This window comes from Triticum urartu, chromosome 3A, assembly GCF_056163025.1.
Source record: "Triticum urartu cultivar PI428250 chromosome 3A, HENAU_Tu73, whole genome shotgun sequence".
Lineage (NCBI taxonomy): Eukaryota > Viridiplantae > Streptophyta > Magnoliopsida > Poales > Poaceae > Triticum > Triticum urartu.
The window spans coordinates 231522949-231595037 of record NC_141875.1 but is presented as its reverse complement, the minus strand read 5'-3'; the positions used below and the strand labels follow the sequence as shown (position 1 = coordinate 231595037).

Sequence of the window (72089 nt, the reverse complement as noted above, 5' to 3'; positions counted from 1 at the left end):
GTAAAAAGAATTCCTAAACACTCCGATATATATAATCCTAAATGACTCAAAACATTTTTTTCTAGACTCAACAACGCCAACGATTCGATCAAGCAGGGGGCTCCTAAGGTCGGGGAAGGCTCTGATTACCAACTTGTAACGCCCTCGATGCGGCTATATCTCCTACGTGTCGAAGCACGACTTAGAGGCATAACCGCATTGAAAGCAATGTCGCAAGTAAGGTAATCTTCACAACAACCCATGTAAATAGATAAAAGGGGAAAAGGTACATAGTTGGCTTACAGTCGCCACGTCACACAAATACATGAATAACATTACAATCATCCAATACAATCATGGTCCGACTACGGTACCAAAATAAAGATCAACCCCAACATGCGACACAGTCCCCGGTCGCCCCAACTGGGCACCACTACTGATCATCTGGGAAAGACACATAGTAACGGTAAGAGTCTTCATCGAACTCCCACTTGAGCTCAAGCACATCGTCTGGAACGGTATCATCGGTCCCTGCATCTGGTTGTGGAAGTAAACTATGAGTCACGGGGACTGAGCAATCTCGCACCCTCGCGATCAAGACTATTTAAGCTTATAGGTAAGACAAAGGTATGATGTGGAGCTGCAGCAAGCGACTAGCATATATGGTGGCTGACCTATTCGCAAAAGAGAGCGAGAAGAGAAAGCAAAGCACGGACGAACAACTAATGATCAAGAAGTGATCCTAGAACAACCTACATCAAGCATTACTCCAACTCCGTGTTCACTTCCCGGACTCCGCCGAGAAGAGACCATCACGGTAACACACGCGGTTGATTCATTTTAATTAAGTTAAGTTTCATGTTATCTACAACCGGACATTAACAAATTCCCATCTGCCCATAACCGCGGGCACGGCTTTCGGAAGTTCAAATCCCTGCAGGGAGTCCCAACTTAGCCCATCACAAGCTCTCACGATCAACGAAGGATATTCCTTCTAGCGGGAAGACCCGATCAGACTCGGCATCCCAGTTACAAGACATCCTCGACAATGGTAAAACAAGTCCAGCAACACTGCCCGAATGTGCCGACAAATCCCGATAGGAGATGCACATATCTCGTTCTCAGGGCACACCTCGAGTTTCCCCGAGGGGGCGCTGCACAGGGCTCTAGTTTGGACCAACACTCAGGGGAGCACTGGCCCAGGGGGTTTAAATAAGATGACCCTTGGGCTCCGAAAACCCAAGGGAAAAAGAGGCTAGGTGGAAAATGGTAAAACCAAGGTTGGGCATTGCTGGAGGAGTTTTATTCAAGGCAAACTGCCAAGGGGTTCCCATTATAACCCAACCGCGTAAGGAACGCAAAATCCGGGAACATAACACCGATATGACGGAAACTAGGGCGGCAAGAGTGGAACAAAACACTAGGCAAAAGGCCGAGCCTTCCACCCTTTACCAAGTATATAGGTGCATTAAGATAACAAGATAATATGGTGATATCCCAACAATAAACAATGTTCCAACAAGGAACGATCTCCAATCTTCACCTATAACTAGCAACACTATAAGAGGGGCTGAGCAAAGCGGTAACATAACCAATCAACGGTTTGCTAGGACATGGTGGGTTAGAGGTTTGACATGGCAATTTGGGAGGCATGATAAGCAAGTGGTAGGTATCGTAGCATAGCCATAGCAAAAGAGCGAGCATCTAGCAAGCAAAGATAGAAGTGATTTCGAGGGTATGATCATCTTGCTTGCAAAGTTGTCAGAGTTGACTTGATCATCGTAAGCAAACTCAACGGGCTCCTCATTCGCGAACTCATCTCCCGGCTCTACCCAAACAAGACAAACAAGAAAAAGGAGCACAATCAACTACGTGCAATGCTCAAACAACATGATGCAAACATGGTATGCTATGCGGGATGCGATATGTGGTGCATATGCAAGATTTGACAAGGAATGATAGAACCTGGCCTCGACTTGGAAATATAAGAGTGCCAATGGAAAGGTGAGGTGATTTCAGTTGAAATCGATGTAAAGATCACCGGAATCGGATGCACGGTTTGGAAATGGCAAGCAAAATAAATATGGCACCGGTCTGCGATAATCAGCAAGTAGCCATGTAAATGCATCAAGATAAGTATGCTACATCACTCAAACATGACAACAAAATACATGGCCGGGATCCACTCATAATGCTTGACAAAAGATGAACAGTGAGCTACGGCTAATTCGTCCATTAACAGGTTTAAACAAGCATGGCAAAAATGCAAATGATAACAGGTTTCAGACTTAGTGAAATTAACACAAGTCTGGAATTTAACATCAGGAAGCACACTTTAGAGCATGAAAACTACATGCTACATGAACTTAACATGGAAAATCAAGGCATGGCATGAAGCTACTCAAAGCACTTAACAAAAGTCTCTTAGTGACCTTGAGCCAAAAGGGATCAGAAAATACAATTGCAAGCATGTGAACATGGCAAAAACATAAACAGATTTCAGACTTAGTGAAAAACTGGAGCATGCAAATCAGTTAACGAGCAGGCATGTTCTCGAGCTCGATGCACTCACTATAGAGCATGGCATGACAAACGAAGCATACACCCATCAAGAATACATGGCATAGAAGCTAGACATGGCAAGAACAACAACATAGAATGCATGGATCAATAGCAACATCCTCGGCAAAATCGCTAACAAGTCAACAATCTGCCAGGATTCACGATATAGCAAAAGTAGAGCTCGATTGACTCAAGCTAGGGTGCTCCATAAATGCAAACAAAGACATGGATGGATAGAGCACCACAGTGTTAACAAAACATCCTTACTGATCATCCTCAAGAGAGGCACGGATCACTAGGAAACAACATGAACATATGGCATAACGACAAAATCAGGACAAGGACTTAGTGAAATTCTATGTCCCTGAAATCAGCATTACCGATTACACTACTTTGCAAGCTTGTGCTAGTCACCACACATATCACAAAAATACATGGTAAGCACCTCTATAAAGATGGCATGGCATATAACAAAACACCTGTAGAGCTCAGGAACATATCATGCACACATTAATCATGGCAAAAAATGACAAATATCTATTTGATGAAACAGATCTGGCAAATTTATCACATAGCCCTCTTCCAACAGCATTTCGGGCATCAATATGAGCTCAAATGAAAATGACGCAATGAGATGAAATTATGTACTCGTCGAGGCGAACATTTTGATATGCTACACGCGCAAATCGGAGCTATGGATGCAAAGTTACATCATGCCAAAGTTTGCAAAAAAATAAGGTTCGAGGATGAAAAAGTCAACCGCTAGGGTTTTTTGGATCTGGATCTGGACACTGTAGCAATGCACGCGGATCAAGGTGCTCCGGCGAGCTTGAACCGGCTCCGGCGAGCTTGGCACGGCGGCGGGGAGGCGAGGGAGAGGCGGATCCGCCCGGATCCGGCCCGGGACGGCGCAGCGGCGAGGTACGGGAGGCCGGGCGGCGAGGAGGCGCCGGCGCAGGGCGGCCCCGGTGGCGGCGCAGCTCACCGGCGGCATGACGCACGGCGGCCGGCGAGGGGGCGGCGGTCGGCGGAAGTAGGAAGACGGAGGCGGCGTCGGGCGCGGGGGGCGCGGCCCGGGTGGCGGCGAGGAGGGCCGGCCTCGGGCCCGGCGGGCTTCGGCGGCTGTGGGGGTCGGCGGCGACACGTGGCGGATTCCGATTGGCGCGGGCGGCGGCGGGCGGACATGTCCGGTATGATCCGGACGCGTCCGGCGGCGGGAGGAGGAAGAAGCTAGGGTTAGGGGTGTTTTGACCCGAAATTTCGGGGGGAGGTCTAGTTTTATAGGTAGGAGGAGCTAGGAGGCTCCAAATTGAGCACGGTTTTCGGCCACGCGATCGTGATCGAACGCTCTAGATGATGGAGAGGGTTTAGGTGGGTTTTGGGCCAAATTGGAAGGGTGTTGGGCTGCAACACAAACGAGGCCTTCTCGGTCCCTCGGTTAACTGTTGGAGTATCAAACAAAGTCCGAATGGCACGAAACTTGACAGGCGGTCTACCGGTAGTAAACCAAGGCTGCATGGCAAGTCTCGGTCCAATCCGGAAATGTTTAACCCCCACACACGAAAAGAGGTAGAAAGGAGCACCGGAGGAGATAGGAGCACCGGAATGCAAAACGGACAACGGGGAAAATGCTCGGATGCATGAGACGAACACGTATGCAAATGCAATGCACATGATGACATGATATGAGATGGATGACAAGGCAACAACACTCGGAGACAAAAACCCGACACCGAGGAAAATAAAATAACTTAGGCCGGAAACGGCAAGAGTTGGAGTACATATAAGATAAATTACATCCGGGGTGTTACAGTGGGCTTGATCCGCGATGGGTTAGTGCCCATTTTTCCCATTGTATCCTGATAGAGAAAGTTGAGGCTGCTGCCACCGTCCTTCAAGACTCGTGTCAGGTGGAACCCGTCAATTATTGGGTCCAGGACCAGTGCAGCTGAACCGCCATGACGGATACTGGTCGGATGATCCCGACGATCAAAAGTGATCGGGCATGACGACCATGGATTAAATTTTGGGGCGACTGGCTCTATCACGTAGACGTTCCTGAGCGTGCGCTTGCGCTCCCTCTTGGGGATGTGGGTAGCGTATATCATGTTCACCGTTTTGACCTGTGGGGGAAACTTCTTCTGTCCCCCTGTGTTCGGCGCCCGAGGCTCCTCGTCGTCGTCTTCGCTTTGCGATCCCTTATCCTTGTTTTCAGCATTTAACTTGCCGGGCTATTTAAAAATCCAACAATCTCTATTGGAATGATTAGGTGGTTTGTCTGGGGTGCCATGAATCTAGCACGGACGATCAAGTATGCGGTCCAAGCTAGATGGGACCGAATTGTTCTTTTTGAACGACTTCTTTTGCTGACCGGACTTAGAGCCACTGAATCCGGCATTGACTGCTGTATCCTCGGTGTTTTCATTGTTGTTTCAACTCTTGTATCTATTGCGTCGAGACTTGTCATTTCTATTTTTAGTTTCAGGGGTGCCGGCGTTGCTTGCATTGTTTTTGCTACGGGCCAGCCAACTATCCTCGCCCGCACAAAAGCGGGTCATGAGTGCCGTGAGGGCCGCCATGGACTTTGGTTTCTCTTGGCCGAGGTGGCGGGCGAGCCATTTGTCACGGATGCTATGTTTAAAGGCCACTAGGGCTTCGGCATCTGGACAGTCAACGATCTGGTTCTTTTTAGTTAAGAACCTAGTCCAGAATTTCCTGGCGGACTCTCCGGGCTATTGAACTATATGGCTTAAGTCATCAGCGTCCGGAGGTCGAACATATGTACCTTGGAAGTTATCAAGGAAGGCTTCTTCCAAGTCCTCCCAGCTGCCGATGGAATTTTCGGGCAGGTTGTTCAACCAGTGCCAGGCTGGTCCTTTGAGTTTTAGGGGGAGGTATTTAATGGCATGAAGGTCCTTGCCGCGGGCCATATGAATATGGAGAATGAAGTCTTCAATCCATACCACGGGGTCTGTGGTTCCATCGTATGATTCTATATTCACGGGTTTGAACCCTTCTGGGAATTCATGTTCCATGACTTCGTCGATGAAGCAATGAGGGTGTGAAGTGCCTCTATATCGGGCCGTATCGCGACGTAGCTCTGATGGAGTCCGTCTGCGGCTTCCAGCCCACGCATGACTAGGCTTGTCACGTCCAAATAGGTGGCCGTCGTCGCGTGTTGGGGCATGTCCTCGCGATCCGTAGATCGATCTGGTATGTCCTGCTTTATTGTTCAGGTCCTATCGAAGGTCATATGTATGACCGTGAGCTGATTTACCTCTGCCTTTACGATGAGGTGGGGCAGGCTGGTGTTCGGCTTGAGTTGTCGTTTTATCCCGACCATGTGGTGGTCGGTCAGCCGCATTGTGCGATGGTGGAATGTGTTCCGGCGCCTCATCGTCGAACTGAGGTAGCAATTTGCGCTTCGGGTAGCTTTTGGCTGGACGCTTGAGGTCGTATTCTTTGGCTGCTAGGACATTGTTCCATTTATCGTTGAGTAGATCTTGGTCAGCTTGAAGCTGCTGCTGCTTCTTTTTCAGGCTCATTGCAGTGGCTATTAGCTGGCGCTTGAAGCGCTCCTGCCCAAGAGGTTCCTCAGGCACGATGAAATCCTCAGTGCCGAGGCTCACCTCATCCTCGGAGAGTGGAAGATAATTACTGTCCTCCGAGTCTTCGTGCGTGGCCTGTTTACCAGGGCTATCCTACCCATCTTCCCGTTCATCCTGTTTAGTAGCCGCGTCAACGGGGTCTTCGCTGTCTTCGGCACCTTCCGGAGTGTTATCTTCTCCTGTGCCGGTGTTGCTGTCTTTACTGCGGCGTGACTTAGAGCGGCGCCGCTGACGCCGGCGCTTCGATTGTATCTCGGGAGGTTTATCCTCAACTGGATCTTCCTTGTCATCGCCGCTATTCTCCTTTGGTGCATCCACCATGTATACATCATACGAGGAAGTGGCCGTCCAGCGTCCGGTGAACGGCGGGTTCTGGGCCTCTTCTTCTCCGGCATCGTCTTCCATACCGTCGATGCCGTCGGAGCCGTAATCGAGCATGTCTGTTAAGTCTTCGACAGTGGCTATGAAGTGGGCGGTGGGTGGGAAGTGAAATTCTCCATCATCAGCCTCCGGTTCGAACCGGACACAATTCAGCTGTGAGCCTCCCGCTAAAGATAGTGCTCTTAATGAGTTTAGCACGTCTCCCAAAGGCGAGTGCCAGAAGATGTCCACAGCTCTGAATTCGGCGATCGATGACTGATCATGCCCAATATGCGCGGACGCACATAGTTCGGAATTTATAGCCGGAAACGAGTTCGATGTTTCGGTGACACAGGCATTACCGGAAGTTAGGTCTGTGTGCGGATCCAATGCCGTGGAGTCTACGGCTTCCGTGGCGGGGTTGAGCTTCCTGTCCTCGGATGGCACAACCTGCTCCGGATCTAAGGCCAGAGCGGTTTCAGGTGCAATTTCCTGGGTATGGCATGATGACAGATCAAAGCCATGTTCATCGAGGTGATGGGGAGCGACTGCCGTGGTCTCGAATCCATCGAAGATCAAGTCTCCGCGGATATCCGTGACGTAGTTCAAGCTCCCAAATCTGACCTGACGGCCAGGGGCATAGCTGTCGATCCGCTCCAGATGGCCAAGCGAGTTGGCCCGCAGTGCGAAGCCGCCGAACACGAAAGATTTGTCCAGGGAGGAAGACTTCCCCTTGGACAGCGTCGTTGTAAACGATTGAAGGAGCCATCAAACCTCTTGATGATGGCACAATGGAATTCTCAATGAAAGCACCAATGTCGGTGTCAAAACCGGCGGATCTCGGGTAGGGGGTCCCGAACTGTGCGTCTAGGATCGATGGTAACAAGAGACGGGGGACACAATGTTTACCCAGGTTCGGGCCCTCTCTATGGAGGTAATACCCTACTTCCTGCTTGATTGATCTTGATGAATATGAGTATTACAAGAGTTGATCTACCACGAGATCGTAATGGCTAAACCCTAAAAGTCTAGCATGGTTATGATTATGGGGATATCTGTCTACGGACCTAGCCCTCCGGTTTATATAAACACCGGGGGGGGGGGGGGGGTTCTAGGGTTACATACGGTCGGTCACAGAGAAAGGAATCTTCATATTTGGTCTCCAAGCTTGCCTTCCACACCAGGGAGAGTCCCATCCGGTCACGGGTAGAGTCTTCGGTCTTCGTATCTTTACGGCCCATCAGTCCGGCCCATATCCAATAGGTTGGACACCCGAGAACCCCTTAGTCCTGGACTCCCTCAGGAGGCAACCCAATTTTATTTTTGTTCTTGCTTTTTAGGTCCCGTTTTGCAATAATTTTTTCATCTAGCCTCTAGTTAGATGTGGTTTTGTGTTTTAATTAGTTTTTGTGCCAAGTAATACCTTTGGGATAGCTTACGGTGATAGTTGATTTGATCCTGCTGAAAAACAGAAAATTTTGCGCCCAGGAGATTAGTTTTCATTTTTAACAGAAGCGCGATAAAATACTGATTCTTTTTGCAGAGGATTAATAAACTAATTTCTAGGACTTCCCAATTGTTCAAGATTTTTGGAGTTATAGAAGTATTCGAAATCTCCAGATTTCTACAGACTGTTCTGTTTTTGACAGATTCTGTTTTTCGCGTGTTGTTTGCTTATTTTGATGCATCTATGGCTAGTATTGGGGAGTATGAACCATGGAAAAGTTGGAATACAGTAGATATTACACCAATATAAATAAAGAATGAGTTACACAACAGCACCAAAAGTGGTGATTTATTTTCTTATACTAACGGAGTTTACGAGATTTTCTGTTGGAGTTTTGTGTTGTGAAGTTTTCAAGTTTTGGGTAAGGATTTGATGGACTATGGAATAAGGAGTGGCAAGAGCCTAAGCTTGGGGATGCCCAAGGCACCCCAAGGTAATATTCAAGGATGTCAAAAAGCCTAAGCTTGGGGATGCCCCGGGAAGGCATCCCCTCTTTCGTCTTCGTCTATCGGTAATTTTACTTGAGGCTATATTTTTATTCACCACATGATATGTGTTTTGCTTGGAGTGTCTTGTATGATTTGAGTCTTTGCTTTTTAGTTTGCCACAATCATACTTGCTGTACACACCTTTTTGGAGAGAGACACATGAATCGTGATTTATTAGAATACTCTATGTGCTTCACTTATATCTTTTGATCTAGGCAATTTTGCTCTAGTGCTTCACTTATATCTTTTTTAGAGCACGATAGTGGTTTTATTTTATAGAAATTGATGAACTCTCGTACTTTACTTATATTATTTTTGGAGTCTTTAGAACAACATGGTAATTTGCTTTGGTTATAAAATTAGTCCTAATATGATAGGCATCCAAAAGGGATATAATAAAAACTTTCATATAAAGTGCATTGAATACTATGAGAAGTTTGATTCCTGATGATTGTTTTGTGATATGAAGATGGTGATATTAGAGTCATGCTAGTAAGTAGTTGTGAATTTAGGAAATACTTGTGTTAAGGTTTGTGAGTCCCGTAGCATGCACGTATGATGAACCGTTATGTAACGAAGTTGGAGCATGAGATATTTTTTGATTGTCTTCCTTATGAGTGGCGGTCAGGGATGAGCGATGGTCTTTTCCTACCAATCTATCCCCCTAGGAGCATGCGCGTAGTACTTTATTTCGATGACTAATAGATTTTTGCAATAAGTATGTGAGTTCATTATGACTAATGTTGAGTCCATGGATTATACGCACTCTCACCTTTCCGCCATTGCTAGCCTCTCTAGTACCGCACAACTTTCGCCAGGACCATAAACCCACCACAAATCCTTCCTCAAAACAGCCACCATACCTACCTATTATGGCATTTCCATAACCATTCCAAAATATATTGCCATGCAACTTTCCACTGTTCTGTTTATTATGACATACATCATCATCTTCATATTGCTTTGCATGATTATGTAGTTGACATCGTATTTGTGGCAAAGCCATCATTCATCATTTTTTATACATGTCACTCTTGATTCATTGCACACCCCGGTACACCGCCGGAGGCATTCACATAGAGTCATATTTTTGTTCTAGTATCGAGTTGTAATTCTTGAGTTGTAAGTAAACAGAAGTGTTATGATTTTAATCATTAGAGCATTGTCCCATGTGAGGAAAAAAAGTAGAGAACGACCAAATAAAAAAAGGAGAAGGCCCAAAAAAAGAGAAAGAAAAAAAGAAAAAAGAGAGAGAAAAAGAGAGAAGGGACAATGTTACTATCCTTTTTTGCCACACTTGTGCTTCGAAGTAGCACCATGATCTTCATGATAGAGAGTTTCCCATGTTATCACTTTCATATACTAGTGGGAATTTTCATTATAGAACTTGGCTTGTATATTCCAACGATGGGCTTCCTCAAATGCCCTAGGTATTCATGAGCAAGGAAGTTGGATGCACACCCACTTAGTTTTATTTTTGATCTTTCATACACTTATAGCTCTAGTGCATCCGTTGCATGGCATTCCCTACTCACTCACATTGATATCTATTAATGGGCATCTCCATAGCCCGTTGATACACCTAGTTGATGTGAGACTATCTCCTTCTTTTTGTCTTCTCCACAACCACCGTCTATTCCACATATAGTGTTATGTCCATGGCTCACACTCATGTATTGCGTGAAAGTTGAAAAGGTTTGAGAACATCAAAAGTATGAAACAATTGCTTGGCTTGTCATCGGGGTTGTGCATGATTTGAATGTCTTGTGTGATGAAGATGGAGCATAGCCAGACTATATGATTTTCTAGGGATAAACTTTCTTTGGCCAAGTTATTTTGAGAAGACATAATTATTTGTTAGTATGCTTGAAGTATTATTGTTTTTATGTTAATATTAAACTTTTGTTTTGAATCTTACGGATATAAACATTCATGCCGCAATAAAGATAATTACATGGATAAATATGTTAGGTAGCATTTGATACGTCCATTTTGCATCAGGTTTTCTTACTGTTATTTATGATGTTTTTATCCATAATAATGTGTTTTGGAGTAATTCTAATGCCTTTTCTCTCATAATTTGCAAGGTACACACCAAGAGGGAGAATTCCGACAGCTGGAAATCTGGAACTGGAAAAGCTATGCCACGCTACCTATTTTGCACAACTCCAAACAAGCTGAAACTTCACGGAGATTTTTTATGGAATATTTAAGAATTATTGAGCAAATAACTACCAGAGGGGCCCCACCAGGTGGGCACAACCCACCTGGGCGCGCCAGGCAGCCCAGGCGCGCCCTGGTGGGTTCTTCTCTCCTAGGACCACCTCCGGTGCCCATCTTCTGGTATATAAGTCATTTTGACCTAGAAAAAAAATAATAGGAGGACTTTCGGGACGGAGCGCCGCCGTCTCGAGGCGGAACTTGGGCAGGAGCACTTTTGCCCTCCGGCGGAGCGATTCCGCGGGGGGAATTTCCCTCCCGGAGGGGGAAATCACCATCATCATCATCACGAACAACTCTCCCATCTTGGGGAGAGCAATCGCCATCAACATCTTCAACAACACCATCTCATCTCAAACCCTAGTTCATCTCTTGTGTTCAATCTTGTTACCAGAACTATAGATTGGTGCTTGTGGGTGACTAGTAGTGTTGATTACATCTTGTAGTTGATTACTATATGGTTTATTTGGTGGAAGATTATATGTTCAGATCCATTATGCTAATTAATAGTGCTCTGATCATGAGCATGTTTATCATTTGTGAGTAGTTACCTTTGTTCTTGAGGTCACGGGAGAAATCATGTTGCAAGTAATCATGTGAGCTTGATATGTGTTCGACATTTTGATAGTATGTATGCTGTGATTTCCTTAGTGGTGTCATGTGAACTTTCACTACATGACACTTCACCATATTTGGGCCTAAGGGAATGCATTGTGGAGTAGCAATTAGATGATGGGTTGCGAGAGTGACAGACGCTTAAACCCCAGTTTATGCGCTATTCTATAAGGGACCGATTGGATCCAAAAGTTTAATGCTATGGTTAGAATTTATTCTTAATACTTTTCTCGTAGTTGCATATGCTTGCGGGAGGGTTAATCATAAGTAGGAGGTTTGTTCAAGTAAGAATAACACCTAAGCACCGGTTCACCCACATATCAAATTATCAAAGTACCAAACATGAATTAAACCAACATGATGAAAGTGACTAGATGAAATTCCCGTGTACACTCAAGAACGCTTTGCTTATCATAAGAGACCATTTTGGCCAGTCCTTTGCCTCAAAAGGATTGGGATACCTTGCTGCACTTTTGTTACTACTATAGTTATTTGCTCATTACAAATTATCTTGCTACCAAACTATTCCACTATTCACAATTTCAGCACTTGCAGCCATTACCTTACTGAAAACTACTTGTCATTTCCTTCTTCTCGTCATTGGGTTCAACACTCTTACTTATCGAAAATAGCTACAATTGACCCTCTATAATTGTGGTTCATCAAGGCTATTTTCTGGCACCATTGCCGGGGAGTGAAGCGCCTTTGGTAAGTGGAATTTGGTAAGGAAACATTTATATAGTGTGCTGAAATTTATTGTCACTTGCTACTATGGAAAAAAAATCCTTTGAGGGGTTTGTTCAGGGTATCTTCACCTCATCCGGAACCACAATTAATTACTCCTCAACCTAATGCACCTACTGAAAATATTGAATATGAAATTCCTTCGGGTATGATAGAACAATTGCTAGCTAATCCTTATGCAGGAGATGGAATCGAACATCCCGATATGCACTTGATATATGTAGAACAAATTTGTGGATTGTTTAAGCTTGCAGGTCTACCCTAGAATGAAGTTATGAAGAAGGTTTTCCCTTTATATTTGAAGGGAAAAGCATTGGCATGGTATAGGCTATGCGATGATATTGGATCTTGGAATTGGAATCATTTGAAATTGGAGTTCCACCAAAAAATTTATCCTATGCATCTAGTTCATCGTGATCGGAATTATATATATATATAATTTTTGGCCTCATGAAGGAGGAAGTATCGCTCTAGCTTGGGGGAGGCTTAAGTCAATTTTATATTCATGCCCCAATCATGAGTTCTCAAGAGAAATTATTATCCAGAACTTTTATGCTCGACTTTATCGTAATGATCAAACCATGCTTGATACTTCTTGTGCTGGTTCTTTTATGAAGAAGACTATTGAATTCCGGTGGGATCTTTTGGAAAGAATTAATTGCAACTCTGAAGATTGGGAACTCGACAAAGGTAAAGAGTCAGGTATTAAACTTAAGTATGATTGTGTTAAATCTTTTATGGATACCGATGCTTTTCGAAAGTTTAGCACTAAATATGGACTTGACTCTGAGATAGTAGCCTCCTTGTGTGAACCATTTGCTACTCATGTTGATTTCCCTAAAGAGAAGTGTTTTAAATATCACCCACCTATTAAATAAGAAATTGAGAAACCACATTTCCCTGTTAGGATAAAGGAACATGCTAAAGTTTCAACCGTGGTTAACAAAAGCTATATTAGAACACCTAAACCTGATGAACAAATTAAAGTAGAACCTAGTATTGGTATGGTTAAAGATATCTTAGAAGAAGATATGGATGGGCATGTTATTTACTTCTGTGAAGAAGCTGCTAGAATTTCCAAACCTGATAAAAAGATAAACATAGACCTGTTGTTGGCATGCCCGTCATCTCAGTTAAAATAGGAGATCAATGTTATCATGGTTTATGTGACATAGGTGCTAGTGTGAGTGCTATTCCTTATACCTTATATCAAGAAATTATGAATGACATAGCACCCACAGAGATAGAAGAAATAGATGTTACTATTAAACTTACTAATAGAGACACTATATCACCAATTGGGATTGTTAGAGATGTTGAAGTCTTGTGTGGGAAAATAAAATACCCTACTGATTTTCTTGTTCTTGGTTCCCTGCAAGATGACTTTTGTCCCATTATCTTCGGTAGACCTTTCTTGAACACCGTTAATGCTAGAATAGACTGTGAGAAATAGACTGTCGGTGTTAGTTTTGGTAATGAGTCCCATGAGTTTAATTTTTCCAAGTTTAGTAGAAATCTTCATGAAAAAGAATTGCCTAGTAAGGATGAATTAATTGGTCTTGCTAGTATTGCTGTACCACCTACAGATCCTTTAGACCAATATTTGCTAGACCATGAAAATGATTTACATATGCATGAAAGAAATGAAATAAACAATATTTTCTTTGAACAACGTCCTCTACTTAAACACAATTTGCCTATTGAAACTCTAGGAGGTCCACCTCCACCTAAAAGTGATCCCGTGTTTGAATTAAAACAATTTCCAGACACTTTGAAATATGCTTATCTTGATGAAAAGAACATATATCCTGTTATTATTAGTGCTAACCTTTCAGAACATGAAGAAGAAAGATTATTGAAAGGTCTAAGGAAGCATCGGGCTTCTATTGGATATACTCTTGACGATTTAAAGGGCATTAGTCCCACTCTATGTCAGCACAAAATTAATATGGAACCTGATGCTAAACCCGTTGTTGATCACCAATGTCGGTTAAATCTGAAGATGAAAGAGGTGGTAAGAACGGAAATATTAAAACTTCTGGAAGCAGGTATAATCTATCCCATAGCTGATAGTAGATGGGTAAGTCCTATTCATTGTGTTCCTAAGAAAGGAGGTATAATTGTTGTTCCTAATGACAAGAATGGACTTATTCCACAAAGAATTGTTACAGGCTATAGGATGGTGATTGATTTTAGAAAATTAAACAAAGCAACTAGAAAAGATCATTACCCTTTGCCTTTTATTGATCAAATGCTTGAAAGATTATCTAAGCACACACACTTTTGCTTCCTTGATGGATATTCTGGCTTCTCACAAATACCTATTTCTCAACCTGATCAAGAAAAGACCACTTTTACTTGTTCTTTTGGAACCTATGCTTATAGACGCATGCCTTTTGGTTTATGTAATGCACCTACTACCTTTCAAAGATGTATGACTGCCATATTCTCTGACTTCTGTGAAAAGATTGTTGAGGTTTTCATGGATGACTTTTTTGTTTATGGGAAGCCTTTTGATGATTGTTTAAGCAATCTTGATCGAGTTTTGCAGAGATGTGAACAAACAAATCTTGTCTTGAATTGGGAGAAGTGCCACTTTATGGTTAATGAAGCCATTGTCTTGGGTCATAAAATTTCTGGAAGAGGTATTGAAGTGGACAAAGCAAAGGTTGATGCAATTGAGAAAATGCCATGTCCTAAAGATATAAAAGGTATTCGTAGTTTCTTAGGTCATGCTGGTTTCTATAGGAGATTTATCAAAGACTTATCAAAAATTTCTAGGCCTCTTACTAGTCTATTGCAAAAGGATATTCCTTTTGTTTTTGATGATGATTGTCTAGAAGCCTTTGAAACACTCAAGAAAGCCTTAATTTCTGCACCTACTGTTCAACCACCTGATTGGAACTTGCCTTTTGAAATTATGTGTGATGCTAGTGATTATGCTGTTGGTGCTGTTCTAGGACAAAGTGTTGATAAGAAACTTAATTTAATTCATTATGCTAGTAAAACTCTAGACAGTGCTCAAAGAAATTATGCTACTACTGAAAAAGAATTCTTAGCAGTGGTGTTTGCTTGTGATAAATTTAGACCTTATATTGTTGATTCCAAAGTAACTGTTCACACAAACCATGCTGCTATTAAATATCTTACAGAAAATAAAGATGCTAAACCTAGACTTATTTGATGGGTTCTCTTGCTGCAAGAATTTGGTTTGCATATCATTGATAGAAAAGGAGCTGAGAACCCAGTAGCTGATAATTTATCTAGGCTTGAAAATGTGCTTGATGACCCACTACCTATTAGTGATAGTTTTCCTGATGAGCAGTTAGCTGCAATAAATGTTTCTCATAGTACTCCTTGGTATGTTGACTATGCTAATTACATTGTTGCTAAATATTTACCACCTAGCTTTACATACCAATAAAATAAAAAAAATCTTCTATGATTTAAGACATTACTTTTGGGATGACCCACACCTTTATAAAGAAGGAGTAGATGGTATTACTAGACATTGTGTACCTGAGCATGAACATGGACAAATCCTACGGAAATATCACTCCAAAGCCTATGGAGGACATCATGCTGGAGATAGAACTGCTTATAAGGTATTGCAGTCTGGATTTTATTGGCCTACTCTCTTCAAGGATGCCCGTAAGTTTGTCTTATATTGTGATGAATGTCAAAGAGTAGGTAATATCGGTAAGCGTCAAGAAATGCCTATGAATGATTCACTTGCTTTTGAACCATTTGATGTTTGGGGATTTGATTATATGGGACCTTTTCCTTCCTCTAATGGGTATACACATATTTTGGTTGCTGTTGATTATGTTACTAAATGGGTAGAAGCTATTCCAATCAGTAGTGCTGATCACAACACCTCTATTAAAATTCTTAAGGAAGTTATTTTCCCAAGGTTTGGAGTCCCTAGATATTTAATGACTGATGGTGGTTAACACTTTATTCATGGTGCTTTCCGTAAAATGCTTGCCAAGTATGATGTTAACCATAGAATTACATCACCATATCACCCTCAGTCTAGTGGTCAAGTTGAACTTATCAATAGAGAAATAAAATTAATTTTGTAAAAGACTGTTAATAGGTCTAGGAAGAATTGGTCTAAGAAATTAGATGATGTACTTTGCGCTTATAGAACAGCATATAAAAATCCTATGGGTATGTCTCCTTATAAAATGGTTTATGGAAAAGCTTGTCATTTGCCTCTTGAGTTAGAACATAAAGCATTTTGGGCAATCAAAGAACTCAATTTTGACTTCAAACTAGCTGGTGAAAAGAGGTTATTTGATATTAGCTCTCTAGATGAATGGAGAACCCAAGATTATGAAAATGCAAAACATATTCAAAGATAAAGTTAAAAGATGGCATGACAAAAGAATCCAAAAGCATGAGTTTAAAGCCAGAGAAAATGTTCTTTTGTATAACTCTCTTTTCAGATTCTTTGCAGGAAAACTCCTTTCAAAATGGGAAGGACCATATGTCATCGAGGAGGTTTATCGGTCTGGAGCCATCAAAATAAATAATTCCGAAGGTACTAACCCGAAGGTTGTCAATGGGCAACGAATAAAACATTATATCTCAGGTACGCCCATTAATGTTGAAAGTATTATTATCCAAACTTTAACACCGGAAGAACACATAAAAGAGTCCTTCCGGAACACTCGAGAATCGTGTAAATAAGGAGGTACGTGATACGGTAAGTAAACGGACTCCGAAAAATCCGTAAAATATTTTTTATCAGTTTTGGAATATTTAAAAAACTTGGAAATAAAGAAACTTTCAGGAAGCGTCCCCTGGTGGGCACAAGACACCAGGGCACGCCCAGGTGGGTTGTGCCCACCTGGGACACCTTCCGGACTCCATTTTCTCCAGTATGCTTGTCCTCCAAGATAAAAAATCTATATATACTTCCCGAACCTGTTGATCACCGTATCACGGAGAAATCCTCTGTTCTCTTTTCTTGATGTTTTCTTTCAGATCCCATCTACCATGGCCTCTTCAAGTACCTCCAAGGACAAGTTCTTCAAGAACGTCATCAACCCATATCTGCGGGAGGTGGTGCAGCACCCTCAAACCATCCAGATGCATGAGGGGGTGCTGTACATCCACGATGAGCAAGGTCCCAAGGGCACGGGAACCGTGGAGGCCAGGCTTGAAGCCATGGAGCAGGAAGTCTTCCGATGCAAGGGGATGGTGGAGCGTGGGCTCAATGCCAATCACCTCATGATCATGGACCTTTCCCGTGATCTCAAGGTGGATGGCAAGCCCATGAAGGACATCATCTTCACCCTCAACGAGCAAGTGAACTTTCTCCAAAGCCAGATCTATGATCATCAAAACCAAGTCTTTGAATATGAGGCGAGGTTTAAAGGTATGAGTTTGGCTGCTAGTTAAAGGACTCGTGAGACTCACTCCTCCTCTTATGATGGTGGACCACTGCCATGGAAATCCAAGGACAAGATCTCTTCTTATTCACCAACATCACCTTCTTCACTACCAAAAGAGAACTGAGTACCGGGTATGGGCACTCCCGTTGGCTTTCGCCAAGCTTGGGGGAGGTGCCCCGGTATCGTATCATCCTGCTATCTTTTTGCTTTTACTTATTTAGTTCGATCTTTTGCTTTAGATGAATAAACGTTTAGTTTGATCCTTTCCGCTTTGAGAGTTTGCTTAGTGATCTATCCTTGTAATAATGTGCAAGTTATATAATAAAATTTAGCGTGAGTTTTTGCTTTCTTTACTCTCATGTTCCAAATAAATAAAAGAAATAAGAAAGGAAAAAGAGAAAGGTAATAAATAAAAGAAAGGAAATAAATCAATAACATCATACACTAATCCTATGGTAGGTGATGGCACCACATAAGGAAAAGTATAAGTAGAAAATTTTATTAGAGATTGACAAACATAGCATTAGTCAATGATGCAACTAATGAAAGAATTAATAAGGGAAGAGAAGATTCACATATAAATATACCATCCTCGAAATCTTTTGTGATTGTGAGCCCTCATCAAAATATTATATGCCAAAATTGTTGACATTGGACAAGGAAGACAACGTAATGATTTATGCTTGTTCATATTCACATAGAAGTCATATTGTCATGGATCCTTTAACATGTGGTGCTTGCCCCCTATCTTTGATAGCCAAAAATTCCACACTAAGTAGAGATACTACTTGTGCATCCAAAAACCCTTAAACCCAAATCTCATTTTCAAGAGTCCACCATACCTACCTAGGGATTGAGCAAGATCCCTCAAGTAAGTTGTCATCAGTGCAAAAAGGCAATACAAATTGCTTCTAAAAGTGTGAGATCATTTAGTGTAAGAGAAAATTGAGCATTGCACGAACTTGTGATGGTGAAGAATAAAAGTGACAAACTGCATAATAAAGGTCACTATCACAAGGGGCAATGTAACTTGACGTTCTTTTGCAATAAGGGATTGAGCATACAAACAAATAAGCGCATGGCAACCTCTGCTTCCCTCTGCGAAGGGCCTATCTTTTACTTTTATGCAAGAGTCAAAGTTTTTCTCTCTATTCCTTTTATTTTTCTCCTTTGGCAAGCATCATGTGGTGAGGAAAGATCTAGAAACATATGTCCAGTTGAATATGGGTGGCATGAGTTATTATTGTTGACATCGCCCTGAGGTGGGTACGTTGGGAGGCTAAACCATAAGCCCCTATCTCTCTATGTGTCCGGTTGAAACGTTTTTCTCATGTGTACGCGATGAGTGTTAGCAATCATAGAATACTATATGATGGTTGAGTATGTGGACTTGCCTAAAGGCTCCGACACGTGACCCTTCCTGAAAAGATGATGAATTGTAGTTGCAAAGTTGACTGAGAACATAGTTTGTTGGTTGAGTTTTTGCTTTATACTTCGATTGTGTGATGAACTATTACTTATTCATGAGAAGTATATGATAAAAGTTCTATGATAAAAGTCCTATGTTTAATTTTGTTGCTGTTATAATAATCAACATGATGCTTCTATGTCCGTATTTTGTTTTTATCGACACCTCTCTCTCAGAGCATGTGGACATGTTTTTCGATTTCGGTTTTCGCTTGAGGACAAGCGAGGTCTAAGCTTGGGGAGTTGATACGTCCATTTTGCATAATGTTTTCTTACTGTTATTTATGATGTTTTTATCCATAATAATGCATTTTGGAGTAATTCTAATGCCTTTTCTCTCATAATTTGCAAGGTACACATCAAGAGGGAGAATTTCGGCAGCTGGAAATCTAGACCTGGAAAAGCTACGTCAGGCTACCTATTCTACACAACTCCAAACAAGCTAAAACTTCACGAAGATTTTTTATGGAATATTTAAGAATTATTGGAGCAAATAACTACTAGAGGGGCCCACCAGGTGGGCACAACCCACCTGGGCGCGCCAGGTAGCCCAGACGTGCCCTGGTGGGTTGTGCTCTCCTCGGCCCACCTTCGGTGCCCATCTTCTGGTATATAAGTCATTTTGACCTAGAAAAAAAAATAAGAGGAGGACTTTCGGGACGGAGCGCCGCCGTCTTGAGGTGGAACTTGGGCAGGAGCACTTTCGCCCTCCGGCGAAGCGATTCCGCCGGAGGAACTTCCCTCCCGGAGGGGGAAATAATCATCATCATCATCATCATCATCACCAACAAATCTCCCATCTTGGGGAGAGAAATCTCCATCAACATCTTCAACAACACCATCTAATCTCAAACCCTAGTTCATCTCTTGTGTTCAATCTTATTACCAGAACTATAGATTGGTGCTTGTGGGTGACTAGTAGTGTTGATTACATCTTGTAGTTGATTACTATATGGTTTATTTGGTGGAAGATTATATCTTCAGATCCATTATGCTAATTAATACTCCTCTAATCATAAGCATGTTTATCATTTGTGAGTAGTTACCTTTGTTCTTGAGGTCACGGGAGAAATCATGTTGCAAGTAATCATGTGAATTTGATATGTGTTCAATATTTTGATAGTATGTATGTTGTGATTTCCTTAGTGGTGTCATGTGAACATCGACTACATGACACTTCACCATATTTGGGACTAAGGGAATGCATTGTGGAGTAGCAATTAGATGATGGGTTGCGAGAGTGATAGAAGCTTAAACCCCAGTTTATGCGCTATTCCGTAAGGGACCGATTGGATCCAAAAGTTTAATGCTATGGTTATAATTTACTCTTAATACTTTTCTCGTAGTTGCAGATGCTTGCGGGAGGGTTAATCATAAGTAGGAGGTTTGTTCAAGTAAGAACAACACCTAAGCACCGGTCCACCCACATATCAAATTATCAATGTACCGAACACGAATTAAACCAACATGATGAAAGTGACTAGATGAAATTCCCGTGTATCCTCAAGAACGCTTTGCTTATCATAAGAGAGCGTTTTGGCCTGTCCTTTGCCTCAAAAGGATTGGGCTACCTTTCTGCACTTTTGTTACTACTATCGTTACTTGCTCGTTACAAATTATCTTGCTATCAAACTATTACACTATTTACAATTTCAGCACTTGCAGACATTACCTTACTGAAAACTACTTGTCATTTCGTTCTTCTCCTCATTGGGTTCGACACTCTTACTTATCGAAAAGAGCTACAATTGATCCCTTATACTTGTGGGTCATCAGCTTTCCACATCAAAAATTCTGTTTTTACCATTTACCTACTCAAGGACGAGCAAGAATTATGTCGGTGTTCTGGGAACGGGGGTCCCAGACTTGCCTGCCTGCGGCCCGCGGCGTGGCTCCACTAGCGGCCCTGTACAACCCATCTTCACCAGCAAACACTCAAGACCCTCGCGAGGAGGACGACACAAGACCTCCTTGGGAGCGACGTCACCAGGTTGGCTTGCGAGGGGCGGAAAGATCAAGGCAAGGGACACCTCGCGAGGTTTGCATGATGCAAGACATGACGACTCGAGCTAGGCGGGTGCCAACGCGCGTAGTGTCCTCATTTCCTCTTCGGTGCTAGAAAGGCAAGTGAAGGCGAGGAGTCCCAAGGCATCAGACAAAGGTTTCCATATCGGTGCAATAAGACCAAGACCAGAAGGATGGCAGGACGGTGGTCACCATGGAGCCCAAGACGACGTCACCACGAGAGCCTTTGGCCGGCGAAGACTACTTTTGTGAGGATAACTTGTACTAGTTGTCTCCCTTCGAATTTGGCTGTTGTTGGATCCCTTCCCGCTCAATATTTGGGAAGAGGACCAGGGCCTCTATAAATAGGACTAGCCACCACCATAGAGAGGAGATCCGATCTAACTCGGTTCATCCCAAACCACACAAGTTCACCAAGCACAAGAACACCTCTCCTCAGGAGGCTGTTCTTCCCTTGTAACTGTTCACCCTCAGCCCAAGAGGCAATCCACCACACCACACCGGAGTAGGGTATTACACCACAATGGTGGCCCGAACTAGTATAAATCTTATGTCTCTCGTTCTTTGGGTTCGTCGAGCTAGGCCGTGAGATCGTGGAGTGTGCGAGCTAGAGAGGGGGAGAGATCTTTGTGCGCACCCCAGTGTTCGAACCTCAAGGGTTTTGCCGGAACCCGAAATCCGACATTTGGCGCGCCAGGTAGGGGTGTGCTTAAGCTTTCCTCTTCGTCGACCCGTGCTTCACCACTCCACCAAGTTAATGGCCGATGCTCGCCGGGCCCGCGCTGAGCGCAGGGCCACCCTCGCCACCCGTGTTGCTCAGACGGCCCCTATCGGCGGGCCTCCCTGTTGTTCTTCGTCACCCGCCGTCAATGCCGCCACCGGCCCGGCGGCAAACGAGCAGCAAGCGTCTTCGCTGCACCCCTCCGTGCGCCGTGACGGCCGCACCGCCACCCCGTCACTGATTCCGGCCGGCTCATCGTCTCATGCTCGCCGCGCCCCCACGGACGCGCAGGCCGCGCTGCTCATGGCACGCGAGCTCCTGCGCTACCGCCCGGTCAACGACCTCTACGAGGACTGGTTGGACCGCATCGCCGAGCTCGTCAGCGCCGCGGGGGGGCTCCCCTGCGCCATCCCTCTCGCTGCCTCGCCCGCCCCCGGTTGCGGGCGATGTGGCTCACGGACAGCCTCCGCCTCCTCCACAACAAGATAGCGCTCTCGCGCCGAGGCGTGCAGCTCATGGAACGCCTCCGCCTCCTCCGCGTCAAGACAACGTCCTCGCTCCAAGATGCACGGTCCCGCGGCGTGATCCACCGCGCCGTGTGCCCGCGCACAAAGAAAGAAGTTGCCAAGAGATTCCTCGTCCGCAAGAAAATGCTCCACCGCTCCCAGCACCATCACGTCAGGATCGTTTGCTGCGGCAGGGCCATGCGCCACTTGCCATGGCGGCACAGGGACACCAAGATCAAGCTTCACCTCCACGACGGGCCCCGGTGGCCACAGCAGGCTGTCGCGCCTTCACTCCCAAGCTGCCTAGCGTTGTCTGGCCGGGCAAGTTCAAGCCAGATCTACCTCCTCGCTACGACGGCACCCCCAACCCTGCGGAGTTCTTGCAGCTCTATGAGCTGAGCATCAAAGCGGCCAACGGCGACGAAAAGGTCATGGCGAACTGGTTTCCCATGGCTCTCAAGGAGGGCGCTCGCTCCTGGCTCCTGAACTTGCCCCCAGGCTCGATCTCCTCCTCGGATGAGATGTGCGACCGCTTCGTCGCCAACTTCCAGGGCACTCACGACCGCCCCCCCGGCTGCGGGTGACCTGCGCCGCATCAAGCAACAGCCGGGAGAGACCCTGCAGAAGTACATCCAGCTCTTCAACAGCGTGCGCATGAAGATCCCCAAGGTGACAGACGAGGCCATCATCTCAGCGGTTTCCGACGGCATCCGTGACATCAAGATGAAGGAGGAGGTCGCCATCCATGAGGAGCTGTGCACGACTTTGGAGCTGTTCAACATAGCAACCAAGTGTGCAAGAGCCGAGGAGGGGCGTCTCTCCCTCTTCGAGCTCCCCGCTGCGGATCCAGAGGAGAAGAAGGCCAAGGTCGAGGACGTGAAGTGCAAAGGGGTGGCCGTGCTAGCGGAAGAACCGGACACCAAGCGCGGCCGAGATCTTCCCGAGTCGTCCAAGGGCAGCCGTATGTTCTGCGCCTTCCACAACATGCACACCAACAACACCAACAATTACCAAGAGCTCATGGCCATTCGAGATGGACGCTTCGGTCGACGCCCCGAGTGCAATGATCGGGGCTATGGCTGAGGAGGTGGACGAGTTGGAGGATGTTGGGACGACCGTGGGCCCCGCCAGGAGTGGCGCGACCAGCCTCGTGAGGATCCTTGGCAGGACCAGCCTCGTGAGGGCGCCTGGCGCGACCAGCCTCGCGAGGACCGTCCTCAGGGCAACCCTGGTCACCCTCCGCTGCTGCCGCCACCAAGGAGGAACGACGACCACCAACAGGACGAAGGGGCTGGGGGCTTCGAGGAGCTGCGCGCCATCGCCTGCATCTTGGGTGGCGCCCAGGTTCCAGCCTCCCAGCGCATCTTCAAGCAGTTCTCTCGCGAAGTGAATGCAGCCCTCCCTAAGCTCGAGGCCACGCGCCCGCTCAGATGGTCCAAGTATGCCACCACCTTTAGCTCAGCGGACCAGCTCAAGTGCGCGGCAACCGCTGGCGTTCTCCCGATGCTCTGTTCGCCCTGTCATCAGCAATGTCCAAGTCACCAAGACCCTCATCGACGGTGGCGCGGGGCTCAATGTCCTGTCCATCGAGACGTTCGACAACCTTCAAGTGCCATACGATCAGCTCCAGCCCACTAAGCCTTTCTCAGGAGTGACTGATGCCTCCACCACCCCGATAGGGCAAGTTCGTCTCCCTGTCACCTTCTGTCAGCGCGACAACTACCACACCGAGCTCGTCGACTTCGACGTGGCCCACATCCGCCTGCCATACAATGCCATCCTCGGGTACCCAGCGCTAGCCAAATTCATGGCAGTCACCCACCATGGCTACAACGTCCTCAAGATGCCGGGAAGCGGTGGAATCATCACAGTCCCCTGTGAAGAAAGAGACGCGGTGTGCTCCCTCGAGCGCGCCTTCCAAGCTGCATCAATCGAAGACCCTGACAGCGCGGGTGTGCAGTATCCTCCTGAGGCCAACCCCAAGAAGAAGAAGCAGCTACTCCGCACTGGACCTCAAGGGAGTGGCACCTCCAGCGGCGCCACCTCAGGATCTGAGCCCGTGCCTGGGGCACCTCCCTCCCTCGCATAGGGAGGCGCGCCCGGCGCCATCCTCGGGCAGGGCTCGGGGGCTCTCTTCTGGAGGGCCTCGAACCTGACCAACGTCACAAGGGAGGCGCTCGGGCACCACATGGAGGCATGCTTCATGGCATGTTTCCCTCAGGAGGGCACCGGGCGAGGAGCGCCTGGTGCTCAGGAGTTCATCGTCAAGGCCACCCAGGAGCTTCAGGAAGCAAGGGAAATGCGCGGCGACCGCCGCCCACCTGGTGCTGCTCCCCACCCAGGCGAGGGTGGTGAGCTGCGTGTCTGCATCGACATCCCAGGGCTCAACAGGGCCGCATCTCAGGAGCGCTTCTGGCCTTCATGCGCTGGCCGATGTGAGGGTCCACCTCATAGCTACGTTCACATGCCATTTAGCCTGCTGAGCATGGCTGCTGCCTTCCAGCGCACTGGCAGGTCAGGAGGCCAGGCATCACGCTGTCCTGGCGGAGATGGAGATGGTCCTCGGGAGGCCAACAGAGCCTCTAGAGCCTCCCAAGACTCTGGGCCTTGACGACTCGTGAGAAGCGACTTCCTCGCTACGTGTCTTCAGCTACCCCAACACTCCTTCGACAACCAAACCAAGTGACATTTTTCCAAGTTCATTCAGCTAGGAGCGCCCCTGGGCTGCATCATTCCCAGGCCACGTGGGTCAGTCCCTATGGCATGTATCCGCTTGCATCTTTAGTTCACCTTGCTGGGGGCGCCCCTCGGGCTGCATCATCCCCAGGCCGCTCGGGTCCGACCCAGTGGCATGTATCGTTCTCACATTTATCTAAGCTAGTTTGCTTCTCATGCATAATCCATCTATGGTTATCACTTGCTTGATTGTCCCCGACCATGGGAGCCGCGCACCGATCGTCTTTCTTCAGGATCCTTCGCATAAGAAGGCTAGGCACGACATCTGTGCTTGGGCCCGTCCCTGCAGCGTCGATAAATCCAACGGCTGAGCTCTGTCTGGCGGGCCGGCCCCGTTCATGTCACCTCCTGGGGCCATTGGTGCTGGGCCTTCTCGTGCGATAACCTCAGGAAGGTCATTTGACACAGGTTGTCTAACCATCTCACAGGACGCTGCGGCCATCAAGAACCAAGACTAGGCGCAACCCGCCTTGAGGTAGGTCCTCGTGAGTCCCGCGCTGGCTCATGAGTGCCCAGTCACACCTCGTCTAGCCCTACCATGCAAGCCACGTGTCAGGGCGGGGCTATACACGCCCCGAGGGCTCTCCATAGTAGGGAATCCACTCCAACGTACCAGTGGCGGACCAGCAATCACCATGGCGATCTGTGCCCTTCCTTGTGCTAACTTGCAGGGACTTCCCGAGGACTACAGTGGGTGGTACCACGGACTCTCTCTCTTCTCCCATGTGATTCACTTGCGCATTAAAAGGGGGGCTCCTGAGCATCGCGACTCAGGAGCTCTTACTGGCTCTCCAGCCCTCACCCCCTAGCCTTGACCACGACATCGCGACCTGGCATACCAACGGTGGCTGAGCTTGCTCGAGGGTCGGGACCTGAGGACGCAGATCACTCAGGAGAGCATGGAGAAGAGGGGGAGGCTCGCATGGGCCTAACCTAGCTACCCGACAGTGGCCGACACACAAGTCTGGCGCAACACGAGGAACCAGCCTCGGAATACCAAGATAAGTCTTGTACCTGGACCGACCCAGCGCTACGGCATAAGATCCTCGCCTTTCGTTGCCCTGCTACGGCAAAGTCGCCTCCCTTTCCCATCCTCAAGTAGCTGCTTGCGTGCTAAAGGGGACCTCTTGAGCATCGCGCCTTAGGAGCTCTTACTGGACCTCGGGGCGCTCACCTCCTGGCCTTGACCACGGCATCACGACCTGGCATACTAGCGACGCCTGCAGCCTGCCTGGGGACCGGGACCTATCGGCATAGAGCACTAAGGTGCCACGGGGTTGGAAAGGGGAGACCGAGCCTCAACAGGACATGCGTTCACAAATTTTCATAATAAGGCCAATCTGAACAAAACACATTACAGACGCTTTACACGCCCCCACAGGGTCCGTTTCGATTCCTCACAGGGAACAAAAGGAAAGTGATTCCTAGGAGCTCTATCTACATGCGCCAGACGTCACCGACGCCATCATCAACAGTGGGCCACGAGAGGCCGGCGCCAACCCCATCCAGATCAGCGACGATGGCGGCCGGCCGCTGCGGCCTTGCTCCGAGCGCGGCGAGAGCTCGGGGGCCCGTAGCTATCGTCGCTAATCTCCGGAGTCTCAACGGGCTCAGGAGAGTCGCTGGACCACCAGGAGTCGCCGCTGTCGCTGGAGGAGCTGCAAGCAAGGCCAGCAGCAGGCCCGGCGTCAGCCGCTGTGCTGTCCTGGCAACCCCGCTCAGGGAAGCACTCCAAGCAGCGGCCTTCCTTGTCGAAGACCTTGAAGAACAGCGTGGAGGCGCTGTCGTACTCGAAGTGGATGGCAAGGGTGCCTTCTGCGCGACAGACTCGAGAGACCTCGCCCCAGCCTCGAGTCATGAAGATCCTCCCAGAGGAGACGGCTTCAACCTCCACTCCGGTCGCCGGGGCATCGCAGTCGACGTGCTGCAGCCAAAGCTCGAGAGGGCCCTTGACGGCATCTCGGCGGAGAAGAACGGAGGGAAGCGAATCCAAGTGCTTGGAGGCACCGCCCACAGCACGAACTCGCACGAGGAGTCCATGGCATGGGCCCCTGGGGCGACGGCGTGTGTCACCGTGGCGCAGCGACCATGGCCCTGGCGCGGGCGACGGCGCTCGGCTCCCCTCCCTCCGGAGCCCTCGGCTTGGGCGTACAAGGGCAACGGGTACCCAGGAGGTAGCCGCTCGTACCACGGCCACGACACTACCGGCCTCACGACTATCTCGCGACGATGGGACTGCCTCTTCTTCGGCGGGAGTAGCTCGGGCTTGTTGAGGGGAGTCTTGCCCTTCTCCGCGGCCGAGAACCTCCATATCGGTGCCATGACCACGCCAGCAAACAGTGGAATGAGGAAGAAGGAGCGGGAGAAGCAAAGGAAGGGATGGATTACGGGGCCTCCGCCCCCACTTCCCATTTATAGCCAAGGGGAGGCCAACCGCTGGCTTCCACGATCTAAGGTAATAATGATCTTTTCTGCATGCAGCAGGGACTCGTCAAGTCAGGCAGTTGTCGAGGCAGCATGGGGAAGCGGAGATGCCCACGTCCAATCAGTCGCCATGCGCCAACCGTGGCCGCCGGCTGTTGGGGCTCGCGGCGCTTCGCACTTGCCCTTTGGCTTCGCCTTGAAGCCATGCCCGAGCGCGCCATGGGCTCGGGGGATATATCGGCGTTCTAGGAACGGGGGTCCCCAGACTTGCCTCCCTGCGGCCCATGGCATGGCTCCACCAGCGGCCCTGTACGGCCCATCTTCACCAGCAAACACTCAAGACCCTGGTGAGGGGCGAAGCCTTGCGAGGCGGACGACGCAAGACCTCCTCGGGAGCGACCTCACCAGGTTGGCCCATGAGGGGCGAAGAAATCAAGGCAAGAGACACCTTGCGAGGTTTGTGTGATGCAAGCCATGACGACTGGAGCCAGGCTGGCGCTAGCACACGCAGTGTCCTCGTTTCCTCTTTGGTGCTAAAGAGGCAAGCGCAGGCGAGGAGTCCCGAGGCATCAGGCAAATGTTTCCATATCGGTGCAATAAGACCAAGACCAGCAGGACGATAGGACGGAGGTCACCGTGGAGCCCAAGACGGCGTCACCACAAGAGCCTTTGGCAGGCGAAGACAACTTTTGTTAGGATAACTTGTACCAGTTGTCTCCCTTCGAATTTGGCCGTTGTGGGATCCCTTCCTGCTTAATATTTGGGAAGAGGACCAGGGCCTCTATAAATAGGACTAGCCACCACCATAGAGAGGAGATCTGATCTGACCCGGTTCATCCCAAACCACACAAGTTCACCAAGCACAAGAACACCTCTCCTCAGGAGGTTGTTCTTCCCTTATAACTGTTCACCCTCAGCCCAAGAGGCAATCCACCACACCACACTGGAGTAGGGTATTACACCACAACGGTGGCCCGAACCAGTATAAATCTTGTGTCTCTCGTTCTTTGGGTTTGTCGAGCTAGGCCGTGAGATCATGGAGTGTGCGAGCTAGGGAGGGGGAGAGATCTTTGTGCGCACCCCAGTGTTCGAACCTCAAGGGTTTTGCCGAAACCCGAAATATGACAAATTAAGCTTGGGGATGCTTGATATGTTTCCAACGTATCTATAATTTTTGATTTTTCCATGCTATTATATTATCTGTTTTGGATGTTTTATATGCATTAATATGCTATTTTATATGATTTTTGGGACTAACCTATTAACCTAGAGCCGAGTGTGAGTTTCTGTTTTTTCCTTGTTTTAGTGTTTCGGAGAAAAGGAATACCAGACAGAGTCCAAACGGAATAAAACTTCCGTGATGATTTTTCTTGGACCAGAAGACACCCTGGAGACTTGGAGTGCAAGTCAGAAGAGCCATGAGGCGACCACAAGGGTGGAGGGCGCGCCCCGCAACCTTGTGGGTCCCTCGGTGACCCCCAACCTAGATCTTCCTCCTATATATACACATATACCCCCAAAACTTCCAGGGGAGCCACGAAACCACTTTTCCACCACCACAACCTTTTGTACCCGTGAGATCCCATCTTGGGGCCTTTTCCGGCATCCTGCCGGAGGGGGATTCGAGCACGGAGGGCTTCTACATCAACACCATTGCCTCTCCGATGAAGCGTGAGTAGTTTACCACAGACCTATGGGTCCATACCTAGTAGCTAGATGGCTTCTTCTCTCTCTTTGATTCTCAATAAAAAGTTCTCCTCGATGTTCTTGGAGATCTATTCGATGTAATACTCTTTTGTAGTGTGTTTGCCGAGATCCGATGAATTGTGGATTTATGATCAGCTCATCTATGAATATTATTTGAATCTCCTCTCAATTCTTTTATGCATGATTTGATATCTTTGCAAGTCTCTTTGAACTATCGATTTGGTTTGGCCAACTAGATTAGTTTTTCTTGCAATGGGAGAAGTGCTTAGCTTTGGGTTCAATCTTGTAGTGCTCGATCCTAGTGATAGAAGGGGAACCAACACGTATTGTATTGTTGCCATCAAGGATAAAAAGATGGGGTTTTCATCATATTGTTTGAGTTAATTCCTCTACATCATGTCATCTTGCTTAAGGCGTTACTCCGTTCTCTATGAACTTAATACTCTAGATGCATGCTGGATAGCGGTCGATGTGTGGAGTAATAGTAGTAGATGCAGAATCATTTCGGTCTACTTGACACAGACATGTTGCCTATATTCATGATCATTGCCTTATATATCGTCATAACTTTGCGCTTTTCTATCAATTGCTTGACAGTAATTTGTTCACCCACCATAATATCTTCTATCTTGATAGAAGCCTCTAGTGAAACCTATGGCCCCCGGGTCTATTTTCCATCATATAAGTGTCTAATCTACAATTCTAGTTTCCTATTTACTTTCTTTTGCAATCTTTTACTTTCCGTTCCATAAACCAAAAACACCAAAAATATTACTTTACCGTTTATCCATCTCTATCAGATCTCACGTTGCAAATAACTGTGAAGGGATTGACAACCCCTTTATTGCGTTGGGTGCAAGGTTGGTGTTTGTTTGTGCAGGTATTCGGTGGCTTGGACATTGTCTCCTACTGGATTGATACCTTGGTTCTCAAAACTGAGGGAAATACTTACGCTACTTTGTTGCATCACCCTTTCCTCTTCAAGGGAAAAACCAATGCAAGCTCAAGAGGTAGCAGTTAGCCAGATGGGGGTGTGTGCGATATACGACTTATAGTTCACGCGGATGAATTGTTTGTGATTAGGAAACACAACAGAAACGGTCAGCCATATCAAGGTGTGTGCGATATATGGCATACAGTTCACTCGAATGAATTGTTTCGGATGAGCCAAGACAACAGAAACGGTTCAACTGAACAAGATGTGTGTGATACGTGGCAAATAGGCCCGTAATAAAAAATGTGTGCGAATACCGATAATAACACAGACGATTAATGCTAATAAGCCGTGTGTGTTGTGGGCAAACACTTGCTGGTATACAATTGCCAGCGATTGATGAAATCATCGCTGATGGGTTCCCTAGTTTACTCCGTGTGCGATGTGATTTGCTCTGTGGCTCGATCCCTCGTCTAGGGTAGGACAAAGGCACTTCCTCATGTTAATGATCCGCCTGTACATCTGATAGCTTGTGTACACGTCCTTGGCCACATACTTGATGTATTTTTCATCTAGTCTCTGCTCCCAGGCACTGTGCTAGGTGATCTTGTCCTTGTTGCTCTCATCCTTCATCTTCATGTAGTAGGGGTCGATGATGGTCGAGGTGAGGTCAACCAGGGAGCCCTGATTGTTTTTGGTGCTGCCGCATACCCTGTAGTTTTCATGGATGTTCACAAGATTCCGATAGGCCCAGATCGAAACCTCGAGTGCCTTTAGAGCGTTGGTGGTGTCCACCGTAGCGAAACTATAGTTGAGGCTGTTGATAAACCTAGCGAAACGCTTGCAAGGCCTTGTGGCCAGGTGGTACTGATAGACGAGGTCGTCATGGCGCACACACAACTGGGCGACGACAACCTTCTGATCATGCCCGACACGACCGCCTATGAACTCGAGGTCGAATCCGACCACTTGGTACTTGTCCTCAGGAAGCAACTACTCCATAGTTTGGATGGAGCTCTCCATCGATACCAGCTCGTTCGTGTACACCACCGATAGGTCCTTCCCCCTCACGTGGGTGTCCACTACGTGTGGTGTGGTGAACTGTTGCCCATTGTCGTTGTCAGCCGCTGGGAGCGCCATTGGAGCCACGGGGAGCGCCATTGGAGCCACGTGGAGCGCCATTGGAGCCACTGGATATCCTCTCTATATGTGTCATCGTGGGTGTGCTTATTGTGTCATGGGGCGCGAGAGATTAAGGTAAATGGCCGCGGGAATAAATGGGGGCTGAGCGGCCTAGATTCTCGGCACGTCCGCATGGCAGTTTTTGCAGCGGGTAACTGCATCGTGGTGCCGCGCCCGACGCAATCGCATGCATGATCGCAGTATGAGCGTATGAGATTGTGCACCAGGCCCAAATGCTGGCATCATGCGCGTAGGGACGTGAGAGTAGAGCGCGCATGGTAGGACACAAGCAGAGCGCGCTGCGGCCGCCTCAACCACGAGCAACCACACGCATAGAGCAGTTGAATACGCAAGGAATGGTTGTCTACAAGCCGGCTCACAGTTGCGAGCCGACGACATGATGTGAAACTACGTCGCATTCCACTTTACACGATGGTCGAACAATCGTTCACAATGTTGCGGAGAGAGCAGCCGTGTGCTACTATCTCCATCCTAGTTTATTAATCCCCTTTATATTCTGTGCCAAATTTTGTCCTTAAATTTAACTAACAAAATGTCATTGCATGTTATAAGAAATAATATAATTGGAAACTATGTTCAAATACGAATACAACGATATAATGTTTGGTGACATGCATTCATATTTTATTAGTTAAATCTCTAGCCAAAATTTGGGACAAAAATACAAAGAGGACTTATAAATCATGACGGAGGTAGTAGCTAATTAAATTGCAAACATTTTTTTATTGACCGTATGTGTACGTGTTGTTTCGTCCTCCTATCGCACGTCTTGTCGCCCCGCTGCCGCAGATGGCTTCGAGCGCAAGCTTGAGCACCACACATGCGTTCTTTTGGCCAAATGGTGGCTCGAAGTGGCACCAATGAATCGTCGGTTAGCCTGTTTCCACGCAACTGCGCAGGTTTCCGCGCATAGCCATGCAAGCTTCCCGCCCGACTCGGTGAAATCCCCCCAAATCTCAATGCTTATTGGCCTGCTATATAAACCCTCATGGCCGGCGAGTCCTGCGTCGCATTTCCCCCTCCCTCCCTCCCTCCCTGTAGCTTATCTTGTCTGCTTCTCCCACAATCGCCAATGGCACCAGTCCGTCGTTGTCGCTCAGCCACTCCGCCATCATTAGAGGACAACTCCAGCGTCGTGTAGTGTGTGTGGCTGCTACTTGTGAGTTGTGTTGGGATTTCCCTGAAGAGGAGGGGATGATGCAGTATAGTAGGGATAAGTATTTCCTCTAGTTATGAAACCAAGGTTATCAACCCAGTAGGAGAATCACACAACAACTCGTTAACAACACCTACACATAAAATAACAAATCCTTGCACCCAACGCGAACAAGGGGTTGTCAATCCCTTGGCGGTTAATTGCAAGATTAAATTGTATGGTGATAAATTGATAGATCGAACAAATAAAATATATAACGTAAAATTGCAGTAGGGTATTTTTATTATTTTTAATATATGATAAAGGTAGACCTGGGGGCCATAGTTTTCACTAGAGGCTTCTCTCTTGAAAATAGCATACGGTGGGGTAAACAAATTACTATTGGGCAATTGATAGAAAAGAAAATAATCATGACGATATCCAAGGCAATGATCATGTATATAGGCATCATGTCTGCCACAAGTAGACCAAAATGATTCTGCACTACTACTATTGCTCCACACATCGACCGCTATCCAGCATGCATCTAGAGTATTAAGTTCATAAAGAATGGATTAACACCTTAAACAAGATGACATGATGTGGACAAAGTAAACTCATGCATGAATAAACCCCATGTTTTTCCATAATAGCAACGATACAATACATGTCATGTCCCCTTCTGTCATTGGGATTGAGCACCGCACGATCGAACCCATTACAAAGCAGCTATCCCATTGCAAGATAAATCAATCTACACTAGTGTAGGATGGTCCAAACGCAACAGTAAATCAGAGACCCTTCGACTAAACTATGTGTGATGCATTAATCGCAAACAATGATGTAAAATAACCGTAAAAAATGATACAAAACGTTTGCGATGGCGGAGACATCAAACACGATTCATATTGTAGTTGTGCGTGTGATGCATGGCATACAATTAATCCATATGAATTCTTTGCGATGGTCCAGAACAATAGAAACGGGAAGCCATATCAAGGTGTGTGCGATATATGGCATACAGTTCACTCCGATGTACTATTTGCGATTAGGGAACACAATAGAAATGGTTAGCGAGATCAAGGTGTGTGCGATATACGACATACATTTTACTCGGATGAACTGTTTTCTATTAGGCAACATAATAGAAATGATTCAACTTAACAAGATGTGTGTGATACGCGGCAAATATCCCACTCGGATGAACTGTTTGTGATGAGAAAATATAACACAAACGGTTACTACAGTTAATTCTTGTGTGATCCTGTGTGTAGAATTTTTTTTGAAAAATGCAAACTGGTTGCTTGTGATGATTAGTAAGTTACACATACGTTTCCTTGTGTTAACACGTGACACCGCATATGGTTGTCGGGTTGTGTGCTCCACTTAGTCTTCCCGTGCTCAAGCGAAGGCTTCCTGTGCTCCATAGGGGTGAATTGTAAAATCCCCAGTCCCCTAGGCAGTTGCTAGGTATAAATAACCACAACAATGGCCGGTAGCGGTGACTCGTTACTGATCCACTTGCTAGCTAGTTACCCACACATACCAACATACCCCCAACGGCCGACGACAGGATGGAGTTGCGTGACGAGAACGGGCATCGGAGATTAACGGGGATATACCCCGCGGTATGACCCGGCTAGAATGTTAAACCGGCTGGGACTTGGTAAACCGGCGGATGGTAAACCGGCGGAGAGTTAAGATAGAGAGTCAAGACAGATGGCTAAGACAGACGGTAAACCGGCTGGTGTTAAACCGGCAGACACTGTTAAACCGGCAGACAATGTTAAACCGGCAGAACAATGTTAAACTGGCAGACCAATGTTAAACCGGCAGACGTTAAGAAGCCCAGGAAGGGAAGTCAAAATAGTTTAAGTTAAAGTCCGAGTTGGACTCCACATGTAACTCGCCCCTTCAACATATATAAGGAGGGGCAGGGCTCCCCAAAAGGGGAGAAGATTCACAAGTTCCACAAGTTGGACAAGTTAGGTTTAGACAATAGCTCTCGAGATAGAGCACTCTTGTAACCGTGATCATCATAATCAATATCAATGAAGCACGATGTAGGCTTTTACCTCCACCATGAGGGGCCGAACCTGGGTGAAACATCGCGTCTCTCGTCCCGCTCAACCCCTCTCAAGCTACCACATAGATGCGTTGGCCTCACGACTAAGTCCTGACACTAAGGACATCTGCCATGACAATTCCACGACAGTTGGCACCCACCGTGGGGCTCGCGCACCGTGGTGTTGAGTTCTTGGAGGGATCTCATCTAGGGTTTGAGAATTTTGCATCCGGATGAAGAAAGGACCGGTTTTTTGGAAGGATCTACATCAACTTTGAGTTCACTGAATTGAGGTTAGAAATTTTATGGGCAGTAACCATCGCAAGGAAGTCCGGCGGCTTTGATTGAGAGCTCACGTGAGCAAAATCTCTACATCAACTTTGGCACAAGCCGCCGCGCTTATCAGTAGGATCATCTACTATCACCAAACGAGCAAATCCAACATGGAAACCTGGAGGAAGACCCGGACGTGGGCGGTCAAACCGGCCACGACCCGTGATTGGCGTTGTTTTTGTCTCTAACTCGCCGAGGAGTCGCCTGGTGTAGTCTCGCATGTTGACCCGCCTCCACATCTGACGGACTCCGCCTTGTTTTCAACTCCAAGTCGCTACAGCCTGCGGGCCTTCGAGCCTTGCTGAGCCACCTACTGCGGACACCGCGGCCTCCCCAAAGCCGCCGGACTTCCTTGCGCTACTCTGTCTTCGCCTCGCCGCTGTGCTCTGGACGAATACTACTTGGAAACTTGTATTTGCTCACGTGAGCTCTCAATCAAACAAAGAAACATCGTTTACAGACTCGACTTCTGCGGCGATGGCTCGTCTCGACCTGACTTCGCCCCGTCTTGATGGTTGCATCGCCTGCAGCCGTGGCGCCGCCTCAGCGTGCCTCCGCTCCAAGTAACCCCAGTTGCCGGTTGGCTGTCGTTGCGGTCGAGCCACCTCCGTCGGTCACCGTTTTTGCCTCGTTGGTCGCCCCTCCTCACTCTGAGCCGACTTGGGCCACTGGATTCTTCCGTCGCGGATCGCCTCTGCCGGCCGTCTTCAAGTCGGCAACGTCGAGCCGCCTCGTGCTGTGGCCACGACTGACATGCTTCAAGTCACGGCGAATCACCGGATTGCCTCCGCTTTCAGAGCTGTCTGCCGGAACTGTTGCCATCACCGAGAACCACCCGGTCTTTTTCTGTATTTAGCCTGGATTGGCCTCTCCTGCCTCTGCTCTACTTCGCGCCCGCACGTGTGCGCACAGCCGTCTGGCTCGCCTCTGTTGCTACCTGCTCTGAGCCGCCACTGCTGAATCGCCGGACCGCTCGTCCGCCGGGTGGCCACAGCCTCTCTCACCCCGTGTCGAGCTGCCGCGGCTGAACCGCACTGCGGACTTACTTCCGCAGCAGTCGCCCCTGCAGCTGCCGCAGCGACCCGCCCCGCCAAGCCGTCCTTGCACTAGATCACCTCTGTTAAAACCGCCGCCGTGGGCCTACCTTGACCTGCAGTCATCACGCGGTCCGATCACCTCCATCACGGCGCGTCAAACCGCCCTCTCCCCGTGCGAGCACGCCCATGAGGTCATGTCACCACCGCCGCGGACATGCGACCCGTCGCCTCTGAACCGGCCATGCTTCCGTTGAGTCGCCATGGTCACCGTTCATTTTAAGCTGCTGTGGGCCGGTCCTGCCTTGCCTTCAAGCCGCTAACATGGCCGCGTCGAACTGCTATGAGCTGCTGTCCAAAGTTGTCTGCTAGAATCGCCATGGCTCTGCCTCGCGGCCATTGTCGAACCGCCAGGGCTACTATGCAATCCGGCCGGATGCCGCGGATGAATCCACCGGGTTGCTTCTCTCGCGTGTGACCCACCGCCGTTGGTCACGGTTCATGCTAAGCCGTCGGCCCCCTCCGCGTACAAGTCACCCCCGCTTGCTCTGTCAACCCGCCGGTGTGTACCGCCTTTGTCCCGCCCGCCGGGTCATAGCAAGTCCCAGCCTCACGCTGATGAGAGCCGCCGCTGCCTCCGCGAGCGCCGGCGCCCACACGGCGCATTAGGCCCACCACGTCGCCGGCTCACTTCGTTTCCTCTGCGACCTCGTCACATCATTGACCCACCACTGCCATGGGCTATTGCGCCGGTTTATCTCCGCAGCAGGCGAGCCACCTGATGCCAATCATTGTCTCGCGCAAATGCCTGATGGGAATAACAGCTCAGTGGCGCATCGTAGAAAGCTCAAGTGTTCTTTCATGCTTGCAAGATATCCGAAGGAAGAAAGCAACATGCTTGTACTGCCAAGAGATTAGTCAAAGGAAGGAAATGACAAGTGGCCACGCGGCCTCCTGGTGAGTCCCTAGACATTTTTCAACATGCCTTTCCTACTGCTTTGCCAGCATTGTGCAAGTTGCTTCACCGCTTTGGGCCTCGCCCAGTTCAAGAGAACATGCAGGCGTATCCAGCATGGCACTATTTGTCTGGTTATATGTCAGCGATCAAGTGCCTCCTGGCGAACCGGTGACGCGGGAAGCAGCAGTCCAAGTTCCAGCCAGGCCTCGTCGCAAGCCTCAGCGGCCCGCTAGGCTTGCTGGGCCTGAGTGGGTCTAGTCCTCTGTAACGGGTACATATACTGGTGTGTGTGCGTGAGTAGGGACAGGCTGGCAGAACGGCTAGAAGCCGGGGCACGGCAAGCGTGTGTGGCTCAGGAACTCGATCCCCTCCTCCTCTATTCCCCAATTTGTAATCTGAATGCTTGAATTCCGCCATGATTGATGATTAGAGAGAGTAGTGCTGACAATCTGGTATGAGAGCCCTTCGATCCATCGGCCCTTCCGACTCACCACGGCACACGCGGCTCGCCGAGCGGCTGCGAGCGGCGGCGATGGAGCGCATCCCGCCAGTGACGAAGGCGATCTACGACCTCCTGCGCGCCGACTTCGACAAGGTCAGCCGCGAGCGCGACGACACCACCGCGAAGGCTATCGCGCAGCTCGATGCCAAGCTCGACCTCCTCTCCGGGCGCCTCGACGAGGTCAAGGTCTTGATCAGGGTCGACATCGATGAACTGCGGCAGGAGTTCGACAAGCCTGCACCAGCCGCGGATCCGCACGACGCAGCTGCAACTCCTTCTCGAGCGTCGGGCCACAATTTTTCCAGTTCTGAAGCGCTTCGCTCTGAGGCTGAAAATCGGGGCCCCGCTCATCGGGCGTATGTTCCGCCTCCAATCAGTGGTACGCATCTCGAACAGGCGCTGCAGCGCGTTCCGTTTGCATCCTTGGATTCGAGACAGAATTCTGCTGATGTGTATGGTGTTGGTCCTCGGATTGAGATGCCCCGTTTCGACGGATCCAACCCGAAGCTCTGGCAGGCCCGTTGCGAGGATTATTTCAGGTTTTGGGGCACACCGCAGAACCAATGGATTTCCTTGGCCACTTCACTGTTTGAAGCATCTGCTGCTAGGTGGTTGGAATCGGTTCGTCGACGAGCTCCTCACGCCACCTCGGATGAGTTCTGCAAACTGCTCCAAAATAGGTTCGGCCGCAACTTGCATCAGACTGTCTTGCGGAATTTTTTTCACATTTCCCAGACTGGAACTGTGGAGGATTATGTTGAACGATTTTCCGAGCTGTTTGATCAGTTGTCTGCCTATGAGAGTTCTCCCAATACTGTGCATTTTGTTACCCATTTCATGGAAGGACTGAAACCTGCTGTTAGATTGGCTGTTGGCATTCAGCAACCAGCAGACTTGGACACAGCTTATCAGTTGGCTATCTTACATGAGGAGTTGGGAACAAGCTCTGTTGGCCCGTCCATGGCTAGCGCCAATCGTAGAGCTTCTGCGTTGCCATTGCCTCCCCCTCCACAGTCCTCGTCGTCCAGTACAGTTGCTGTTCGTGTGGTTGATGATAAGAAGGCTACAGAGATTTTCAGAAAACCTGCTCCTGACGATAAGTGGAGTGCTCTGCGTGCTTATAGGAGAGCTAAGGGGTTGTGCTTTGTGTGTGGAGAGTGCTGGGGTAAGGATCACGTTTGTAAGCAAGAAGTCCAACTGCATGTTGTGCAGGAAATGCTGGATTATGTGCAGAATCTTCCACATGAATTGGCAACCTACACTGAGACAGATATAGTTTCTAAAGCCAACGCTATGTCACTATCTGCTGCAGCTCTGGGTGATACATCTGCAACTCCTACTATGACAATGAAGATGAAAATTCAGTTGCAAGGCCGTACATTAATGTTTCTGGTTGATTCAGGTAGCTCTCATACATTTTTGAACTGTGCAGTAGCTGAGTTGCTGTCAGGAGTATCAGACAGGCCTATTTCCATGGTCAGAATTGCCAATGGAAAGTTAATTCCTTGTTCCAAACAACTATTGCAAGGCAGGTGGACTTGTGGTGGTCATAAGTTTGTCAGTAATTTCAGTGTTTTTCCCTCGGGCTCCTATGATGGAATTTTGGGCATTGATTGGCTAGCTGCACACAGCCCTATGCAGGTGGATTGGTCTTCTCATTGGCTTGCCTTCCAGCATGAGGGTGCTCTTATAACCTTGCTTGGAGAAAATGCTGCTCAGCCTGTTTGCACACTGTTCAGTCTCTATGCTCTCACTTCTGCAACAGATACTGCTTTGTCTGAAATACCACCTGAAGTGCAACTGCTGTTGGATAAATATGCCTCTGTGTTTGAAGCTCCCTCTGGCCTGCCTCCTAGAAGACAGTATGACCATACTATTCCCCTAGTTCCAGGTTCTGCTCCAGTGTCCCTTCGACCTTACAGAATTGCCCCTGCTCTGAAAAATGAGATGGAAAGGCAGGTGCAAGAGATGCTGGACAGTGGCATTATCAGACATAGTAACAGCCCATTCTCCTCCCCTATGATAATGGTAGAAAAGAAGGATGCAACCTGGAGACCAGTGGTTGACTATAGACACTTAAGTAATATTACTGTCAAAAGCAAGTACCCTATACCAGTTATAGATGAGTTACTGGATGAACTGGCTGGATCTCATTGGATTTCTAAGTTGGACCTTAGGGCTGGATTCCACCAAATCAGAATGGCACCTGGGGAAGAGTACAAAACTGCATTCCAGACACATATGGGTCACTATGAATTCCTGGTCATGCCCTTTGGTCTCACTGGTGGCCCCAACACATTTCAGTTTGCCATGAATAGTGATCTGAAACCAGTTATGAGATGCCATGAGGGAAAGAAATTTGTTCTTGTTTTCTTTGATGATATATTGGTCTTCAGTATCACATATACTCAGCACTTGCAGCGTTTGGAAGAGGTATTGCAGCTCCATCAAAAACAACAGTGGCAAGTTAAGCTATCTAAGTGCACCTTTGCTCAGCAGCAGGTTGAATATTTAGGGCATGTTATCAGTGGGCAGGGAGTTGCTACAGACCCAACTAAAATTGAAACTATTCAGAACTGGCCTGTTCCTGTTACTGTCAAGGAAGTCATAGGATTTCTTGGTCTGGCTGGATATTACAGAAAGTTCATCAGGCTTTTTGGAGTAATCAGCAGGCCCCTCACTAATCTTCTCAAGGAGGGGTGTTCTTCCACTGGACAGACATTGAGCAACGGTCCTTTGAGGCCCTCAAACAAGCTCTTGTTTCAGCACCTGTTTTGGCCCTCCCAGACTTCTCAAAAAAGTTTGTGATTGAAACAGATGCATGTGATGTGGGAATTGGAGCAGTCCTCATGCAAGATGGGCATCCACTGGCATATGTTAGCAAGGCCTTGGGCCCTAGAAACCAGACCTTATCTGTGTATGAAAAAGAATACTTGGCTATATTGCTTGCTGTAGACCACTGGCGTCAGTACTTACAGTTGTCTGAGTTTGTCATCAGAACAGATCAACGCAGCCTGTCTAGCCTGTCTGAACAAAGATTGCATACGGTGTGGCAACGAAAGGCACTTACCAAGCTTTTGGGGCTCAGTTACACTATTTGCTACAAGAAAGGCACCGAAAATGGTGCAGCTGACTCGTTGTCGCGCAGGCCACACTCTGATTCTGAAACTCTTCCTGAAGTATTGGCCGTGTCGTCAGTTCAGCCAGTTTGGCTCACAGAAATATTGGACAGTTACTCGGATGATCCTTTCTGTGTTGGATTGCTGCAACGCCTAGCTGCTGATGCTGAAGCTGACAAGAAGTTCTTCTTAAAAGCTGGATTGCTTTGTGTGGATCGGAGCAATGATAGCCCGGTAGGCGGCCATTCTGGTTTCCCTGTCACATACAAACGAGTTCGTCAGCTTTTTCGGTGGGCAGGTATGCGAGGGTTTATCAAGCAGTTTGTGCGCCAGTGCCTGACTTGTCAACAAGCTAAACCTGAACGTACTCCCTACCCTGGGCTTCTCCAGCCATTGCCCGTCCCCAATATGCCCTGGGAAATGGTCACCATGGACTTCATGGAAGGATTGCCAACTTCTGGAAGATATAACTGTCTTATGGTGATCATTGACAAGCTGTCAAAATATGGTCACTTTGTTCCCTTGCACCACCCTTTTACTGCCCAAACTGTTGCCAAGGCTTTCTTGAATTCAGTTTATAAACTGCATGGGATGCCATTGTCCATTGTGTCCGATCGTGACCGTATCTTTACCAGTCTCTTTTGGAAGGAACTCTTTACCAAGTCTGGAATCTTGCTGCGAATGAGCTCTGCTCGCCATCCTCAATCTGACGGCCAAACAGAGCGTGTGAATCAGCAGGTCGAGTGTTTTCTTCGCTGTTTTGTCAGTGCTCATCCAGCTCGTTGGGCTCAGTGGATACCATTGTGTGAATTTTGGTATAACACCAATTGGCACTCCGCTACGGGCTCTACACCATTTGAAATCATTTATGGACACCCGCCGCGCCACTTTGGACTGACGACTGATGATGCAGTTCAGTCAGAAGATCTTCAACAGTGGTTGACGCAGCGCCAAGTGATCATTGACTCAGTCCGTCAGCACCTGTTGCGTGCTCAACAACGCATGAAGGCTCAGGCCGACAAACACCGAACTGAACGCTCATTTGCTATTGGCGACTCTGTCTTTTTGAAGCTGCAGCCTTACCTTCAGTCGTCAGTCGCCCCTCGGGCCAACCACAAGCTAGCTTTTAAGTAGTATGGCCCCTTCAAGATCATTTCTCGGGTGGGAGAAGTCGCCTATCATTTGGATTTGCCTGTTACCAGTCGTGTGCACCCAGTGTTTCACGTTTCACTGCTGAAGAGAGTTTTGGCGCCGGACTGTCAGGTTCGTTCTCAGCTGCCGCCCCCTGACGCACATTTGCAAGTTCCTGAACAGGTGTTGCCGCAGCGGGTGGTCCGTCGCGGCAATGACTCAGTCGTCCAAGTCTTGATCCGACGGAGCGATTCTACTGAAGACATGGCCACCTGGGAGGACAAAGAAACCCTCAAGCAGCTGTTTCCTCGTGCGCCGGCTTGGGGACAAGCCGTTTCTAAGGGAGGAGGAGTTGTCAGCGATCAAGTGCCTCCTGGCAAACCGGTGACGCGGGAAGCAGTAGTCCAAGCTCCAGCCAGGCCTCGTCGCAAGCCTCAGCGGCCCGCTAGGCTTGCTGGGCCTGAGTGGGTCTAGTCCTCTGTAACGGGTACATATACTGGTGTGTGTGTGCGTGAGTAGGGACATGCTGGCAGAACGGCTAGAAGCCGGGGCACGGCAAGCGTGTGTGGCTCAGGAACTCGATCCCCTCCTCCTCTATTCCCCAATTTGTAATCCGAATGCTTGAATTCTGCCATGATTGATGATTAGAGAGAGTAGTGCTGACATTATATTAATCAGAAGACGGCTGCGTCTACACAGGAAAACCAACGCGGCAGTGGGCAGAGGTGCTACAACCGGTTTGTCATCATATAAAGGACCATGGGCTACGGTGCTAGGGCTACATCAGGATATGTTTTTGATACAGTATCCGCGGTCATCCGACAAAAAAATATCAGGTGTTATCCCTCCTATATATTTTATTAGTATATTTTAATTCCTCTGAGCACCATTACACTGCCCTATTGGTGTTTTTATATACAGGAAACATTATTGTTCTACTGCGGGTATAGAGCACGCATTGGCAATGTTCCTACGATGATGTTTTCCTCCGTGTCACATTACCCGATGAACGGACGGCCGGTTCGTGCGTCTGCACCGGTTACAACGCAAAGGACAACTTGCTCGTCCACACCGGTTTACAACGCCGCGGCCGATTCATTTATCTATTCTCATGGCCAACTCAGCCGTGATTGATTTCAGCTTCACCGTGGTGATGATTAACTCCGCTGTGAATAATATTACCTGGTCTGCCATAACAGGTGAAATCCAGTATATTTTTATATTATATATTGCTTCCTTTAAAAAGAGCAATTATTCCGGGTTGCAAAGTTATCCAATGCAGGACCCTAAACCGCCATATTGGTGCAAATTTAAAGGCCGTCAGAAAATTTCCGGCTTAAAAATAAGGATTCCGGTTTACTATCCGGTTTAAGGGAAAGTTATCTCCCACAAAGCTTTAAAGCTCTCGATAGCCGGTTCAAAATACCGGCTCAAGAAGAATTTATCTCTTGCAAAAAGTTAAAGGTTGCCTAAGAGGACCTGCTACCCTGACGCGCGGTTCAAACATGGGTGTCCTGCCTTATGGGCTCATCTTCATATGATTACTTGGGGGCTTCCTGTTCAAACATAGGTGTATTCACCAAAGAGAACATGACCTTACTACCCTCTTGATGCGGCTATCAAGACAATATTATCATCAGGGGCCAAAGAGAGTTTGTTGCACACCACAACTCAAACATAGGCACCCGGCGAGCACATCTCAGAAATATATCACATGGGGGCTTCTACTTGCAAAGCGGAGTCCTGTCCATTAATCCGGCTATCATGCCACAACAAAGCTTGGGAGCTTCACACCCAAGGGGCCAAAGAGAGTTTGTTGCACACCACAACTCAAACATAGGCACCCGTTGAGCACAGCTCACAAAGTTACTTGGGGGCTCTTTGTGTAAAGTAATAAAGAGTTTGAAAGGACCCTTGTAATTGGGTATCGACCCACGGCTTGGAAGCCTGGTGTATTCACCTAAAACCCCGGGTTAACCTGCCTTCATCAAGTAAGCCACTCCTATCCAGGTAATCCTGGCATGACCCGCCGAACGTTTGACAAGTTACTCTTATACATACCCTGAACTTGTCAAAGTTAAAATGACGATGGGTTAGCTGGAGGCCCATCTTAAAAGGCTTTGTCAAATGGTTTAACTCAGCGGCCTGGCAGCCCACGAAAAGCCTCGAGTTTGGGCCTGGCAGCCCTTGAAAAGCCTCGACTACAAGTTTTTTCATTTGCTTTTTGTCAAAGTTTCTTCTCCTTTGATAAGGTTTTAAGGTAAACCGCATCCATTGACCCGGCCAGACTATAAGTCATTTCATCAGTCCGGTGTTTCTTAAACCGGCACAAGCTTTCAACTATCAGTTGTTAGTACAAACTCAATTATAAACCGGAGTTTTCTTAGCCCGGTCGGGCGTTGACTATAAGTTTCCAGGATGATTATCCGGTGTTTATTACAACCCGACATGGTTTTATTACAAACCGGCAAAATATGACGGGAGTTATCATACTCAAGATTTGGGTTATCACCCTTACTAAAAAAAGTTGGTAAACCAACGATGTGATTCAATGTCATAGGTATGATCTATTTCATATTTGATTATTCTTAAGTGCAGCCTTGGTTATAAACCCGGGTTATATGTTGGGCATTATGACCCGTCCGGCGGTAAACCGCCAGGACACTTTAAACTTGTTGTATGCAGAAACAGGTTGAATAAAGCATAATTACAAATCACCGGTGTTTATTGACCCGGCCTGACTTTGGACTATAAGTCGCCAATATGTATTTGGATTGCGCCATTGGAATTATGCGCTTATAAATCATTGGGTATATTATTCACATAGCCAACATGGCTGGATTTTTATTATGGTTATCAATAACCAGTATTATGATTAAGGTTTTCAAAGTCGCTTTGGCGCAATGGCTATCATATTATTAGTAGATATGATTTATTCTACAATTGAAGGAATAGTCCCGAGTTGCTGCAGGCTTACGACCCGGCACTTGGGGGCTACATTATTTCAGTTGAAATTACATCAAATACACAAGTCTCATGTCGCTACAAGCATGCACCATGACAGTTGGGGGCTAATGCAAAGTCATTTTTTGTTCACCTTATTGAAGACCCGACTCATCACATTGTAATGAGCCGGCCCTTGGGGGCTACCAATTGCCTCTGTCAACAATTTAAGGTACAAAGCTTTTTATCCATTACATTGAAGGGTCCACTGCCCAGTTGGTAAAGCACAAGGATCTTAACCTTGTGGATGTGAATTCAAGCCCCATGGTGGGGGTTACATCATATGATGTTATTTTCATTGAAGAATATATCAAAGTCCCAGCTCAATATTATCTTACTGAGCCGGCCCTTGGGGGCTACACGTTGCTGTTCAAAGTATACAAGATTATATTTACAAAGTCCCTGCTCATTATTGCATAATGACCCGGCCCTTGGGGGTTACACTGGTTGAAGTTTTTATGATCATCAAGCAATTACCAGTCCCAGGTTGCTACAAGCATGACAACCCGGCACTTGGGGGCTACATATATGGGATACTCAGTTTTGACTGGTGATTAAGACGAACAAACCGGGATTTCTTCAAGCTTGTGACATTCGTATTTGAAGCAAGTCTTAAGCTATTGGTATGCTACCTTCTTAAAGACTTGGGGGCTACAAGTGATAGGCATATAAGAGGTATATTTTCAAGCTTCATGTTAACTACAATTATGACCTGGTGCCATCAATATTTGTAAACCGGCAAACCGGCAAGTTCAAGTCTTAAACCGACACAGTTCTACATTCTCAAACCGGCAAGTTCTGCATTCTTAAACTGGCTGCAGATCAGATGAGTATTTTAAAGGCCAATATTTTTGTTAAGCATTGGGAGCTGAAGTCAAAGGAGTTATTCTTCACAATATTTATCCATGACAAACCAATGTCAGCAAATTGATTATGAAGCTGGTCTATTGACTCAGATTTTCTAGCAGGAAATGACAAGGATTTAAAGATGCTTAGGATCAGTTTAACATGGATAAATCCAAATTAAACTGGGGGCTAATGTCGGGGATATACCCCGCGGTATGACCCGGCTGGAATGTTAAACCGGCTGGGAGTTGGTAAACCGGCGGATGGTAAACCGGCGGAGAGTTAAGACAGAGAGTCAAGGCAGATGGCTAAGACAGACGGTAAACCGGCTGGTGTTAAACTGGAAGACAATGTTAAACCGGCAGAACAATGTTAAACCGGCAGACCAATGTTAAACCGGCAGACGTTAAGAAGCCCAGGAAGGGAAGTCAAAATAGTTTAAGTTAAAGTCCAAGTTGGACTCCACATGTAACCCGCCCCTTCAACATATATAAGGAGGGGCAGGGCTCCCCAAAAGGGGAGAAGATTCACAAGTTCCACAAGTTGGACAAGTTAGGTTTAGACAATAGCTCTCGAGATAGAGCACTCTTGTAACCGTGATCATCATCATCAATATCAATGAAGCAGGATGTAGGCTTTTACCTCCACCGTGAGGGGCCGAACCTGGGTAAAACATCGCGTCTCTCGTCCTGCTCAACCCCTCTCAAGCTACCACATAGATGCGTTGGCCTCACGACTAAGTCCTGACACTAAGGACATCTGCCGTGACAATTCCACGACAGAGATCATAGTTTAGGTTAATCAATTATACCTCCAGAGTCGGATGATTCTGGTTCTGGAGGTATAACTAATTAACATAATCTGAGATCAAATAACTAAAGCTTCCCCAACGTGATCGTGCACCGGCCCAAACAGCTGGCAGAGCGCGCGCGGAGGGACGCGACCGAGAGCACCTTGGCGCCTAAACGGCGAGCAGAGCGCATGGAGGGACGCGACCCGAGGGCACCTCGGTGCCTAAATGGCGAGCAGAGCGTGTCGCGGCCATCTAAAGGCAAGCAAGCACATGCATAATTATTGCATATAGCAGTTGAACATAGCAGGGAATATCCGTCCAACAATATTATTTTTGATGACATGCATTAATATATTCTTAGTTAAATCTAAGGTCAAATTTTGGTACTACAAAATACGAAGGGGAACAATAAACCACGACGGAGGTAGTACCTATACCAACACAGACACCCAGTGTAGAAATTAATGACGTTATACACGTGTCCCACAATCCATGCCAATGCTTCCCGCTTCTTTCCTCATCGGTTTCCCGCCACCAGATAGTGGCTTGCTCCATATGACCCAGGCGACAACGCACCATAGCGACACTATGCGCAGATCTAGTACACATCCATCTACCATTAGTTATTCCAAGCATGCCAAGAAATGACCAAAGCTTTGACATCGAACCTTTCCCGTGTTACATCTTCGGCGAGGAGAATGAGCCAGAGCAGGCCAAGGAGCAAGAACTTCATCGGCTGGTGCAGGCGCCATGGCCCATCGGTGGCGATATAGCCATGTCGTTCCTTGGGTGCACAATGGACATATTGTAGAGGAAGTGTGATGAGCAGTTTTCCATCCACCATGCAAAAGATCTAGAGCTGCTAGGCGGCATGATCGACGACCCACCAGAAGAGCCACCATCACCGGTGCTCATCGAGAGCCTGATGCCCCTGCAGGAATGGGCAGAGGACCTTTGCGATTCAGTTATGAGCCAACCAACATGCGACTTCATCTTTGCTGGCGGCGGCCGTGTCAAGCTCGATCCCAATGATGTGGTGGCTAGGCTCGAGCGCATCCTTGGCGGAGTTGACGTCCCCAATGAGGTAGAACATCACCAACATGGTATCTTGAGGATGCAGGTGATGGACGAAATTTGCTACCAGGGCAGAGACATGGAAATGGAGCGGTTCCGCAGGCATGTCGTGTGTGCAATTGCACGCTGTAAAGCTCTACTAGAAGAGGCCTAGTAGCCCCAAGAGCCTCCCAGCGCCAGCAGCTCCGTAGGCGGAGACGGGTACCGTGGCAGCGGGTCGGAACACTCGGAATGAACGTCCGCAAGGGTGCTATGCTGATCATGGAGTCCAAGAAGAACATCGTCTGTGAAGGAAATATGCCCTAGAGGCAATAATAAAGTTGTTATTTTATATTTCCTTATATCATGATAAATGTTTATTATTCATGCTAGAATTTTATTAACCAAAAACTTGATACATGTGTGGATACATAGACAAAACACCGTGTCCCTATTAAGCCTCTAGTAGACTAGCTCGTTAATCAAAGATGGTGAAGTTTCCTAACCATAGACATGTGTTGTCATTTCATGAACGGGATCACATCATTAGGAGAATGATGTGATGGACATGACTCACCCGTTAGCTTAGCATATTGATCATTCAGTTTTATTGATATTGCTTCCTACATGTCATATACCTATTCCTTTAACTATGAGATTATGCAACTCCCGAATACCGAAGGAATACCTTGTGTGCTATGAAATGTCACAACGTAACTGGGTGATTATAAAGATGCTCTACAGGTATCTCTGAAGGTGTTTGTTGGGTTGGCATAGATCGTGATTAGGATTTGTCACTTTGAGTATCGGAGAGGTATCTCCGGGCCCTCTCGATAATACACATCATAAGAAGCCTTGCAAGCAAAGTGACTAATGAGTTAGTTACGAGATGATGTATTACAGAACGAGTAAAGAGACTTGCCGGTAACGAGATTGAACTAGGTACGTGGATACCGACGATCGAATCTCGGGCAAGTAACATATTGATGACAAAGGGAATAATGCATGTTGTCATTACGGTTCGACCGATAAAGATATTCGTAGAATATGTAGTAACCAATATGAGCATCCAGGTTCCACTATTGGTTAATGACCAGAGAGGTGTCTCGGTCATGTCTACATAGTTCTCGAACCTGTAGGGTCCGCACGCTTAACGTTCAATGATGATATAGTATTATATGAGTTATGTGATTTGGTGATCGAATGTTGTTCGGTGTCCTAGATGAGATCACGGACATGGCGAGGAGTCTCGAAATGGTTGAGAGGTAAAGGTTTCTATATAGGATGATAGTATTCGGACACCGGAAGTGTTCCAGATAGTATCGGGTATTTATCGGAATACCGGGGGGTTTACCGGAACCCCCCGGGGGAATAATGGGCCTTATGGGCCATAAGAGGGGAGCACACCAGCCCACTAGGGGTGGCGCCCCCCTTTAGGTAGGAGGCCGAATAGGAGAAGGAAGAGTGGGTTCGACCCCCCTTTCCTTCCTCGCTTCCCTCTTCCCTTTTCCCCCTTCCGGTAATAAGGAAAGGGGGGGGGGGCTAATTGGGATAGGACCCCAAGTAGGATTCCTCCTAATTGGGGCACCCCAAGGCTTCTCCCCCCCCCTCCCACCTATATATATGTGGGGAGGGGGCGCCTAGAACACACACCAACAATTGTTAGCCATGTGCGGCTCCCCCTCCACAGTTTACACCTCCGGTCATATTCTCGCGGTGCTTAGGCGAAGCCCTGCGCGGATCACTTCACCATCACCTTCACCACGGCATCGTGCTAATGGAACTCATCTTCTTCCTTGACACCTTTACTGGATCAAGAGGACGAGGGATGTCATCGAGTTGAACGTGTGCAGAACTCGGAGGTGCCATACGTTCGGTGATTGATCGGTCAGATCTAGAAGAAGTTCGACTACATGAATCGCGTTGTCAAACGCTTCCGCTTTCGGTCTACGAGGGTACGTGGACACACTCTCCCCCTCTCACTGCTATGCATCTCCTAGATATATCTTGCATGAGCATATGATTGTTTTTGAAATTGCATGCTACGTTTCCCAACAGTGGCATCCGAGCCAGGTCTATGCGTAGATGATATGCACGAGTAGAACACAAAGAGTTGTGGGCGGTGAAGGTCATACTTCTTACCACCAATGTCTTATTTTGATTTGGCGGTATTGTTGAATGAAGCGGCCCGGACCAACCTTACATGACATGTTTATGAGACCGGTTTCACCGACAGACAGACATGCAACTAGTTTTGCATAAAGGTGGCTGGCGGGTGTCTGTTTCTCCTACTTTAGTTGAATCGAATTTGACTGCGGCCGGTCCTTGTTGAAGCTTAATTAAAACAGCAAACTTGATAAATCACCATTGTGGTTTTGATGCATAGGTAAGAACAGTTCTTGCTAGAAGCCCGTAGCAGCCACGTAAAACTTGCAACAACAAAGTAGAGGATGTCTAACTTGTTTTTGCAGGGCATGTTGTGATGTGATATGGTCAAGACATGATGTGATATATGTTATTGTATGAGATGATCATGTTTTGTAAAAGTTACTGGCAACTAGCAGGAGCCTTATGGTTGTCTCTTCATTGTATGAAATGCAAACGCCATGTAATTGTTTTACTTTATCACTATGCGTTAGCGATAGTTGTAGAAGAAACAGTTGGCGAGATGACCATGACGCTACGATGGAGATCAAGGTGTCAAGCCAGTGATGATGGAGATCAAGGTGTCAAGCCAGTGACGATGGAGATCATGACGATGCTTTGGAGATGGAGATCAAAAGCACAAGATGATAATGGCCATATCATGTCACATATTTTGATTGCATGTGAGGTTTATCTTTTATACACCTTATTTTTCTTAGTACAACGGTAGCATTATAAGATGACCTGTCGGTGTCAAAACTGGCGGATCTCGGGTAAGGGGGTCCCGAACTATGCGTCTAGGCGGATGGTAACAGGAGACAAGGGACACGATGTTTTTACCCAGGTTCGGGCCCTCTCAGTGGAGGTAAAACCCTACTCCTGCTTGATTAATATTGATGCTATGGGTAGTACAAGAGTAGATCTACCACGAGATCAGAGAGGCTAAACCCTATAAGCTAGCCTATGGTATGATTGTTGTCGTCCTACGGACTAAACCCTCCGGTTTATGGACACCGGAGCGGGCTAGGGTTACACAGAGTCGGTTACAATGGGAGGAGATCTACATATCTGTATTGCCAAGCTTGCCTTCCACGCCAAGGAAAGTCCCATCTGGGCACAGGACAAAGTCTTCAATCTTGTATCTTCATAGTCCAACAGTCCGGACAAAGGTTATAGTCCGGCTGTCCGGACACCCCCTAATCCAGGACTCCCTCAGTAGCCCCTGAACCAGGCTTCAATGAAGACGAGTCTGGCGCGCAGATTGTCTTCAGCATTGCAAGGCGGGTTCCTCCTCCGAATACTTCATAGAAGATTTTGAACACGAGGATCGTGTCCGGCTCTGCAAAACAAGTTCCACATACCATCGTAGAGAGAGAGTAACATTTTCACAAATCTAATCTGCTGACGTATTCTGTAGCATGACATTAGACCACCGCCAAGCCTTCATTCGAATCGTTTTTTACTATCCCACCTCAGCGCGTTTTGCGAGGCGGTTTCCTTGGCACGTCTTGTCAAAGCAGAGATCGTGTCCCCTTATCACGGGATTCTCATCAATACGGGCGTGGGTAACCCAACCATGCCATTGATTATGGCGCTTGGGGGATAAGCGAGTTTTACCAGGCTGGTGGGGACGCAAGTTTCGTCCGCCCATATAAAGGGACAAGGATTCACCTTTTCATCCACGCCTTCTTCCTCCTTTGCTCATCCATTTTCGCCCACTCGAGCTCCAGCGCCCAAGTCCGCATTTCCCACCTCAACCTTCTCCAACCATGTCCGGAGTGGGAGGCAGGTGGATGGTCTCCTCCGTCACGGAGGGACACATCAAGAAGCTGAGGAGAGCCGGATACCTGCCCGACGACATCGCGCACTGGCTCCCAGATGAGGGGCAGCTCATCCCCACCCCCAGGCCCCACGAGAGGGTAGTGTTCCTTACCCATTTCCTCCGCGGACTAGGATTCCCTCTCCACCCGTTCGTCTGGGGGCTCATGTTTTACTACGGCCTGGATTTCCACGATCTGGCCCCAAACTTCACCCTCAACATCTCGGCGTTTATCGTCGTGTGCGAGGCCTTCCTCCACATCAAGCCCCACTTCGGCTTATGGCTGAAGACCTTCAATGTCAAGCCGAAGGTAGTGAGCGGCTGCCAGGCAGAGTGCGGAGGCGCCATGGTGGGCGAGATGCCCAACGTCACATGGCTCAAGGGCTCCTTCGTGGAGACCATAAAGGGGTGGCAATCAGGGTGGTTCTACATCACCGAGCCGCGTGACCCTGAATGGGCAGCGGCCCCCAAGTTCCGATCTGGCATCCCCACGCGGCTCACCTCCTGGCAAGAGAAGGGCCTGTCCTGGGGTAGTTCGCGAGAGCTGACCAGACTCCAAACATGTATCCAAAACATGGTGAGCAAGAAGCTCAAACTCGTCAACGTAGTCCAGGTCATGCTCATCCGCCGGATCCTCCCGTGTCAACAACGGGCTTTCAACTTGTGGGAGTTTGACCCGGCCCAGCACCAAACTCTGAACAGGCTCTTCGACACAACACACGAGGATGCCTGGAAGGTGGTATTCAAGGGCGCCGAGGTTCCCCTCCCACTACCGAGGATCACAGATTCTGCGCGAAGCACCAAGCCAGTGCGGTAAGCTATTTTACCTCTTACAAGATACTCGTTTTTCATAGTTTGACTCTATGCGGGATCTAAGCTCCCGTACCTTTGACAGGATTGGCAGGAGAGGGCCGGACAGATCGACTGTCCGGCTCCTTTGCCCGAAGGCCCAGCAGACGCCCGCTTGGCGGAGCTGCTGGTTCCGGCACCTTACGTGGTGCCGGAGAAGAAGGCCAAGAAGAAGGCCACAGGGACCTGAAAGAGTTCCCGGCGCCCAGTGGTGTCGGACTCATCATCCGATGACTCCGAGGCGCACTCCTCCCATGAAGATGAGGAGGAGGAAAAAGAGGCTTCTTCCCCTCCAGCAGGGGGAGAAAAGAAAAGGAAGGCCACCCCAACTGGGGAGGCTGGAGGGTCCAAGAAGGGAAGGACCCTTCCTCCGGACTACTCCACCAACGCCGCCGACAGCGAAGAGGAGTGGCCGCCCAGGGCCAAGCCCCTGGCGAAGTCGTAAGTATTCGGACACCAGAGTGACTCGTAGCGTTCCTTTATTGCACAGCTTCTCCTAACGCCGAATATAATCATACAGTCCGCCCCGAGCCCAAGTCGACATATCGTCGAGTGGTTCCTTGGATTCGTCTGATGTGAATAGCTTTTCACTTCCGACCGCTTCCACCCCTCGCCCTACGGACAACGCCGAGGTGTTGTCCCAAAAGGTTCCAAGCCAAGGGGAGGTGGTCCTGGAGGCGCCGCAAGGCGACCTTCTAGACTACAGGAGAAAAGGGAGCAAAGCTCCCAAGGGCTCCAAGTCCGGCCTTGGGCTGAACACCGCATCGGAACCTTCAGTGGTTCCGGACTCCGGCAGGAGGCCCCCCACTAAGAAGGGCAAGCCTACCGAGCCGGTGACCTCTGTCCAACCGGAGGCACCGGATAACTTGCTGGAGGTGCTTAACGGCGCCTCCATCGACGTGGAGCACCGCACTATTATGAGTGCGGTGATCCAGAAAGTTCAGTCCGCCAAAAGCGGGCTGACTGAAGCCTGTGCCAGCCTTCTAACAAGCGTTGAGGTATGTAAAAAATATATGGAAATATTACCGCATAGACAGTAGCCCCTGATGCTCTGTTTGGTGTTCAGAAAGAAAAGCCGAATAGAGGATCTAATAATATTCGCAGGAGTCTAACATAATTATGTCGATATGCGTATGTAGGCTTCGCTGTTGGCCTCTGCCGCACTGACTGCGGAGGTTGATGCGCTGAAGCAGAACCTCGAGCGGTCCGAGCAAGAGCTCGGCCTTGCCAAGAAGTAGCTCGAGGAGAGCCAAGGTAAGTAATGCCTTGTCTATATGACTATGTAAAAAATATGCAGTTGCAAAAAATGATAGGATCGTTGTGGCTATGGCAGGGGCCACGAACGAGGTGGTGGCCCTGAAGCAAGCGCTGTCCGAGGCCGAAAACAAAGCGGCCATGGAGCACACTGAGCGAGGGAAACAGGAAGCGCGGGTGGAGGAGGTGCAGCAAGAGCTCCAGGCTCTCGTGAAAAAACACGAGAGTTTGGAGCTTGACTCGAAGACGCGAGAGTCCGAGCTCGCAGCGGCCCTTGAAGGCACCAAGTCTGCCAAAGCCGAAGCCCAAAAAGCCCTCCAGGAAATTGAGGCGATGAAGAAGATAGTGGCAGGTAAGGCATTCATTATGCAAAGCAAGCACGTGAAAGTGAATTACTTGTTACTTACCCGAGTCCGGAGCTCTCCAGGAGCGTTCACAGATTTGCCCCGTAGCGTGTCAGATGCCGCCACCTACTACCGGGCCGAGGAAGGGAGCTCAACGGAGAAGGTGTTCTGGTCTCAGTATGCTGAGGCCGGACACCCGGTGCCCTTGAGCGACCAGCTGAAGTAGTTGGTCGAGCTCCATAAGGTGGCCGAACAGGCCATGAAGGGTCTTATAGTCCGGCTGTGGCCTGGAGAGGCCATGCCTGGGAGCTACTTTGGGCTGGTGAGGCGGCTGGCGGATGCCTATCCATGGCTTGAAGTCATCAAGCGCTCCGTCTGCATCGAGGGAGCCCGCAGGGCTCTTGCCCGTGTTAAAGTACATCGGGCAAGATGGATGCTGAGAAGATGGTGAAGGACGGACCACCGCAGGGCAAGGAGCATCGCAACCCCGAGATGTACTATGAGGGCATCCTGAAGGGTGCCCGCCTTGTGGCGGATGAATGTTCCAAGGATGTAATTTTTGAGTGAACTCGCATTTGTGATCCTGTACGCTGAAAACTTTTTCATATGCGCTATGCAACGCTTGTTTAAATTTAAAATATTACCTTCTATGCGGCCGTTTATTAAATCTGAGAGATGGCGAGTCGTTGGCTTCTGCCCCCGTGCCACGAGTGCTGGGGTGTTCGGGATAAACCTGAGCACTCTTTTTCCCATTCTTGGGTCCTTCGAGGGAGGTGCTCAGCACAACGAACAAGGCAATCGGACTATAATGCGTTATCACTCTCACTTAGCCAGAGAATTCTATAATTTTAAATTTCGGCGAAGCCCCTAGTGTTCGGAAGACCGAGTTCAGGGTGCTATACATGCCTAGGCCGGACAAAGCCGACTCCTCACCCTAAGCGGCATAAGTCTTTAGGGACTCGAAACCTCTTGAACAACGACCAACTCTCGCCCTATCATGACAGTCAGTTTTAGCTTTCTCTACTAAGGTGCTTAGCCCAGCTGAACCGGGGCACAATCGTAGTAGTTCTCCCAGTGCTACCTTAGCCGATATAGCGGAATGTAAGGTACCAAAACATGGGAGCCGGGCAAACCCAACTATTGACCAAAGACATGATTCGGAGCTGATGCATATAATGCTATAAGTTCGGAGTGCCGCACTTGTGAAAGTGTTCGAACTTCTCACGCCGTGTTATGGGGTGCTTGAGCCCCTGGCGTATTGGCCGTACCAAAGTGTACGGTTGCTAAATGTCATGACTGAACATATATACATAAAAAGGAATGAATGGAGAATGCAATAATAGACTAAAGCTAAGCATTGTTTATTCAAAAAAGGTGCATTAAAGCAGAACGATACAAATAGTGCGATAAGCAAGAGGTGGTACTATTTGACATGTCCCCTCCAGGGGCGAGCTGCGGGATAGTATTTAAGACAGGTATTTTGCTTGTTATAGAGACCACCTGGGAATTCCACAGTGTGACGTAGCTTTCTGCCACCATGGTTGTTGTATCATGTGTGCGGAAATTGTACTGCTGTACAGGTCTTCTAGAGAGTAAAGTCCCGAATATAAGAAAAATGGTAAAATCGGTAGCCCCTAGTGCGGTTGAGCCGCGTTTTTGGGGCATGCCGTGGTCGTGCCCCTCCCCTGTGCCCACGGTATTTTCAGAGCGTAATTATGTACGCGTAGCACGGATTTCGCCGTTTCGTGAGGGCTGGGGTTGGGGCCGTATTGCTACGCTCACTCGGAACGTGCCAGGCGGTCTTGTTGTAGGTTACTCCGGGCGCGTTTGACGGTGTCCCGACGTTTTATCGCCGGACTGGAGAATTGCCTTGAGAGGCTGCTTTGGACTTCCGCTACGAGGTCCGCCGTGTGCTCCTCCGTTCGGAGAGAGCGCTCGGTGTTTCCATTGACTGTAATGACTCCTTGAGCTCCTGGCATCTTGAGCTTGAGGTATGCGTAGTGTGGCACCGCATTGAACTTTGCAAACGCGGTTCGCCCGAGCAGTGCATGGTAGCCACTGCGGAACGTGACTATATCGAAGATTAACTCCTCGCTTCGGAAATTATCCGAGGATCCGAAGACCACTTCAAGTGTGACTAAGCCTGTGCAATGGGCCTCTACACCTGGTATGACGCCCTTAAAGGTCATTTTTGTGGGTTTAATCCTTGAGGGATCTATGCCCATTTTGCACACTGTGTCCTGATAAAGCAGGTTCAGGCTGCTACCACCGTCCATAAGGACTCGAGTGAGGTGAAATCCATCAATGATTGGGTCTAGAACCAATGTGGCAAATCCGCCATGGCGGATACTAGTGGGGTGGTCCCTGTGATCGAAAGTGATCGGGCAGGAGGACCATGGGTTGAACTTTGGGGCGACTGGCTCCAACGCGTATACGTCCTTTAGCGCATGCTTCCGCTCCCTCTTGGGGATGTGGGTTGCATATATCATGTTCACCGTCCGCACTTGTATGGGAAACCCTTCTATCCTGTGTTGTTCGGTGGCCGGGGCTCCCCCTCGTCGTCGCTCTGTAGCCCCTTGTCTTTGTTTTCGGCATTTAATTTGCCAGCCTGCTTGAACACCGAACAATCCCTGTTGGTGTGGTTGGCTGGCTTGTCGGGGGTGCCATGTATTTGACACGAGCGATCGAGTATACGGTCCAAACTGGACGGGCCCAGAGTGCTTCTTTTGAATGGCTTTTTCCGCTGACCGGGCTTAGAGCCTCTGAATCCGGCATTAACTACCGTGTCCTCCGTATTGTCGCTGTTAATGCGGCGCTTGTGCTTGTTGCGACGTGACCTGCCATTGCTGTCCTTGGTATCCGAATTACCAGGGCTCTTTGACATGTTATTGCCGCGAGCCAGCCAGCTGTCTTCTCCCGCGCAAAAGCGGGTCATGAGTGTCGTGAGGGCTGCCATGGATTTCGGCTTTTCCTGTCCAAGGTGCCGAGCAAGCCACTCGCCGCGGATGTGATGCTTGAAAGCCTCCAGGGCCTCTGCATCCGGACAGTCGACGATTTGATTTTTCTTGATTAGGAACCGCGTCCAGAATTGTCTGGCCGATTCCTCTGGCTGCTGAATTATGTGGCTCAGGTCATCGGCTTTTGGTGGTTGCACATAGGTGCCCTGGAAGTTGTCGAGGAATGCGGCTTCCAGGTCTTCCCAACACCCAATGGATTCTGCTGGCAAGGTATTGAGCCAGTGCCGAGCTGGTCCTTTAAGCTTGAGTGGGAGGTATTTGATGGCGTGTAGATCATCGCCACGGGCCATGTGGATATGAAGGAGATAGTCCTCAATCCATACCGCAGGATCTGTCGTGCCATCGTATGATTCAATATTGACGGGTTTGAAACCCTCTGGGATTTGATGATCCATTACTTCATATGTGAAGCATAGCGGGTGTGCGGCGCCTCTGTATTGGGCTATATCACGACGCAGCTCGAATGAGTTTTGCCTATTGTGTTCGGCCCGGCCAGATTTACTTTTACTGTATCCGGCGTGATGGTTATCGTCTCGTGTCGTGGGGCGCCCACGTGATCCATATATCGATCTTGTTTGCCTTGCTTTGTCCTCTAATATATCTCGCAGGTCTAATGCATTTCCCCGTGCCTTGGTGTTTTTTGAGTGACGCCGGGGTGCAGCTTGAACTGTGGGCCAAGAGGCCTCTCTGTCGCGGCCACGAGGTGGCCGATCAGCCGCTGGGGATGTGGGTTTAGATGCTTCCTCCTCTAATCGGGATAGCAACATGTGCTTTGGGTAGCTCTTGGAGGGGCGTTCGAGTTCGTATTCCTCGGCCGCAAGGACTTCAGTCCATCTGTCGGCTAGCAAGTCTTGATCAGCTCTAAGCTACTGCTGCTTTTTATTAAGGCTACTTGCCATAGCCATGAGCCTGTGCTGGAAGCGCTCTTGCTCGACGGGATCCTCAGGCACGACAAATTCGTCGTCGTTGAGGCTTGCCTCATCTTCGGAGGGAGGCATGTAATTATCATCCTCTACCTCTCCATCTGCCGCTCTCTCAGGGGGGCTGGCTTCTCCATCCTCCTGCGCTGAATCTTGCCGGAGGGAGTTGTCTTCGGCACTGTCCAGGGTGTTATTATCTCCTGTGTCGATATCACCGTTTTTTGCTTTGGCGGGACTTAGAGCGGCGCCGCTGACGCTGACGCTTAGGTTCCTTCTTGGAGGCGTCATCCCCCGTTGTTCCGTCGCCATTGCCCTCTTTGTGTGTGTCCACCATATATATATCATATGACGAGGTGGCTTTCCAGTGCCCTATAGGTGCTGGTTCCTGTTCGTCTCCTGCATCGTCGTCCATACCGTCGATGTCTTCGGAGTCGAATTCGAGCATGTCAGTCAATTCATCGACAGTGGCTATGAAGTGGGTGGTGGGTGGGCGTCGAATTTCTTCGTCGTCCGCATCCCAATCCTATCGGTCATAATCTAGCCAGGACTCTCCTGACAAAGAGAGAGACCTTAGTGAATTCAGTATGTCGCCGAAGGGCGAGTGCTGAAAGATATCCACGGCAGTGAACTCCATGATAGGTGCCCAATCGGATTCGATTGGTAGGGGCGCGGATGGTTGAGAGTTCGGAGGAGAGTCTGGCAATGTGGAGTCACGGGCCTCGTGAAGGATAAGGTTGGTGTTCGGTTCGATCTCCGTTGAGGCTGCTGCCTCCGTGGCGGGGTCTAACCACCCGCCCTCGGTCGGCGCAGCTGGCTCCGAATTAAAGGTCGGAGCGGATGCGTGTGCGGCCTCCAGGACACTGTTCGGCGGCAGTGCTAAATCATGCCCATTGTGGCAGTGCGGCGCAGTTGGCACAGGCTCGAATCCATCTAAGATCAAGTCTGCGCGGATATCGGCCGTGTAGTTTAAGCTTCCAAACCTGACCCGATTGCCAGGGGCGTAGCTTTCAATCTGCTCCAGATGGCCAAGCGAATTGGCCCGCAGTGCAAAGCCGCCGAATACAAAAATCTGTCTGGGTAGAAAAGTCTCACCCTGGACTGCATCACTAACGATGATCGAAGGAGCCATCAAGCCTGATGATGACGACACAGAGGAACTCTCAATGAAAGCACCAATGTCGGTGTCAAAACCGGCGGATCTCGGGTAGGGGTCCCGAACTATGCCTCTAGGTGGATGGTAACACGAGACAAGGGACACGATGTTTTTACCTAGGTTCGGGCCCTCTCGATGGAGGTAAAACCCTACTCCCGCTTGACTAATATTGATGATATGGGTAGTACAAGAGTAGATCTACCACGAGATCAGAGAGGCTAAACCCTAGAAGCTAGCCTAAGGTATGATTGTTGTCGTCCTATGGACTAAACCCTCCGGTTTGTATAGACACCAGAGGGGGCTAGGATTACACAGAGTCGGTTACAATGGGAGGAGATCTACATATCCGTATTGCCAAGCTTGCCTTCCACGCCAAGGAAAGTCCCATCCGGACACAGGACGAAGTCTTCAATCTTGTATCTTCATAGTCCAACAGTCCGGACAAAGGTTATAGTCCGGCTGTCCGGACACCCCCTAATCCAGGACTCCCTCATGACCCATTAACTAAATTTCAAGGTATAAGTGTTCTCCCCTAGTATGCACAGCTGGGACAGTTCATCGTGTTGAGACACCACGTGATGATCGGGTGTGATAGACTCTATGCTCACCTACAATGGGTGCAAGACAGTTTTGTACATGCGGAATACTCAGGTTAAACTTCACGAGCCTGGCATGTACAGACATGGCCTCGGAACACTGGAGACTGAAAGGTCGAACGTGAATCATATAGTAGATATGATCAACGTAGAGATGTTCGTCTTTGATGACTATGAAGGAAATATGCCCTAGAGGCAATAATAAAGTTGTGATTTATATTTCCTTACATCATGATAACTGTTTATTATTCATGCTAGAACTATATTAACCGGAAACTTAGTACATGTGTGAATACATAGAAAAACAGAGTGTCCCTAATATGCCTCTACTTGACTAGCTCGTTAATCAAAGATGGTTAAGTTTCCTAGCCATAGACATGTGTTGTCATTTGATGAACGGGATCACATCATTAGAGAATGATGTGATGGACAAGACCCATTAGTTAGCTTAGCATAATGATCGTTTAGTTTTTTTGCAATTTCTTTCTTCATGACTTATACATGTTCCTCACACTATGAGATTATGCAGCTCCCGAATACCGGAGAAACACCTTGTGTGCTATCAAACATCACAACGTAACTGGGTGATTATAAAGATGCTCTACAGGTGTCTCCGATGGTGTTTGTTGAGTTGGCATAGATCAAGATTAGGATTTGTCACTCCGTATATCAGAGAGGTATCTCCGTGCCCTCTTGGTAATGCACATCAATATGAGCCTTGCAAGCAATGTGTCTAATCAGTTAGCCATGGGATGATGCATTACGAAACGAGTAAAGAGACTTGCCGATGATGAGATTGAACTAGGTATGATGATACACCTTGTGTGCTATCAAACATCACAACGTAACTGGGTGATTATAAAGATGCTCTACAGGTGTCTCCGATGGTGTTTGTTGAGTTGGCATAGATCAAGATTAGGATTTGTCACTCCGTATATCAGAGAGGTATCTCCGTGCCCTCTTGGTAATGCACATCACTATGAGCCTTGCAAGCAATGTGTCTAATCAGTTAGCCAGGGGATGATGCATTACGAAACAAGTAAAGAGACTTGCCAATGATGAGATTGAACTAGGTATGATGATACTGACAATCGAATCTCGGGCAAGTAACATACCGATGACAAAGGGAATAACGTATGTTGTTATGCGGTTTGACCGATAAAGATCTTCGTAGAATATGTAGGAGCCAATATGAGCATACAGGTTCCACTATTGGTTATTGACTAGAGATGTGTCTCGGTCATGTCTACATAGATCTCGAACCCATAGGGTCCGCACGCTTAACGTTCAATGATGATTTGTATTATGAGTTCTATGTTTTGATGAACCGAAGTTTGTTTGGTGTCCCGGATGAGATCATGGACATGACGAGGAGTCTCAAAATGGTCGAGACATAAAGATTGATATATTGGAATGTTATGTTTGGACATCGGAATGGTTTCGGATAGGTACGGGCATTTTCCGGAGTACCGGGGGGTTACCGAGACCCCCCCTGGGGGATTAATGGGCCACAATGGGCCTTAGTGGAGAAGAGAGAGGGCCAGCCAGAGGTGGAGCGCGGGCCCACCCCCTTGCCCGGTCTGAATTGGACAAGGGGAGGGGGTGGCGCCCCCTCCTTCCTTCTCTTCTCTCCTCTTTCCCTTCTTCTCCTACTTGGACTAGGAAAGGGGGGACCGAATCCTACTTGGACTAGGAGTCCAAGTAGGACTACCCCCATGGCACAGCCCCTCCTAGGGTCGGCCTCCTCTCCTCCCCCCTTTATATATGTGGGGAGGGGCACCCCAAAGACACACAAGTTGATCTTTTAGCCATGTGCGGTGCCCCCTCCACAGTTACACACCTCAGTCATATTGTCATAGTGCTTAGGTGAAGCCCTGCGTCGGTAACTTCATCATCACCATCACCACGCCATCGTGCTGACGAAACTCTCCCTCGGCCTCAACTGGATCAAGAGATCTAGGGACGTCATCGAGCTGAACGTGTGCTGACCACGGAGGTGCCGTGCGTTCGGTACTTGGATTGGTTGGATCGCGAAGACGTTCGACTACATCAACCACATTACTAAATGCTTCCGCTTTCAGTCTACGAGGGTATGTAGACACACTCTCCCCGTCTCATTGCTATGCATCTCCTAGATAGATCTTGCGTGATCATAGGCAAATTTTTTGAAATACCGCGTTCCCCAATAGTGGCATCAGAGCCAGGTCTATGCGTAGATGTTATATGCACGAGTAGAATACAATGAGTTGTGGGCGATAATAGTCATACTGCTTACCAGCATGTATTACTTTGATTCGGCAGTATTGTTGGATGAAGCGGCCCAGACCGACATTACATGACCGCGTTCATGAGACTGGTTCTACCGACGTGCTCGCACACAGGTGGCTAGTGGGTGTCTCTTTCTCCAGCTTTAGTTGAATCAAGATTGACTATGCCCGGTCCTTGTTGACGGTTAAAACAGCACACTTGACGAAAAATCATTGTGGTTTTGATGCATAGGCAAGAACGATTCTTGCTAGAAGCCCGTAGCAGCCACGTAAAACTTGCTAGAACAAAGTAGAGGACGTCTAACTTGTTTTTGCAGGGCTTGCAGTGATGTGATATGGTCACGATGTGATGTTATATAAATTGTTGTATGAGATGATCATGTTTTGTAGTAGTTATCAACAACTGGCAGGAGCCATATGGTTGTCGCTTTATTGTATGAAATGCAATAGCCATGTAATTGCTTTACTTTATCACTAAGTGGTAGTGATAGTCGTAGTAGCAATAGTTGGCGAGATGACAACGATGCTTCGATGGAGATCAAGGTGTCAAGCCGGTGACGATGGTGATCATGATGGTGCTTTGGAGATGGAGATCAAAGGCACAAGAGGATGATGGCCATATCATATCACTTATTTTTGCATGTGATGTTTATCCTTTATGCATCTTATTTTGCTTAGTATGGCGGTAGCATTATAAGTTGATCTCTCACTAAATTTCAAGGTATACGTGTTCTCCCTGAGTATGCACCGTTGCTACAGTTCGTCGTGCCGAGACACCATGTGATGATCGGGTGTGATAAGATCTACGTTCACATACAACGGGTGCAAGCTAGTTTTGCACACGCATAATACCCGGGTTAAACTTGATGAGCCTAGCATATGCAGATATGGCCTCAGAACACTGAGACTGAAAGGTCGAGCATGAATCATATAGTAGATATCATCAACATAGTGATGTTCACCATTGAAAACTTCTCCATCTCACGTGATGATCGGACATGGTTTAGTTGATATGGATCACATGATCACTTAGATGACTAGAGAGATGTCTATCTAAGTGGGAGTTCTTAAGTAATATGATTAATTGAACTTTAATTTATCATGAACTTAGTACTTGATAGTATTTTGCATGGAGCGCATTGCTGCGCCCGCCAATTTTATGATAGAATGATAATATTTCATGTAATTTTTTTAAAATGTAAAATATAGAAATTAAACTTACATGGACTAATCCATATATTAGACAATGATAAAAAATTGTAATACCGCGATTGTCTCGGGAAATAGAATTAGGCAGGTGATTGCTCTAATTTTTAAATGAATATTGTCTATGAAAGATATCTAGGAAACAAAAACATGAATAAGTAACATAGGTTTAGAGAACATACATGATAGTCAATAGCACAATTGGTAAGATAATTTTTTTTGCTTAATTAATTGACGAGATAAATATTTTAGCTTTGTTTTAGAGAACATACATGTAATTCCATATTGGTAGACCTTGTCACTGTTGCCACGATCACGTGAGGGAGGAAGGAAATGGCGCGTCCATGTTGTGTAGCGCTGCGGCGCCAACACGAGCAACAATTTTTTTAGAACCACGGTCTATAGCAAACTGTTTTGCGGAATACAGATAATAGATGGTGGAGACGTTAGCCAGACATGATGGCCCACCCATAAAGAAGACGCGACCTTCACAAGATTGTGAGCCTCAGCATTGCTAGTTCTTCTCTCATGTTATAAAGAAGCAGTAACAAATTATTTTTGCCTTGAAATAAACTCTCTAACTATGGCAACATAGCTAATTTGGTTTGGGGCTACGATGCTTATATGAAAAAGCTTCAACCTGATAAGCTCGAACCCAAATTGGAGAAATGTGTCTTCATAGGATACCCAAAGGAGACTGTTGGGTACACCTTCTATCATAGATCCGAAGGCAAGATATTCGTTGCTAAGAATGGATCCTTTCTAGAGAAGGAGTTTCTCTCGAAAGAAGAGAGTGGGAGGAAAGTAGAACTTGAGGAGGTAACTGTACCTTCTCCCTTATTGGAAACTAGTTCATCACAAAAATCAGTTCCAGTGATTCCTACACCAATTAGTGAGGAAGCTAATGATGATAATCATGAAACTTCTGATCAAGTTACTACCCAACCTCGTAGGTCAACCAGAGCAAGATCCGCACTAGAGTGGTACGGTAATCCTGTTCTGGAGGTCATGTTACTTGATCATGACGAACCTATGAACTATGAGGAAACGATGATGAGCCCAGATTCCGCAAAATGGCTTGAGGCCACGAAATCTGAGATGGGATCCATGTATGAGAACAAAGTGTGGACTTTGGTTGACTTGCCCGATTATCGGCAAGCCATAGAGAATAAATGGATCTTCAAGAAGAAGACTGACGTTGACGGTAATATTACTGTCTATAAAGCTCGACTTGCTACGAAATGTTTTTGACAAGTTCAAGGAGTTGACTACGAGGAGACCTTCTCACCCATAGCAATGCTTAAGTCTGTCCGAATCATGTTAGCAATTGTCGTATTTTATGATTATGAAATTTGGCAAATGGATGTCAGAACTGCATTCCTTAATGGATATCTCAAAGAAGAGTTGAATATGATGCAACCAGAAGGTTTTCTCGATCCTAAAGGTGCTAACAAAGTGTGCAAGCTCCAGTGATCGATTTATGGACTGCTGCAAGCCTCTCGGAGTTGGAATATACGCTTTGATAGTGTGATCAAAGCATATGGTTTTATATAGACTTTTGGAGAAGCCTGTATTTACAAGAAAGTGAGTGGGAGTTCCGTAGAATTTTTGATATTATATGTGGATGACATATTGTTGATCAGAAATGATACTGAATTTCTAAATAGCATAAAAGGATTCTTCAATAATAATTTTTCAACGAAAGACCTCGGTGAAGCTTCTTATATATTGGGAATCAAGATCTACAGAGATAGATCAAGACGATTAATTGGACTTTCACAAAGCACATACCTTGATAAAGTTTTGAAGAAGTTCAAAATGGATCAGTCAAAGAAAGGGTTCTTGCCTGTGTTACAAGGTGTGGAGTTGAGTCAGACTCAATGCCCGACCACTGCAGAAGATAGAGACAAAATGAAAGTCATTCCCTATGCCTTAGCCATAGGTTCTATCATGTATGCAATGCTGTGTGCTAGACTTGATGTGTGCCTTGCTATTAGTTTAGTAGGGAGGTACCAAAGTAATCCAAGAGTGGATCACTGGACAGCGGTCAGGAACATCTTGAAATACCTGAAAAGGACTAAGGATACATTTCTCGTTTTTGGAAGTGACAAAGAGCTCGTCGTAAACGGTTATGTAGATGCAAGCTTTGACACTGATCCGGATGACTCTAAGTCACAAACCGGATACATATTTTTATTGAATGGTGCAGCTGTCAGTTGGTGCAGTTCAAAGCAGAGCATCATGGCGGGATCTACGTGTGAAGCAGAGTACATAGCTGCTTCAGAAGCAACAAAGGAAGGAGTCTGGATGAAGGAGTTCATATCCGATCTAGGTGTAATACCTAGTGCATTGGGTCCAATGAAAATCTTTTGTGACAATACTGGTGCAATTGCCTTGGCAAAGGAATCCAGATTTCACAAGAGAACCAAGCACATCAAGAGATGCTTCAATTCCATCCGCGATCAAGTCAAGGAGGGGGACATAGATATTTGCAAAATACATACGGATCTGAATGTGCCAGATCCGTTGACTAAGCCTCTCTCACGAGAAAAATATGATCAACACCAAGACTCCATGGGTGTTAGAATCATTACTATGTAATCTAGATTATTGACCCTAGTGCAAGTGGGAGACTGAAGGACATATGCCCTAGAGGCAATAACAAAGTTGTTATTTATATTTCCTTACATCATGATAAATGTTTATTATTCACACTAGAATTGCATTAACCGGAAATTTAGTACATGTGTGAATACATAAACAAATAGAGTGTCCCTAGTATGCCTCTACTTGACTAGCTCGTTAATCAAAGATGGTTAAGTTTCCTAGCCATAGACATGTGTTGTCATTTAATGAACGGGATCACATCATTAGAGAATGATGTGATGGATAAGACCATTCAGTTAGCTTAGCATAATGGTCGTTTAATTTTTTCTGCTATTGCTTTCTTCATGACTTATACATGTTCCTCAGACTATGAGATTATGCAACTCCCGAATATGGGAGATACACCTTGTGTGCAATCAAACGTCATATAGTAACTGGGTGATTATAAATATGCTCTATAGGTGTCTCCAATGATGTTTTTTGAGTTGGCATAGATCAAGATTAGGATTTGTCACTCCGTATATCGGAGAGGTATCTCCGGGACCTCTCGGCAATGCACATCACTATGAGCCTTGCAAGCAATGTGTCTAAAGAGTTAGCCACAGGATGATGCATTACAGAACGATTAAAGAGACTTTCCGGTGACGAGATTGAACTAGGTATGATGATATCGACGATCGAATCTCGGGCAAGTAACATACCGATTACAAAGGGAACAATGTATGTTGTTATGCGGTTTGACCGATAAAGATCTTCGTAGAATATGTAGGAGCCAATATGAGCATCGATATTCCGCTATTGGTTATTGACCAGATATGTGTCTTGATCATGTCTACATAGTTCTCGAACCTGTAGGGTCCACACGCTTAGCATTCAATGACGATTTGTTGTATGAGTTTTGTGTTTTGATGAACCGAAGTTTGTTCGGAATCCCGGATGAGATCACGGACATGACTAGGAGTCTCTAAATGGTTTAGACATAAATATTGATATATTGGAAGGTTATGTTTGGACACCGGAATGGTTTCAGATAGGTTCAGGAATTTTTTGGAGTACCGGGGGTTACCGAAACCCCCCGGGGGATTAATGGGCCACAATGGGCCTTAGTGGAGAAGAGAGAGGGCCAGCTAGAGGTGGTGCACGCCCCCCTTGCCCAGTCCAAATTGGACAAGGGGAGGGGGCGGCGCCCCCTCCTTCCTTCTCTTCTCTCCTCTTTCCCTTCTTCTCCTACTTGGACTAGGAAAGGGGGGGGACCGAATCCTACTTGGACTAGGAGTCCAAGTAAGACTCCCCCCATGGCGCGCCCTCTCCTTGGGCCGGCCTCCTCTCCCCCCTTTATATACGTGGAGAGGGGGCACCCCAAAGACACACAAGTTGATATTTTAGCCGTGTGCGGTGCCGCCCTCCATAGTTACACACCTCAGTTATATTGTCGTAGTGCTTAGGAGAAACCCCGCGTCGGTAACTTCATCGTCACCGTTGCCATGCCGTCGTGCTGACAGAACTCTCCCTCGGCCTCAACTAGATCAAGAGATCAAGGGACGTCATTGAGATGAACATGTGCTGATCACGGAGGTGTCGTGCGTTCGGTACTTGGATCGGTTGGATCGTGAAGACGTTTGACTACATCAACCGCGTTACTAAACACTTCTGCTTTCGGTCTATGAGGGTACGTAGACACACTCTCCCTGTCTTGTTGCTATGCATCTCCTAGATAGATCTTGCGTGATCGTAGGCAAATTTTTTGAAATACTACTTTCCCCAACGGACTACATCTCACGTGATTATCGTACATGGTTTTGTTGATTTGGATCACATATCATTTAGATGACTCGAGGGATGTCTATCCAAGTGGGAGTTCTTAAGTAATATGATTAATTGAACTTAATTTATCATGAACTTAGTCCTGATAGTTTTTTTCATACCCATGTTGTAGATCAATGGCCCGTGTTACAGTTCCCTTAAATTTTAATGCGTTCCTACAGAAAGCTAAGTTGAAAGATGATGGTAGCAACTACACGAACTGAGTTCGTAGAAGTTTTTCTTTTTCAGTTTATCAACTTAATTTCTTGAGGAGAAGCAAAGGTTTAAGCTTGGGGGAGTCGATACGTCTCTGTCATATCTACTTTTCCTAACGCTTTTCCTCTTGTCTTGGACTCTAATTTGCATGATTTGAATGAACCTAACCCAGACTGATGTTGTTTTCAGCAGAACTACCATGGTGTTGTTTTTGTGTAGAAATAAAAGTTCTTGGATTGGAATGTAACTTTTTGGAGAATTATTGTAGAATAAAAGAAAAATACTGGAGCCAAGAACCACCGGAGGGGGGCCCTGGGTGAGCACAACCCACTAGGGCACCCCCCTCCAGGCGCGCCCAGGTGGGTTGTGCCCACTTGGTGGCCCCGCAGACCCTGATTCCAACTCCATAATTACCTATTTTTATAGAAAACAATGAGGGAGGAATAATTTTCTCGTTTCACGATACGGAGCCGCCGCCACCTCCTATTCTTCATCGGGAGGCTAGATCTCGAGTCCGTTTTGGGCTCCGGAGAGGGGGATCTTCGATCTTCATCATCACCAACCCTCCTTCATCGCCAATTCCATGATGCACCCCACCGGGAGTGAGTAATTCCTTCGTAGGCTCCCTGGTCGCTGAGGAGTTGGATGAGATTCATCATGTAATCGAGTTAGTTTTTTAGGGCTTGATCCCTAGTATCCCACTATGTTCTTAGATTGACGTTGTTATGACTTTGCCATGCTTAATGCTTGTCGCTTTGGACCCGGGCACCATGATTTTAGATCTGAACCGTTTATGTTATCATCAATATATCTATGTTCTAGATCCGATCTTGCAAGTCATATTCACCTACTACGTGTTATGATCCGTAAACCCCGGAGTGACAATAGCCGGGAAACTTTTCGGTGATGACTGTAGTTTGAGGAGTTCATGTATTCACTATGTGCTAATGCTTTGTTCCGTTTCTCTATTATAAGGAGGCCTTAATTCCCTTTAGTTTCCATATGGACCCCGCTGCCACTGGAGGGTAGGACAAAAGATGTCATGCAAGTTCTTTCCATAAGCATGCATGACTATTTACGGAATACATGCCTACATTACATTTATGAACTGGAGCTAGTTTTGTATCGCCCTAGGTTATGACTGTTATATGATGAATATCATCCAATTAATCCACCGATCCAATGCCTATGAATTTCCTACATATTGTTCTTGCTAAGTTACTACTGCTGATGTTACTGTCTAAACTTCTACAAAATCATTGCTATCACTGTTGCCGTTACTACTGTTGTTACCACTACTATCAAAACTATCATACTACTGTGGTACTGATCACTTTGCTGTGGATATTTAATCTCCAGGTGTGGTGAATTGACAACTCAACTGCTAATACTTACAAATATTCTTTGGCTCCGTTGTGTCGAATCTATAATTTTGGGTTGAGTACTCTACCCTCGAAAACTGTTGCAATCCCCATACTTGTGGGTTATCAAGAACCAAGGTATCAATCCAGTAGGATGCACAAGCAAGTCCCCAATATATGCACCTGCACAAACTAACAAACATTTGCACACAACGCGAAAAAGGGGTTGTCAATCTGTAACACCCCTAGTGTCATGCTACAGTAACCCTCCATGATTAAGCTAATCACTTTGCTAAGCAGTGCTTGATCAACTTTGATTCAAATATCATTCAAATCCCATTTTGGAATCAAATTCAATTCGCAAGTGAAATATGAAGTTGCACAAAAGTTGGGTTGAGTACTCTACCCTCGAACACTGTTGCGAACCCCTATACTTGTGGGTTATCAAGAACCAAGGTATCAAACTAGTAGGAGGAACAAGCAAGTCCCCAATATATGCACTTGCACAAACTAACAAACACTTGCACACAACGTGAAAAAGGGGTTGTCAATATGTAACACCCCTAGTGTCATGCTACAGTGACCCTCTATGATGAAGCTAATCACTTTGCTAAGCAGTGCTTGATCACCTTTGATTCAAATATCATTCGAAATCCCACTTTGGAATCAAATTCAATTTGCAAGTGAAATACGAAGTTGCATAAAAGTTGCTGCAAAATAGTTCATCATTTAGCCAAAAATCCATAAAAAATGATTGTTAAGGAAAACAACATCACCTCCAAGCCAAGATGGACTAGCAATTAAAATAGTGCCATTTCAGCATTTTAAAATGCTATTTTATTTGTGCAAAATCCAAATGGGTTCGGTTGCCCCTCAAACTTTTTGTGGCAATGCCAAATACTACAAAGAATATAAGAGGCCTAGTCCCACAATTTTTCAAAGTCTTTTGGTAGCCCAAACCTTTCCCTAACTGCCTATATTTTAAATAAAAAGAGAAAAGCAAAAAAGGCCTACCTAGCCTCCGACCACCGCCGCCGCGCAAAATGGTCGCCGGAGTAACTCCGGCGCCGGCGTCCGACGTGGCGCCGCGTGGCCTCCCCTATGAGGCTGACGTGTGGGACCGGTGGGTCTTGTTGACTGGTTTGACCCAGTTAACTTCTAATTGGGCACCCCTGTGCCACTGACGTGCGGGCCCCACCACTTAATTAGTCAAATTAATTTTTTTCTTCTAAATAAACTTAATTAGTTAACCTAATTATCCACTGACATGTGGGGCCTAGCTGCTAATTAACCTCATCTAGTTTTAAATAAACCCTGTTAAGGCCTCTGTCTATGAGAGGTGGGACCCACTGGTCAGTTTGACCAATCAGCGGGTCAGTTGATTGCTTACATCACCATCACATCATGCTGACATCATATTCCATTTCTGGAAATTGCTGTTAATTTAAATAAATCCAAAAAGTGCTAGAAACTTTGAAAATTCATAGAAAATAATCGGTAACTCCGATGAAAAAGTTTTGTATATGAAAGTTGCTTAGAAAAATCCAATGAATACAAATATGAGGTCTGTTCATCTGTCACATGCCCCTAGCATGCTGAACATGGAACCGTCCCCTCTCTTTCGTCTATCCAAAAAAACTAGACGCCGGGAAAACCCCTTCGGACATTTTTCGTCTGTGTTTGCAACATGAAGTACCGCGTTAGAGCTCCCCTAGCATAGCTTACTGCCATGTCGTGCCTTCTGTTGCATTTGTATGCTTGCTATTTATTGTTTCTTCCCCCTCTTCTCTCCGGTAGACCACGAGGCCGATGCTAATGCCCTTGTGATCGACTATGTCGACGACGAAACTTCTTCCTTTTCAGCAGAGCTTCGAGGCAAGCAAACCCCCCTTGAGCATTCCGATATCGCCCATTCCCATCTCTCTTATGCTTGCATTAGAACTGCTACTGCTTTTTGTATGATCCTACTCTGTTGCATGGACTGTTTATTGTAACCTGCTGTTGTTACCTACCTGCTTATCCTAAACTGTTTAGTATAGGCTGGGTAGAGACCCATCAGAGACCCCCACTTTGTCCCGACCGCCCCGCTGGATTATCAGAAGACCCGATCAACGAGATCAAAGACCAGGACCCGACACCGCACATCACTTTCCCCTTAGTTGCTTGACACAACTAGGTTACTATCGAGTGGCAAGGGTGATACCTCATCGGCACTTCTGATGTTAACATTGTAGGTTAGTTCATCGGTTATGGTCATCAAGGGTGATTCTTCCTTCTCCACTCTTGATAACGACACTGTCGTGCAACTCCTCAAGAGTGGACCTCGAGGGTTATTCCGGGATTGTTTAAAATGTGTCCGGTCGGAGTAAAATGTGTCCGGCCGCAGTTAAGCGAGCATGGTGGGTAAGTTGGTGCACCCCTGCAGGGAAGAAAACATTGTTGGCGAACGTAGTAATTTCAAAAAATTTCCTACACACACGCAAGATCATGGTGATGCATAGAAACGAGAGGGGAAGAGTGTTGTCCATGCACCCTCATAGACCCTAAGCGGAAGCCTTATGACAACGTGGTTGATGTAGTTGTACGTCTTCATGATCGACCGATCCAAGTACCGAATGTACGGCACCTCCGCGATCTGCACACGTTCAGCTCGGTGACGTCCCATGAACTCACGATCCAGTAGAGCTTCATGGGAGAGTTTCGTCAGCACGACGGCGTGATGACGGTGATGATGTTGCTACTGGAACAGGGCTTCACCTAAGCACCGCTATGATATAACCGAGGTGGATTATGGTGGAGGGGGGCACCGCACATGGCTAAAAGATCAACTGATCAACTTGTGTGTCCATGGGGTGCCCCCTCCCCAGTATATAAAGGAGTGGAGGAGGGGGAGGGCCGGCCCTCTCTATGGTGCGCCCTGGGGGAGTCCTACTCCCTCCGGGAGTAGGATTCCCCCCCTTTCCTAGTAGAAGTAGGAGCCCTTCTAAGTAGGAGTAGGAGAGGAAGGAAGGAGGAAGGAAAGGGGGGCCGGCCCCCCTCCCAATTCAGATTGGGCTTGGGGGGCGCGCCTCCCTCTTTTCCCTTCCCTCTCCTCTATACCACTAAGGCCCAATAAGGCCCATAAACTCCCCGGGGGGGGGGGGGTCCAGTAACATCCCGGTACTCCGGAAAAATGCCCGAACCACTCGGAACCATTCTGATGTCCAAATATAGGCTTCCAATATATCGATCTTTATGTCTCGACCATTTCGAGACTCCTCGTCATGTCCGTGATAAAATCCGGACTTCGAACTACCTTCGGTACATCAAAACACATAAACTCGTAATACCGATCGTCATCGAACGTTAAGCG

The 72089-nt window shown here is 47.5% G+C and overlaps 1 protein-coding gene across 1 annotated transcript; it reads left to right on the top strand.

Moving 5' to 3' along the window:
• The first annotated feature begins 37187 nt into the window (after positions 1–37187).
• On the top strand, positions 37188–47355 carry LOC147979308 (uncharacterized). The gene is made up of 4 exons (XM_087515145.1): positions 37188–37856; positions 37971–39966; positions 40053–40588; positions 46939–47355. The coding sequence occupies exons 1-4, from the start codon at positions 37188–37190 to the stop codon at positions 47353–47355; spliced, it is 3618 nt and encodes a 1205-aa protein (XP_087371271.1).
• Positions 47356–72089: the final 24734 nt, after the last annotated feature.

What these genes read in the sequence shown, in the direction of transcription:
- LOC147979308 (XM_087515145.1), top strand. Translation starts at nt 37,188, where the DNA reads ATGAGAGCCCTTCGATCCATCGGCCCTTCCGACTCACCACGGCACACG. An exon ending in CTGCTAGGTGGTTGGAATCG is followed by an intron (nt 37,857 to 37,970) that starts GTTCGTCGACGA and finishes CACATTTCCCAG; the next exon opens with ACTGGAACTGTGGAGGATTA. An exon ending in TGGACAGACATTGAGCAACG is followed by an intron (nt 39,967 to 40,052) that starts GTCCTTTGAGGC and finishes TGATTGAAACAG; the next exon opens with ATGCATGTGATGTGGGAATT.